The sequence below is a fragment of the Ictidomys tridecemlineatus genome, chromosome 5, assembly GCF_052094955.1.
Source record: "Ictidomys tridecemlineatus isolate mIctTri1 chromosome 5, mIctTri1.hap1, whole genome shotgun sequence".
Taxonomy (NCBI): domain Eukaryota; kingdom Metazoa; phylum Chordata; class Mammalia; order Rodentia; family Sciuridae; genus Ictidomys; species Ictidomys tridecemlineatus.
The window spans coordinates 193,493,820-193,561,877 of record NC_135481.1 but is presented as its reverse complement, the minus strand read 5'-3'; the positions used below and the strand labels follow the sequence as shown (position 1 = coordinate 193,561,877).

Sequence of the window (68,058 nt, the reverse complement as noted above, 5' to 3'; positions counted from 1 at the left end):
GGGGCGGTGGGCGAGCCCAGGGGCCTGCAGACCAAGCCACCCGGCGTCTCCGTGCTGGCAGCAGGACATGCATGTCACAAAGGGGCTGGCCTTTCCAGAGGGGCCGAGCTCAGGCTGTGAGTGGGCCCACGGTGGCAGCGTCCCCGTCCCCGTGTGCTCTGGCCATGGCAGTGACAGGATCTCCTGCCAGGTGGGGGCCTGGGGACAGGAGGAGTCATTGGCTCGGGGTTTCTGGCCTGAGGACCGGGTGGCTGGTGGAGCCGTCTGCAGTGGAGACAGGGATGGGGCCCTGGGGCAGCTGCCCTCAGATCCGAGCACCAGGTCAGAGGTCCGCAGCCACTGGGTGGACACCACCCCACCGCAGCCCCGGCTCTGCTGCCCATCCTGCCCCAGGGCCACTTCAGCAGCTCCGTCCTGCCGGCTGCGCCCACACCAGCCCTTCCTTGTCCAGCACAGCCTCGGTCCTGCCCCTTTGCTCGGCTCCAGAACCATCCATGGCTCCCCACTGCCACCCAACAGAATTCAAACGCCTCTGCGGGCTACCCAGCCCCCAGATCTGCCGGACTGCCCTGCACGGCCTGTCCCCACAGAGCCAGCCATGCGGATGGCCCTGGATCCTCGACACCCTGTCCCCTCTGGTGGCCCCACGAAGCCAGCATGCAGGTACCGATGGGTCCTCGACACACTGTCCCCCACCCCATGGCCCTCCCCTGCTCTGCCGATCCTGCGGCGGGTGCCGAGGCCCACCGTGGGGAGTCCCGAGGCAGTGCCCTCCCGTCTATCCTCCCGGGACGCGTCCCACTGGCCTTGAGTCACACTATTTATATTCCCTCCTCCCGGGGGCAGGACGGTGCCAGCTCTGTCTCTGGGCTCGGCGCCAGGCTCCAAGTAGGACCAGGGTGACGGCTGGAGGTGCCACATTGCCGTGTCCAGGCCACCGAGGCCAGCCCCGGAGACAGTTGTGACTGACCCTGGGGCGCCGCCTCCCTGTGTCCAGGGGCCGTGTGTGGCGACCTGTCCCTCCGTGGAGACCCCAGCAGCCCAGGGACAGGGTCTGGTGCAGTCAGGGCCAAAGGACTCGGTCCTGGGACTTTGGAACCGAAGGTGACGCTGGAGGCTGCCGATCCTGGAGGTCGGACATCGCCTGGAGCAGCCAGGGCCACGGCCACGTGGGGGAGAGGGCGCCTGACGAGGGGCGCGTGGTGGGCAGCGGAGACGGAGCCGAGGTCGGGGACAGCCTGCGCTGGAGACGCGCTGAGTGCCCCGGATCGGGTGGGTCTGAGGGGGCACCATCCCGACTCCTCAGTAATCGAAGCCGCTGATTCTCCTTTTCCTTCTTGGAAAGAGAAGGACCCTGCAAAGCCCGCCCCGCCTCGGGGACACTGACCAGTGCCCACGCCGACCACGCCTCCCACGCCGACCACGCCTCCCACGCCGACCACGCCTCCCACGCAGACCACGCAGACCACGCCTCCCACGCTGACCACGCCTCCCACCCCGGCCACGCCTCCCACCCCGACCACGCCTCCCACCCCGGCCACGCCTCCCACCCCGACCACGCCTCCCATGCCGACCACGCCTCCCACGCAGACCACGCCTCCCACGCTGACCACGCCTCCCACCCCGGCCACGCCTCTCACGGCGACCACGCCTCCCACCCCGCCACCCTCAGCCCTGCCACTGGGAGCCGCTCGGAGGAGCTGGCGCCTCCCTTTCCTGGCCGAGCTGGGCACAGGGGATGAAGGGACCCTGGCCACCTGCGGGGGCTTCTGGGGAGAGTTTCTTGCTCTTTTAAGAGACAGGCCCATGTCACCCGCCTGCTGCGGCTGGCCTCCCTTTTGGAGGCTGTGTAATATTCCACCACACGGCAGGCCACGCCCTCTTGGCTCACCTGCTCACGGTTCCGTGGCACTTGGGTGGTTTCCACGTCTTGCGTCATGAGTAGGCTGCAGGGGGCACGGGGCACGGGCCCCTCTCTGAGATCCTGGTTTCGACTGTTTTAGATAAACTCTAAACCTGGGGCAGGTGAGGCTCAGGGCTCCGGGCCAGGAACTGGTAGCTGTGGACTATGACGGCCACCCTCAGCCCTGGGGAGGGGACAGGGCACGTGGCTGGCCTGGTGTGGCCTGTGCAGAACCTGACACCGGTGAGGCCGGGTGGCACAAAGAACCAAATCAAGAAAAGAAACTTCTGGGGTCTCAAGCTCCTGAGACCCCAGGGCTGGGGGCAGCGCCGGGGTCCTCATCCTGAGCGGAACGTGGCTTCCCTCTCGGGCAGGTGGAGGCCACAGGACTCCCCACAGGGCCTCCAGCTCCGGGCCGCGGGCTGCCGGGGCCCCTGGGCCTCGCCGTCATGGGGATTGAGCAACCCGAGGGCTCCCCTTCCCGCTCGCGCTGACCACGGTCCTCACCACCGCTCACTCACTTCCCTCCCGTTCGCTGACCAGTGTGTTCCACGTCACTTCTCGGGGACATTGTGATCCTTCCTGTGACTCCCCACGATGCAGGGTGGGACCTGAGTCACCCTGAGATGGCATCTCCTTTCAGCTCTGTCCCCAAGCCCCTGCCCAGAGAGAAACATGGTGTGGTCACAGGGACAGCGGCCACCAGGTCCCCCTGACCGTCAGGCAGGTCCCCTGCAGATTCACTGAGGTCCAGAGAGGCCGAGGGGCCACGGCCGTAGCCTGCAGCGGGTGGCGTTCCATTGTGGTCCCTAGATGCTCAGCAGGGCTCCTGGGGAGATGCGCACAGAAAGCCCTGGAACCCCGTGTGACCGGGACCCTGGGGCCAGTCCTCCTCAGAAAATGTGGCCACGGTGGGCAGCGGGTGCCGGGTAGGAGGAAGTCCCTGCCCTCTGGGAAACTCATGGTTTAGTGAATGTGATCAACCAACATCAATCAGTCATCAATCAGTCATCAATCAGTCATCAATCAGTCAATCAATCATCAAGGATCTGAAGCCTTGAAATTGACACTGGCCAGTCCCTAAAGTCGTCAGAGCCACGTGAGACCCTGAGGGGGAAAGACTGCGGCCTTTTTTAACACAATATCCTTACTATTTATCTATTTATTTATTGACGTGGTGCCGAGGATCGAACCCAGGGCCTTGCTCGTGTGGGACAAGTGCTCTGCCGCGGAGCCCCAGCCCAGCCCCGAGACTGCGGCCTTTTTGACTCACATAGAATTTATTCTTCTTTTCCTTTTTCTTTCTTTTTTTTTTGTACCAGGGATTGAGCCTCGGGGTGCTCAGCCGCTTGGCCGCGTCCCCAGCCCTTGTCATATTTTATTTGGAGACAGCGTCTCACTGAGTTGCTGAGGGCCTCGCTAGCTCGCTGAGACTGGCCTGGACCTCGAGATCCTCCTGCCTCAGCCTCCTGAGTGGCTGGGATGACAGGCGTGTCCACGGCGCCCAGTGGACAGACAATTCTTTGAAGAGAGACCTTGACCCATGGGCTCCCTGGCTCAGGGCGAGGACAAAGCCCCTCGGGCCTTGCTGGACAGTGGGACCCTGGGGGACACGCGGGGCTTTAGGTCAAACCACTGGCCCCAAACCCCCAGCCTGGTCCCGGGCAGGCCATGTCTGTCCTCTGGAGGCCCCGGTGTCCCCCTCTGGAGGGCCGGTGGATGCCGCGGACTGAAGGTGTTTGTGGTCCACCTCCGAGTCCCCCCGGGGAGGCTGAGACGAGGAGTCCTGTCCTGGTCACCTTCCCCGGGGTGAAGGCCTCCACGGGAAAGGGGCCTCAGACCAGGGCTTGGGAGGATGGGGACTGTGGCCGAGCCCGGGGTGGCCAGACCTTGGCTACCACGGGGACCAGGGCTCGGGGACCAGGAGCCGTAGGCCTCCAGAGGAGCCGGGATCTCGAAGGGCTGCAGATCTCCCAGGGTTTAAATGTTCCGGAGAATTCAGGAAAGAGGTCACCCCCGCCACCAGGAAGGCACAGTCAGTCCTAGAGGTGGACGATGCGATGCGGAGCGGGTGGGGCCCTCAGGGAGGCCAGCAGGCTTGTCCAAGGTGCAGCCCCTTTACAAAACCGCCTGCAGCTCCCCAGAATGGAGCACAGAGTCACCATGTGACCAAAGGGTCCCTGGGTGCATCCCCAAGAGACCCGAGTCCCAGTGTCCTCACGGCTCCGCCCGCAGATGTCACCGCGGGGCTACTGCACAAGCCAAGCCCTGGGAGCAGCTGGGTGGCTAAACAGAGGTCCCACAACCACACAGTGGAATATTACTCAGACAAAAAAAAGGGATGAAGGACTGTACAGGCCACAACACAGACAGACCAAGACCATTAAGCAGAGTCAACCCGAGAGGCTACAGAGTGTCGGGCTCCCTCTCACCTGCTGTCCAGAGGCCGAATCTGGACAGCAAGACACAGTGGTTGCCAGGGCCACTAATAACCAGTGACAGATGTGGGTAGACTGGAGAAGGCTGTGCCACCCTGGATGTGCTGACACCTACTGAGTCACGGGCCTTGGCGGGGTGAGGTCTACCCGTGTGAATCCTGTCTTAGGGAAGGTCTATCCTGCGGGGGAGGTCTAACCTGGGAGGGGGTCTAACCTGGGAGGGGGTCTAACCTGGGAGGGGGTCCAACCTGGGGGAGAGGTCTATCCTGCGGGGGAGGTCCAACCTGGGAGGAGGTCCAACCTGGGGGGGAGGTCTAAGCTGGGGGGAGGTCTAACCTGGGAGGAGGTCCAACCTGGGAGGGGGTCTAACCTGGGAGGAGGTCTAACCTGGGGGGAGGTCTGACCTGGGGGGAGGTCTCACCTGGGGAGTGCGGCCTCTCTAGCTCCAGGCCTCTGGCCTCGTCCTGCCTCCCTGTTTCTGTCCCAGGTGCAGCAGGGACTCAGACTTTGCAACTCTCAGCTGCAGGAACCTGGTTTGAGGCCCCGGGACTGTCCCCCTTCCCCACAGCCTGAGAAGCTGGGGGAGACCTGTCCTGACACTTCCCTGTTTGGTCCTTTTAAAAATAATCCAAGAGCTGAGGAGGCTCTGCGGTGGCTTCCAGCCACAGAGGAGGAAACCGAGGGGCAGCCGTGTCCACCCAGAAGGTTCCGGAACCCAGCGTCTGCAGGGCGGGGAGCTGCCCTCACTCTTGGCCTTGCGGTTAGGAGAAGGGGACCCTGCGGGGGCTGGAGAGGTGGTGGGACCCTCAGAAGGACCGAGGCCTTGCTCTGTCATCGTGCCCCAGCAACCTGGGAAGCATGGGCCCTGGAAGGTGGTGGCCCCAGGAGAGGCCCAGAGCCCCCGGAGGCTGGCCTCCCTGAGGAGGCCGACCTGAGTCCACAGGGGCCGTGGAGCGCAGGGCAGCCGGCCTGCAGGACCTCAGCTGGCCAAGCCACTGCCCTCCGGCTGCCCACCCTCCACTCGCCAGCCGCCACCTGGGCCCTGTCCATGCAGGCTCCGGGCTGGTGCTACGTCCCAGGAGAGACCCCATGGGCCAAGGAGCGTGTGGCCACCATCCCAGTCACAGGAGGATCCTGAAGGGCAGGCAGGGCCGAGGCTGGCACAGAGGGCCGTCGCTGGGCGCCGTCACGGCAACCCACGCTTCCGCTGAGACTCCAGTGAGCGACTTCTGGGGTAGAGGAGCCGAGTGACAGAGGCCAGCGCAGCCAGGTGCCAGGGCAAGGGAGGGAGGCCACCGAGGGCTGTGGTGAGGCGTTGCTCACGGCTGAGGGAGGGGCAGCCATGCAGGTTCTGGCACAGCAGACCCGCCCGGCCCAGGTCTCACAGGCTCCTGCGGCCCGTGGACGGTGGCCCGTGGACGGTGGCCCGTGGACGGTGGCCCGTGGGGGCCGGGGCTGGAGGCGGAGGCAGAGCATCTGGGGGTCAGCGCAGGGGCCAGGGCAGTGGTGACCGCCCAGCAGGCACCACACTCCTGCTGCGGGGGTCCAGGGCAGGGGAGGCTGGGCGCCAGTGGGGGGACGCGGTGAGGTCCCCCTACACAGAGCAGCCGGGCTGGCCGGGCGGGTGGCTGGTCATCACACGCTGGTCCCCAGGCCTCTGTTGGGGCCAAGGGAACCGTGGAGCCCCTTCCTGGAACAGGGGTGTGCACGTCCCACCCAGGTCCACTGTCCCACGCCTCCGTGTGGGAAGGAGGGACCAAGAGGAGCCTGTGAGTCAGAGGGGCAGGACAGTTAGTGGGCGCGGCGGGCAGCAGCTCCAGTAATGATGGGGAGATAGGAGCCAGGTAATGTCCGGAAGGCAGGAGGATTAGTCAGGGCTCCCTCAGTCGCGAGGGACAAAACCCAACTAAACCAGTTTAAGCAGAAGAATTTATTAGGTCACATAAAAAAAAATTCCAAGGATGACTTGCTTCAGGCACAGCTGGATCCAGGTGCTCTGGTGAGCTCACGATTCCCGTCTCTCTGGAGGACTGAATAAATCAGTGTCCGCGGAGCGGCCCCCAGCACCCTAACACCCCCGGCTTGTCACTCCAGCTGCCATCCCCACGGCTGGGCCTCCGTCCACCACCCTCTTGGCCCAGCAGCCCAGGGGGACGTCAGTGCCCCTTTCCCGTGTGCCTGGAGGAGTCCCAGGGCTGTCGCGGGTGCAGGCTGGACGTGTGGCCTCCTCTGAAGCAGGCCCCATGGCCGTGGCCATCTCCACGACAGCGTCTGAGGCCAGGCCAGCTCCCGCCACGTGGCCTGGAGCACCCAGGAGGGCAGGAGCCCGGAGCGGCCTGGCCAGGTCCAGCCGCCCAGGGGGTCTCCAGGGGCCTCTCCCACCGGCCTCTCCTGGGAGCCTCTTGGGCTGTGGCCACGTCCCCTGCCCGGCAGCCTGAGGGACATTTCCCCAGCATATGGCCACAGCCCGGGAGGCCCCTGGGGCGGCCCAGACTGGGCACGAGACTCCGCCGGCCGCCCACCTAGGGAGTGGCCCACTCTCGCCCGTGGTGTCTCAAGTGTTTTGGGGGCTCCGCATCTGGCGTTTAGTGGCGCCTGGCCTGGTCACCCCAAAGGTGACCGTGAGCGGTGGGCGTGGCCTCCCTTAGATGGCAGAGGGGGCGGGGCCTGGAGACACCTGCCAGGGGGAGGCAGAGCCGCAGGTGACCGAGGCCGCCCACATGGCAGGTGGCAGGTGGGGGCCGTCCTGCAGGGCGGCCCCTGACCTGCCGGGTTTCCTGGTCCACGACGACGTGGAGACAATGGAGACCTGTGTTTCACAGACCCGCGAGAGACGCCATGTGCTGGGCCATGGGCACTGCTGGGGACCCTCCAGGGCTGCCGCAGCACAGAGGGTCACCTGTGAGTGACTGAGAGCCAAGGAGGAAGCAGGAGAGGCACGGGGACAGGGTCGGCTCAGGAGGTCTGGGAGCAGGAGCACTTCCCAGGCAGGGAGGACGCGAGGGCAAAGGGCCTGGGGCAGGAACAGGTGGGGCACACGGGTCCCACCTCCCCTGCTGCTGCTGGGAAACCAGGCACAGAGAGGAGAGGGACAGCCGGGGGCCAGGGGGGGGGGGACGCAGGGCCAGACCCCAGGCTCCCGCCCCTCCTCCAGCCAGCGTCCGAGGGCAGCCTCCCCCTCCTGGGCCGGCCCAGCTGCTGCGGGCGGGTGGACACTGCTGTCCCCTCCTGGGAGCAGGGTCTGAGCGGCCAGCTGCCTGGCTCGAGGCCCCGGCTCCAGAAGGGGCTGGGCTGGGCCCGAGGCTGGCCCTGGAGGCAGGTCCTCCTCCCGCGGGCAGAGAGTGGGCGGCGGTGGGCAGAGGGGCTCCCGGCCCGGCCCCTCCACAGTGGCATCAGGGGAGGACGGTCCCGGGAGCCCGGAGCCGGTGTGGCCTGCATGGTGGCCAGGTCCCGGGACTTGAAGACCAGGCAGCCCTTCCCCGGGAGCCGAGAGCAGGTGGCCCCTCTTGTGCCTAAGTACCCTAATAAAGTGCCGATGTCCACCGGAGGCCGCTGCCACCAAGCTGTCCCCAGGTCCTTCCGATCTCTGACCCTGAGGTGGCCCCAGGTCCTCCCCTTCCTGCTCTGCCCGCTGCCGCAGGACTGGAACCCGGGCCTCCAGTGGGGACGCCCCGTGCCGGGACACGGGTCTCTGGCTTTGTCCCCTCTGACCTCCGCTGAGGAGGCCCTGCCCGCCCCTCGCCATCCCCCACTCGCTCCCAGGACCACGGCGCTGGCTCCTCCTGGGCTCCCCTCCTGCCCTGCCCCAGTGTCCCTCCTCCACACAGGGGCAGCTGACGCCCTCCCCTGGGGAAAAGCCCCCAAAGGCTCCCCCTGTCTTGGGATGTCCCCCGGATCCTAGCACGGTCTCCAAGGCCCCGTCATCTCCACACCTCAGCTGGGCCCCGTGCAGCTCCAGAGCCCACTCGGCCCACTTCCACCCCAGGACCTTTGTGCCTGCTACGTGGCCTCCTCATTCTCTTTCTTTCTCTTCTCGGTCTTGGGGGTGACCCCAGGAATGGCCACCACGGAGCTGACCCCCAGCCCTTTTTCATTTTTACTTTTTATTTTGAGATGGGGTCTCAGTAAGTTGCTGAGGCTGGCCTCCAACTTGCAATCCTCCTGCCACAGCCTCCTGAGGGACTGGATGGCAGGCTCTGCCACTGGCCTGGCCCCTCACCTTAAAATGCTTCGTCTCGTGTCACGAGAACCCACCGTGACCTTTAAATGGAGAAGAGAGAGGAAATCTGTGCGCAGGCTCTGGGTAGAGCCTGGAGAGAGGTCGGGAGGCTGGACAGAAACGGCAGGTCACCTGGTTGGGCTGGAGCAGCAGGTCAGCAGGGTCAGTGCTGGACGGTGGGCAGTGAGCTGGCAGGGCCTCGGGCCGGTGGGGAGGTGGCATGTTTCCCTGAGTGAGATGGAAGCCATGGAAGGTGGTGGGCAGAGGGGGACACCACCTGGTGCTCTGGGATCCCTCGCTGCCTGGGGAGAGGCTCGGGTGAGGCTGGAAGTGGGAAGGTCAGAGGCCCGTCCAGGCAGGAGAGTGTGGGGCCTGGCTTGGGGGTGGCCACACAGGACCCCGGGGGTGGCCCGGAGGCGAGGACACTGGCTGCCTGTGAGAGGTCTCGGGGCCCAAAGCCGGTGGATGTGGCCGGGAGGTGGGGGTGAGAGGGACACGGAGTCCACTCCTTCCAGCCCGGGAAGCCACCAGGCCCCGTCCCCCCCTGCCCAGCTCCCTCGGCGTGGCCCGACTGACCCCAGCACCCTGGTGGCCGCCGGCCAATCCCTGGCCTCTCTGCGCTCGGGAGCTGCAGTGCACCTGATCTTGGGGGGGGTGAGAGGCCAGAGCCCCCAGCCCAGGGAGCCGACCTTCAAGAGCCCGTCCTGCCGGCCCTCTGCCCACCCAGGGACCCAGGGCGCCCAAACCTCCAGCTTCCGTTCCGAGCCCCACCCCTGGGGACGGACCCTCCTCAGCATCCCCGGAGCAGCCTGGGGACCCGCCGCACAGGCCTGGAGCCAGGGCCTGGGCAGAAGTCCCGGCTCTGCCCTTCTGAGCTGTGCAGCGTTGGGCAAGTGACCCAACCTCTCTGATGTTCACAGAAAGAGGCCTGGGCCCTGCACCTGTGGTAGGTGAGTCCCGTCCACCAACTACAGCTGAGGAGTCTGTCGTGTTTTATTATTTATTTATTCATTTATTTTTGTTTCATTTTGTTTACAAATTGCACTCAGCCTCCCCTTGGGGCCTCCTGCCAGGCTGGGGGAAGCTTTGTGGGATGGCGCACCCCACCCCACCCTGCCCTGTGGCTCCCTGGCTCCCTGTGGGAACAGGAATGAGGACGGGGACAATGGCCTGGGGTCACCTGCCCACCCGCAGTGCCTCAGGCCCCGCCCAGGGCTGTGCTGACCCCATGGTCACTCGGGGACACGACGGGGGCTGGCGGCTGCAGGGAGGAACCCCGGGAGCGGCTCCTCCAGCCCTGGCCTCCTGGGGAGCCTCCGTCTTCCGGGCACCCTGGACCCGGCCCCTGGTTCTGGGTGGGGGCTCTGCCCGCTGAAGGAGGTGAGCTCCTCTTGCCCCCAAACCTCCCGGGGACTGGGTTTGCCGTCGCACGTCGAGGGGGTATTAGGTATGGATTTTTATTTGTTTTTGGTGCCAGGGATTGAGCTCAGGGGCCCTCGACCACCGAGCCACACCCCAGCCCTATTTGCATTTTATTTAGAGACAGGGTCTCACTGAGCTGCTTAGCGCCTCACGGAGGCTGAGGCTGAGGCTGGCTTTGAACTAGCGATCCTCCTGCCTCAGCCTCCCGAGCTGCTGGGGTTCCAGGCTGCCCCACGGGGCCCGCCTTACTGAATCCTAAATCCCGAGCAGGTAGAAACGAACCAGCACCACGGGGCACTGCTGGTTAGTGCCGGGATGTTGCAGAGTCATGTTCACGGATCAGCAACTTTGTTTCAAAACAAAAAGCAGGCCGCGCGGACCATGGCCCAGCCCCTCATGCAGGGAACTGTGAGGGCCCCGGCTGTCGCCGCCGTGACCAGGCTGCGTGAGAACCTGCAGCCTCCTCCCTGGGGCACCGCCTGGCACATGCACGAGGCCCGGCACACGCTTGGTTTGTGCCCAGAAGAGTCGTCTTACAAGAGGTCCCTGCGCGCTCTGCAGTGCCATTTTTAATTATTACTTTCAATACGGTTAATGCGATTTTAGTCAGTACGATTTAATAGGGATTTCATCACACGGGCCCCGGGGGCTGGCCGAACCCTCTGTAGCGGGCATTTCCCATCCCCCGCCCCAATCTTTCACTTTTATGAACAACGCTGCTGTGGACGCCTGTCCTGGACAACACCGGCTATCTGCTGGGATAAGTGCCCAGAGGTCCATTTCTAGGTTGCTTTATCACTTCTGGCCACTGAGCACCATGCTGGACCCTGCTGCTCTGCCCCAGGCCCTTGGATGGCCCCTTCAGCCCACAATGAGAAGGTCCATTCCCTACACCCACATTTTTTTTTTTTTTTTTGGTCTTTGCCAATCTGATAGGTAGGAATGATAAGTCACTGCAGCTCTGATTTGCATTTCCTTGATTCCTGGCAGAGCAGAGCTCGTCTTCACATTTGCATTCGCCTCGGTAAATAGTTGATTTTATAATAAGGGGTTTGCCATTTCCTATTGTTTCCCAAAAACTCTTTGTATATGAAGGACATTAACCCTTTCTAAGGATCCCACAAGGGACAAGGATGGAAGCTTCTCTCCTTTCCCTCCTCCCCTCCTCCCCTTCCTTGGGTTCCCTTGTGCTTTCGAAGGATGTGCCTCATGTTCTGGCCAGCAGCTCATGAATTACACTAGGAACTCACTTTAAGGACAAGCCCACTCAACAGCGCCCTTCTTCGTTCCGCCTCCTGATAAGCTCTGAGCCACTCCGTCATTGCCCCCATCCTTCCTCACTGAGGGGCAGGTTGCAGGCTGGGAAGGAGGTTTCATTTTCACTGTGACTCGCTGTCGCGGTGCCAGACAGCTGTTTACATAGGAAATGACTCGATGACACTGTGCAGCCAATGGACGCCTCAGAGCGCGGAGCCAGAAACAGCGGTCCAGGCCGTGCACTGTGCAGAGCAACGCAGCCCCCCACAGCTCCCACCAGACGTAACAACAGGGAAAAGAAAGGAGAGGGTTATGGTCTCCTACTGAAAACGTGTGAAGGAAAGACTGCTCAGAGGGGACGAGGCTTCCGAGGGCCCAGCTGCGCTCTCAGAGTAGACCCGCGGCCCACTGCCTGTCCTTGTGACCTTGGGAAAACCACGGAACTGCCCTGGATCTCCATCTCTTCACTCGTAAAATCAGCCACTGAGAGGGTTAAATGAGATAACGCATAGGAAGCCCTTTTTAGTTAGAATGTCTTCAGCCCAATAAAAAAAGCTCTTGACTAAAGGTAGAGAGAGAGAGAGAGAGAGAGAGAGAGAGAGAGAGAGAGAGGATTTATAATTTAGTCTAACAGGGCTGTTCAGTTTGGAAGCCTGAAGCTGTAACCAAGGACTCACACCCTTCCCATTTTCCTGGCCTGTCATTCTTGGGGAATTAATTATAGATACCTCTCCTCAGGGTTTCCCTATGGCTGCTGCAGCTCCAGGCATCACACGTAGACATGATAACATCAAGCAAAGAAGAGGAGGGATATTTCCTTCCATGCATCTCCTTTTATGAGAGATTCCCCTACGGACTTCCCAATGGTTCAGATCGATCACATGTGGAGTTACAAATCAATCACTGATGGTGGGAAAAATCACTACCATTGGCCTAGACCATAACACTCCCTTTGAGGCTGGGAAGGGGAATGTTCCCTTTCCCTGATCACCTGGGTAGGTGCACACCTGGCAAACCAAACCCACAGGAAGAAGGCTCGTGGGAGGGGGTAACACGGGACCACAGCACAGGTCCTGGAATACACTAGGTGCCGGAGGCACCCGTGTCCAAGTCCCTGCTCCCCATCTCCACGTGGCCGGCCTAAGGACATGCAGGCCAAGGCGCCATGTTTGACCTCAGCGCCTTCTCCTTCTGGGCCTCCCCAGTCCCCCTCTCTGCCCACCTCCTCCCAGTCCCCCTCTCTGCCCACCTCCTCCCAGTCCCCCTCTCTGCCCACCTCCTCCCAGTCCCCCTCTCTGCCCACCTGCTGGCCCTCCAGACGCCCCCTCCCTCCCCCGCCCTGCCCTTCTCCTCCTTCCCTGGTGACCTCCACCGGCCCCTCCAGCCTCTCCCTGCTGCCCTGGCCTGCCCCTGGCTGGGGAAGCTCTTCGGACGGCTCCATCAGGCCCTCGCTGGCCCCGCCCTGTGGTAATCAGGTCAGCGCCTGGCACTCAGCAGGACTCCCTTTTTTCTGCAGAAATGAACGAACTGTTCCCTGCAGCTAGAGCCAGCAGCAACCTAATCACCCTGTCCTGCTGGAGCGCCCAGGGCTCCCCTTTACCCTCAGGGCACAGTCCAAAGGCCTGCCTGGCTTTTCCAGGCCACGGTCACCTGCCCCGGCTCCCTCCACTCAGGCCACCCTGGGCCTCAGACCTCACCTGGTGCCGCGCCCCGCCCACCACACTCTTGCCCCGCCCACCTCACACCTGGGCTGCCCAAAGCACCTGCCCCAACCCCGCGCCCCACCCACTTTCCTGTCCTGCCCACCGCACTCCTGCCACGCCCACTTCCCTGCCCTGCCCGCCACGCCCACCTCTCCTGCCACGCCCACCTCTCCTGCCACGCCCACGGCGCTCCTGCCACGCCCACGGCGCGCCTGCCACGCCCACTACTCTCCGCCCCGCCCGCCGCACCTGCCTCCCGCTCCCCAGAGAGCCAAGGCCTGCTCAGCTCAGGCCAGCGCTGGCCCTGCCCTCAGGCCGCCTCTGCGCTCCCTGTGCTCACGGCTCACTGGTCCCTTGGGCTCACGGGTCCCTCCTCTGTCTCTAAAGCCCGTCCCTCACCCAGGCGTTTGTCCGGGCACAGGACCCGGTCGGACACGAGGGTCACGAGGGCCGCCCTTCTGTCTGCTCTGGCTCCTCCGCGGCTCAGGACCTTGTCTGTTCCGCTGTCACTCACGCAGCGCCCCGCGCCCTGCACACAGTAGGCCTCGCTGGAGGCCAGGTAGCTCCCAGTGACGTCATCGGGGCAAGGGGCGGGGCGGCGTGGGGGGTCGCGAGCTGCCGCCGCCTCCATCACCTCCGGGTGCTCATCCCCACTTCACAGCTGGGGAGACTGAGGCTCGGTGGTGACGCCCCCCACGTCCCCCAGTAGGAGAGGGAGGGTCTCCGATTGGAAGCCAAGGGGGGGCACGTCAGCAGCTACAGATGAGGTGCTGAGGCTGGCCCAGGTGGCCGCTCTGACACGGTAAGTCAGGGCTCTTCAACCACGCGGGCTTGGCCTCCCAGGACACAGGGGCAGTGGCCAGGGGCATCTGCAGGGGTCACAACTGGGGAAGGGGTGCTGCAGTACCTGGGCAGAAGCCAGGGTGCAGCCGGACACCCCACAACGCACAGGACGGTTCCTTGCAGTGGGAGACAGCTGACCCGAATCGCGGTGAGGGACGGCCAGGAGGGCCAGCGGGTTGTACTGTGACCGTTACTGTCCCCCGCATTGTGATTCACACCTCAGAGAAAGGCTGAAACGAGAAAAGGGAAAAGGAAAATCGGTAGAAAACAGTGACCAGAGAAGGCACGTAGCAGCTCAGAAAGCACACAGCCAAGGTCGGCCGGCGGGGTCCACACCAAGGAGGGAAGTGGGACAGTGACAAAGCAATGGCTTCCTGTCACCGGGGAAGGTGACTGGCAGTAGGGAGCAGGACCCTGGCTGGGGATGCATCTGGCAAAGCCCTGGGGGCACCGGGAGCATGTGCCAGCTCTTGCAATGGACACCCCTGCCTGCCCACGGGTCCAGTGTTGCAGGACCCCCCACGGCTGCATGAGCGGGCGTGGTGGCCATCCCTATCATCCCAGCAACTTGGGAGGCTGACGTAGGAGGATTGCAAGTTGGAGGCCAGGCTCAGCTACTTATCGAAGCCCTAAGCAGCTCAGCGAGACCCTGTCTCTAAATAAAATATCAAAAGGGCTCGGGGTGCGGCTCGGTGGGTCAGTGCCCCTGGGTGCAGACCCGGGAACCAGAGCAAACATACCAACCTGAGGGCCTGCAGGAGAGCCGCCCTCGAGGTCGTTCCTAATGGTGAACATTTGGCAGGAAAACAGAACATCCGTGAAGCCAGGGTTGGCACATAGACCTCGGTCCCTCCACCCTGGAAACCTGCAGCGGATCTCAGTGACCAGGCACACCTCTCAGCACGTGGGACCAGGGGGACAGCTGAGCAAGCCGCGGGGGCACTCAGGTCCATTATCCAGATGGCAAAACAAGCCAGGGAGACGCCACCAGGGCTCCGGCTCTTCTGCTCCCTCTTCCTCGCTGAGTGGACCCCGATTTAGAGTGGGTGCAACGTGCCAGGCAACCCCACCCCTCCCAGCCTCCCTGCAGCCGCGTGGCCTGGGCCTGCGAGAGAGAAGTCTCCTGGGCGGGGCTCCGAGGAGGTCACCCAGCCCCTGAGCTGGCCCCTCCTGGCCCTTCCCTGCCCTCCTGCCCTGGCTGAGCACAGGTGCCAGGCAGCCAAGAGCACTTTAGAAGTCACATCCCAGAGAGGGAGACCGACCGGGAAACTGGCCCTTGGGGACATCGCGGAGCAAGTCAGCGGCTGAGGCCTGCTTAGCCCGCGTCTCTGACACCAGGTGACAGTGACCTGCACGCGGCCGCTGGGACCTGTTGTGCTTCCTTGTGGCCAAAAGCCCTCCCAAGACGAGGAGATGCAGGGACTCCCCGGGACTCAGCCCATCTCTAGCTATGTGACCAGTGTCCCTCCTGCAGCTCAGCCTTCCTCTAGGACAACCACACTACAGCTGCAGCCTGGCCCGGCCTCTCCTGGCCCAGTCGGTGTCTGCCGCCCTCCTCTGGGCCACGCGGGGGCAGGTGGAGGGACCCTGGAAGGGAGTCAGCTTCTCAGGGAAGCTGTTTTCCAGATGGCAGGGCTCACGCCCAGTCTGACCCGCGGGAGACACGGTGGACCAGCCAGACCGGCTGCCCGCTCACGACCCCCAGCCCAGACCTGCAGACCCCCGACAGCGGCCAGGAGGCCTCGCCCACCTGTTTGTCCTCCTCTTCCCAGAAGCAGGAGGCCAGCTCCCTTTATCTCAGGCCAAAGTCCCCCTGGGCACAAGGAGGAATGTCACCTGTCATCACGGGAAGGATGAGTCACCTCCTGGTGGCTGGAGGCCACAGCCCGCCTGACCTCTCTCTCCTGGCCAGTGGCTCTCCTGGGGTGGGGGGATGGGATTGTTGCCCTAAGACTGTGACACAGCCATCGTCCCTGGGGTGCTGACCTGAGCAGGCCCCAGCAGACCGAGGGCACAGCCTGGGTGCAGAGCCCCCCCCCCCACAGTGCCCTGGCCTGGTGACCTGCGCGGCCCCTTGCTAGACCTGTCGAGTCTGGATGGGACAGACGTCCGTTAGGCCAGCACTCAGGAGCACGCGGGGTGCGGAAGGCACTCGGGCACCCGGGCCAGCCGAGCCGCGGGGCGCAGGGGCAGGACGCTCAGAACTGTCACGACGATGAGATTAATAAGTGCCAACTGTTGTGTGTTAACTGAGGTTGGGCGACTTGGAGAGAAGGAAGAAGAGGACAAGGAGCACTGATGAAGGGGGCCTGTTGACTTCACGGGTGGTCCAGGAGGCCCCTGGACACGTTCACAGTTGGGAAAGGCCTGAGGAGCTGGGGCAGGGTGCTCATTGGCTACCTCTGGAAGGGAGGGAGGGAGAGGAAAGAGCAGGTGCAAAGGCCCTGAGGCCGTGGAGTGCCCAGTGTGTTCTGGGAGCAGGAGGCTAGCATGCCTGAAGGGAGCCAGCACACAGGCAGGGGACGTGGGAACAGCCGCCACCCCAGACCTGGGGATAACCAGGACCTTGTCTTTCTGGGCTACCTGGAGCCTCAGGAAGATGCTGAGCAGAGGAGGGGTGGGACCTGACTTCCTTCAGGTAGTGAGAGCTGCGGCGGAGCCCGGGCGGGGGCGGCTGTGTGGTCCTGGAAGGGGTGGGGGTGGGGCTGGAGAAGCAGGACTCTGAGGCTTTTGGCCGGGCCTGGAAGGACACAGGCGCCATTTTTGAGGCCGAGGGGACTGTGGGGGAACGAGGGGCTCTGCCTCTTCCCAGGCCCCCACCCAGCACGTTCCTCTGTGGCTGGACATTCACGCCCGAGTTCTAGGCAGACGTGCAGCAGGACGGAGTGTCTGACGTTCTTGGTGGACACGGTCTTCAGAGCCTCTGTTTCTCTATGAGTAAAGGGGGCCCACGTGGCCTCTGTCTGCAAGGTGCTAAGAAGCTGGATTAGGCATGAGAGGCCCCAGGCAGGGCCCATAGCAAGTAAATGTCACCTCCAGTCCTCCCTCCAAGTCCCCCAGTCCCCATCAGGTCATCATCTTTGTCGTGGTCTCTGGTCTTTCAGGTGAGGAAGGGGACATTCAGAGTGGTTAAGTAACTGATCCAAAGTCACACAGCTTGGACGCATCCTGGCCAGGATTCCTGAGCTGAATCTGGAGTCCTGCTGTTGGCCTTCTACCCTGCTGCCTGCTCCCAGCACCTGGCCCTGCAGTCCTGAACTGGCCAGGCCACGGCAGGCGCCGTCAGGTGGGGAGGAGACTATGAAACGGAAATCGCTCCAGGCCCGACCAGACCTGCCCCGCTGGGGCCCAAACCAGGCTCGGCCTGTGGTTGGGTTACATGACGGTGCTGGATACCCGAGTCACACCAGGTCTCCCCTCCACCAGCCACGTGACCTGGAGAGGTGACGCATACCCGTGCCTCGGTTTCCCCACTTGTAAGGGGAGATGATGGGGTTTCGGGAGGACTGATGGCATGGCCAGGCAGAGTGCCTACAACCAGGCCAGGAACTCAGTAGGTGTCTAATAAATGCAGGCTGCTGCTGCTGCTGTCGCTCTAGCCAGCTTTGCACTGTCACACGTGCCCAGGGCCAGGGGCTGCCCCCTCCTCGTGCCTCGGGTCCTCATCTCCCCTCATGGTGGCTGCCAGGGCCTCTGTGGTCTCCTTCCCGCCACTTCCCTGAGCCTGCGTCCCTGCAGCCCCAGCGGGCAGCTTTGACCCACGTTCCCAGCAGCCAGAGGCCCAGAGGGACACCCAGGGGCTGATGGCCCCCACGGGCTGTTCTCAGGGTGACCCCACTGGGCAGCAGCAAGGAGCACCCGATGGCCTCTGCACAAGTAGTGCGACTGGCGGGGGTTGTGCTGGGACGCAGGAGCTGGCGGGGGGCAGGAAAGTGACCTGCGGCCATGATGGGACCTGGCGGTGGGGGCTGGTTGCTGGGGCCGAGGGGCCTTGGGCTCCGCGTGCTCTCGTCCCGTTCTGTGATCCTGGGCATCTGTGGAAGCTCATCAGACGGAATCCGCCCGTCGGTGACTTTCTGTCACTTATTATGAAAAGACAGAAGTGCTCGTTGCTCTTGTCAACACGGGTTCTGTGCCACCAAGAGCCCCACGCAGCCCCGCTGGGGACCCAGAGCCAACTCAAGGCCCTTCCCCCCTCGGGTCCCACCCAAGGCCTCGGCACATGAAGGAGGACACTGGCAGCTGCAGAAGCGCCCTGCGCCCGGGTGAAGCTGGCGCTGCCCCCCCTGCCCCTGCCCAAGCGGCGGTTTCCTGGTCTGTCGCAGGGGCTCCGGAAGCTCCGCCAGCACCGGTCCTGGATGACAGCGGCGGAGGCTGGGTGGGGAGGCTCACAGAACAGGACGAACCAGCACCGAGCAGCAGGGGCGGGGGCGGGGCCAGCCTGCCCAGGCGGACCTCCCTGCACCTGCGCTTCCCCTGCCCCAAGCCACCGGGGGCTGCTCTGGGGACCCAGGGGCAGGGCCAACCTGGGGCTGTGCTCCACGGACACTGGGCGTGGGCCTTGCTATCCTCAGGGATGGAAGGGGACGCTCTGGCCCTCCTCTGGAGAGCCCGGTCCCTCATGAGTGGCCTGTGAGGGAAGGGCAGGCAGATGTGGCCGCGGGGACCCGGGGAGCGCAGCCACAGGCTGGTCCGGGCCCTGGGGTCGGCTCCCCGGCGGCGGATCGCTTCCTTCCTCTCCACTGGGTGCCAGGCAGGCCCAGAAACGCCTGATGTCAGCAGGCCACCCGCCCACGGAGGGGAGGAAGTGGGCGGGTGCCCGGACAGACGCGCCGGCAGACGTGCCCCGAGGCGGCACAGTCAGGACTGACGTGGGCATCACGCAGCCGCTGCCGGGCGCTGGCCGGTGCGGTTGGCCCACACGGGGCTCTTGGTGCGGAGAGGTCAGGGGTGCGGCGGGGTCAGGCCGGGCACCGTGGCCGGCCTGCGGGGGGGGGGCTGCTCCTGCGGGGGTGTCAGTGCGCCTGGGTGACCGGCATGGAGAGGGCCAGGGTTTGCGTGGCTGCAGTGGGCGTGCGAGTGTGATCGTGGGTGTGCACGGCTCCTGTGCACTGGGCGTGGAAGGCCGGGGTGGATGGCCGCAGCGCTCACGTGCCAAGCCCTCGATGCTGTGCCGCCAGTGCGCAGGACCACAGGCGCCTGGGCGGCCCAGGCTAGGTCTTGGAGCGGGACGGCGGGGAGGGACGTGCGTGGCGGTGCGTGGCGGTGCGTGCTCGTGCGTGCTCCCACTGTGGCTCTGGTCCCCCAGCCTGAGCATGCTCGCGACAGGTGCAGCCGGGGGTCTCCTGGTTCAGACTCCCAGTGGAAGTGGCCAGGAGCTCTCCAGAAAGGCCAGGCGCGGGGGCTGCCATCCGAACTGGGCCCCAAGCAAGGGGAACAGGGCCAGCTGCGAACACGGGGCCAGCCCCAGCTGCCCACCAGCCCTGTTGCCCCATTTCTGAACCCACAAGCCGCATCGAGGGCTTGACCGTGGGACACTCCAAGGCAGCCCCCAGCCAGACCAGCAAGGGGTCAGCTTTCGGTGCGTCCTGCCAGTAGGAAGCATCCATTCACCCCCTCAGCAGTGTCTGCCCATCCCTCCACGCTGTGCCTGGCACTAGGGCTGCAGCCAAGGACGAGATGGACAGAACACCCTTTGCAGCTGGCACTGATGTCCTGGCGGGAACCAGTCTAAAATGAGCCGCATGGCAGGGGTTAATTGGTGATAAATGCTGTTGATAAAGATGAAGGGAAGGTGGCTGGAGAAGGGGGGGGGTGGGGGTTCTGTTTCCAGAGGGCGGGCGCCAAGACCTTAATGGGACCCTGAGGTTTGAGGGAAGACTTGAAGGAGGTGAGGGGAGCCATGGAGAGATCTAGAGGAAGAGCGTTCAGGCCGTAGCTTGTCAAAGAAGAGAAAAGGGGAGACTTACTACTCTAGGGTTTTTCTTTAACTGATGATAAAAGCAAACAGTGCTCGTGGAACACCAAGCAGTAGAGAAATAAACACAGGAGAAATTGAAAATTCCCAGTAACTGGAGGGCAGGAGGGGACGGTCACAGGAGGGATGTTTGTGGCCCCGTTCACTTGGTGATCAGAGCCTCTTCCGTTGACAAGGTGGCATCGAAACAGAGCAGCTGGGCCACTCCCGGCACAGCAGTGCCCGCCCCCTTGGTGGCTCCGGGCCCAGCCCTGACAAGAGCTGGCCTGCAGAGGTGTCCACTCTGCCCCTGGTTCCCCGGGGCCAGGGGTGATGGGGGAGAGGGGCGCGAACCCCCAGGAGAGCTGGACTTTCTCCCAAGTCCCGGAGCCGACCCCCGTGCCCCAGGGTGACAGCGTCGCCTCCTCCTCCCGGCTTTTATGAGCTGCGAGGGAGGCTTGTCCGAGTTGCACAATCCCCTAATTGCTGCTTCCTCTCGGTCATGAATTCTGGGACGGCCGCACGTTATTAACCTCGCCGAGGCCTTATCGCCTGGAGCGCGGCCAGCGCCGGCCTGGCCTACTTTCCCACCGGATTCCAAAACCGCCTCCCTGCGCTCTCGGACTTTTCCTAAGGAGAGGCCGTGCCCAAATCTGCTAAAAATAAAATGTGGAGCAGGGGAGGGGGGCCGCGGGGCGGGTGCCCGGCTGCACCCCGGGCTGTGGCCAAGCCCCTGCCGCCCAGAAGCTTCCCCGGGAGGCCTGTCCTTGGGCAGCGGTCCCCATCAGGACAGGCCGAGCAGGGGCCAGTCCCGCCTCTGCCCCCAGTGGTCCTTGGTCCTTCATCCTTCCTTCTTCGCCCCACGGACATCTCCCGTCCCCGAGGGCTGGCTTCACGCTGGGAAACCTCTGAGAAGGAGGCAGGCGGTCCTTGTCCTCGAAGAGCCTGGCATCCAGTGGGCAGAGATGGGCACACGAAGAAACCAAGGCCCTGAGGTGGGGAGGAGCTGAGAGAGCCAGAGGAGGGTGTGGGCTGGGCGGGCTGGGAAGGCAGGTCCCCGAGGGCCTCAGCAGCCACTGCAAGGGCTGGAGGGACAGGGGTGGACTGTGAAGGTAGAGCTGGTGGCCCTGTGTGAACGACGGTATCTGCAGGGAGATGGAGGGCTCAGCACCAGGTCCTGGGCTGGACGGATGTGGTCCCTTCATTGACGTGGGGGACAGTGGTGCTTCCTGTCTCTTCTTTTCACCTGGGAACAGGGAGCTCCCCAGATGTGGTTGGCAGCACCCGTAGCCTGGGGCCTGGCCCAGCCGGGCTTGGTGTGTTAGCTGGGGCCACCCAGCCAGACCCAGCGCCCAGACCCCACGCTCCCAGGGGCACGCAGCAGCAGAGCGGGGCCTGGCACAGGAGGCTCCAGAATGCAGCCTCCCAGCGGAGGCTGGGCCTTCCGTTCCGAATCGTGCTTACTCGTCGGGTTGTTTATCTGACTTGGCTGGAGCTGGGGGCCGGCTGTCCACGTGTCCTTTTAATCATCGCACAAATGCACATGTCGACAGATCAGAATCGGAAACGCCAATAAGCAGAAAAGAAGGAGAAGAAGAAACGGGAGGGGGGGCGGAAGGCCCCGTCTAAGTCCACATGGGCGGCCACAGGCGGTGTTGCAGGGCCTCGGCCAGCTGGCCCTGGCCGAGGGCAGGGCTGGAAGCACCCCGTGTCCAAGAAGAGGGACTTTTTAGCTGTTAAGATTAAATAGCGCCTCGATCCTGGGTTCCCTGGGTGCGTGGAGAGGGGCCAGGGAGCAAGGTAACTGGAAGATGGGCAGGCGCGCTGGCCGGGTGGCGAGGGCGTGGCCGGGCGGTGAGGGCGTGGCCGGGTGGCGTGGGCGTGGCCAGGGAGCTGTCTGGGGCAGCGAGCACCTTCCCAGCGCTGGCGAGCCCAGGCCTCCCTGGCACCGGGCTGAGGGCTTGCGGGGAGAGGTCCAGGCCATTGTCCTGCCCAGTGATGCTTGGGGGGCCAAGTCTCCCTTTGGGACACGGAGACTTTTAAAGGGCCAGGGCCTGGGTCTTGGCGGCGGCCAGGGCCTGCGGGGGAGGCGACCCGCACCCGCGCTGCCCTTTCATCTCATTTTACAGGTGGACATCGGGTGCGGGCGGAGTCATAAAGAGCTTTCCCGGCTTTGAAATGAGATTCTTGAGAGCTTTGATCTGGTCCCCTCCATTCTGCTGTGGGGAGACGGCCAGGGGCGGCAGAGCTGGGTTCAAGTGCAGCTGGACTCCGGCCTCGGGTCACAGATGGTCAGCTCTGGCCTCTGTCCCCCCGACTGTCTCTCAACCTCAGCCACCTCGTTTCCACTCCTCCAGCCACGAGAATGTGCCTGATGGTTGGCCCGGGGCCTCCGATTCTCTTGGACCTGGACTGGCTGCAGGCTGGGCAGCACTGCTGACCGCTTCCTCTCCAGCGTGGACTGCTGGGCTGGGCTGGCCTGGCGGGCACTCTGCTGGGTCCCACCAGCCCCTCGTCCCTCTCCTGGGACCTGCCAGCCATCCTGGGCTCATGTAGAGGACGCGGTGGCAGAGTCCTGGAGCCAAGGGGAAGCCCCTGGCCTATTGGCCAGCAGACGAGGAGGACACCGGGTTTAACCCCACCATGATCCTTGCTGCCCCCCAAGGCTGAGCTGGCCTCCTGGGGTGAGGGACTCGGCCCGGAGCTTTCGTTGATTCACACAGCCAGACGCTGGTGCTCACTCGGAGGCCGAGGAGCGTCCAGTACCAGAGACACACTGCGGCCCTGGGAGCTTGGGTTCAATGGCAACAACAAAACAGTAAAATCGAACACATCAAGTAGCAGCAAAGAGCCAAGGAGAAACATACCCGGGAAGGGGACGGTGACTGGGAAGGGCCCCGTGTGAAGTGGGGCTCACTTGGCCTGAGCAGAAGGCATAGCAATGAAGTGAGAGCAGCACATACCAAGGTCCTGAGGCAGAAAGGCACTTGGAAGGGCCACAGGAAGAGCCTGGGTCCCACCCTGCATGGGAGCCGTGGGGGTTTTGAGTGACACAGGGACATGTCCTGACAGATCCCTCTGCCTTCGTGCCTGTGGATACCGGTGCACGGGGGCTGGGGTGGAACCAGGAAACTGGGTTTGCAGGCTTCGTGACACTGAGATCACAGAGACATTCAGGAGTCTGTGTGACGTTCTCAGAAAAAGCACAGGAAAACCAAACAGGATTTTCAGGTTAACCAGAATCGGCCAGAAGACGGAAGGTGCCTGGTGCCCCCTTCTCCGCAGTATCTGAGGCTGCGATGCCGTGTCACCTGAGGTCCCCCTCATGCCGGCTGCCTGCTGCCTGGGGCGCACTGCAGAGGGTGGGAGCCTCAGCACCTTGGCAAGGAGCAAGGTGTGGGCCGAGCCTGCCCAGGTGTCAGCAAGGACACAGAAGACCTTGAACCTGACGCTCTTAGCTTTGCCAAAACAGAGCTGTCCCCACACGCCACCCCCAGCGCCGAACCCAACTCATCTCACTGCTTGATCCCCGGAGGATGGCAGGGCATGTTTTTGTCTGTGGTTTGGGTTCCCAAAACCTGTGACCTCAGATAAGTGTGACTGACGTTCTCCAAAACAAATAGCCACGCAGAGCGGAGCAGAGAGGGGACAACGGAAAGAAGGGGCTGGCTCACCGCCTCAAGGCCTCTCTTGGGGAGGGGCCTGGGCCTGGTGTCTCCCTGCACCCCCAGGGGCCCCCACCTCCTCCCAGGGCCCCCCCCAGGGCCCCCCCAGGGGCTCACAGCTCTGTCCTTGACACTTGCTTCTCGGAGACTTAAATTCTGCAAAATGGACACCTTCATCTCCACCCACTGGGGCTGATTTAAAAAAAAAAAAAGAACAAAGTGGTAATTAAAATACGCCCCTAACAGCTCGCTGGACCGCTGTGTCCCAGGGTCATTCTCTTGGTGAATCTTCACACCAGCCTGGGAGTCATTGTCACCCAGGGTGGCTGTGAAGACCGCCTTTGGTTTGCAGCTGGGACCGCGGAGGCTCTGAGTAGGGACAGAGGCGGTTTACAAAGTGCTACAAGTCACCTCTGGTTTTTAGGAAATGTAAACATGCAAAATAGAGATTAAATATCCCAGCGCCTCGGGAGGCTGAGGCAGGAGGACTGTGAGTTCAAAGCCAGCCTCAGCCTCAGTGAGGTGCCAAGCAACTGAGCCTCTGTCTCCAAGTAAAACACAAACTAGGCCTGGGGTGTGGCTCAGTGGCACCCCCCTCAAAAAAAATAAACACTCAGGTCTCAGATATCACTAGGTGAAAAGTTTGGCAGGACTCATGACCCAAGGTCACTGTGGTTTTCTGGTGTGTTGGGGTCACAGCAGGGGTCCCTGGCCCCGTCCTTCTCATTGTCCAGTCTCAGCCACGCGTCCCTGCCTGTGGCCACCCAGCCCACCTGGCCTGCCACCCTCACCACCTCCTCATCTCTCCTGCCCTGGTGTCTTTCAAGGACATGGCCCTGTTCCTGTGGTGCCCGCTCGGGCTGAAGCCCCCCCAAAGCAGGAACGCGGCAGGGTCCATAGCTCCGGGTCCGAGCGTCAGTGGGTCTCAATGGACTTTACCTAACGCACTAACTATTGTCTTTCTTTCTTTGGGGGTGCTGGGGATGGAACCCGGGGCGCTTTACCACGGAGCCACATCCCCAGCCCTTTCTTTTCTTTCTAATTTAGAGACAGGGTCTCACTGAGTTGCTCAGGGCCTTGATAAATCCCCGAGGCTGGCTTTGAACTTGCGATCCTCCTGCCTCAGCCTCCTGAGCCGCTGGGATCACAGATGAGCACCATCTGCTTTGCTTCTTAGAAAGCGAGGCCTTGGGTGATCAGGACTGTGATGGCTAGTCAAAGCCCGGCCGGGCCTGGCTTGCTGGGGCGTGGGCAGGAAGTGGGCACCCAGGTTCCCAGCCTGGCCCGGGGGACAGCAGTGTGTTCAGACTCCCCGGAGCCGGAGCCGTGGGGAAGGGGCTCTGCAGCCCACAGCTTGGAATGCTGCCTCCTTTTTAAAAGAAGAGAGACTTGGGAAGAAAACAACCCCCCCCAAAAAAAGTTTTTTTAAAAATGAAATTGAAATAAAACCAAAAGAATGAGATGAAAACAAACTGAGAATCAATGGACAGAAAGATTTCAAACAGTGGCCCCAGGAAAGGACGAGGACGCGGGGGAGGCCCAGGCGGTGGCCCCCTCGCTGGGGAAGCGGGACTTGGAGCCCGGGAGCGAGGGATCCGCAGAAATAAAAGCAGGTGCTTCCGCCACGTGTGCAGAGAGCTGGAGGGACACTGGGTCCCTGGTGGCCGGGGCCTCCTTTCTAGAGGCCGCAGTGGGATGGGGCTGGGGCTGGGAGCCACTCCGGGCTCTCTGGTCTGCCGCGGTCCCCACTGCGCCCTCCCACCTGCCCCTGCGGCCCTCGAGCGGGTGTCCTGCTGGGGTACCGTGGGCACCAAGGCTTGACCCTCTGGACTTTTTGGCAGCGGCCCCTTGGTGACCTGGCAGCTGGACTCCTGCTGTTGTCTGCTGTGGATGAGAACACCCCGCCCTTAGAGCGGGCCTGGGCGGGGCTCGGGAGGAGGGGCGGGGCTCGGGAGGAGGGGGCGGGGCTCGGGAGGAGGGGCGGGGATTGGGAGGAGGGGGCGGGGCTCGGGAGGGGGCGGGGCTCATGAAGGGGGCGGGGATTGGGAGGAGGGGCGGGGCTCGTGAGGAGGGGCGGGGATTGGGAGGAGGGGAGGGCGGGAAACAGCCTGGGTCCCTGCTGCCCGCTGCCCGCTGGGCTCAGACTCCGCCCTCCGCCCTCCAGGCCCAGCTCTTGGAATCCAGACCCCGAAGCCCTCCCTGCGCCTGGCCCGGGCTGGGCAGCCAGTCCTTCCCCAGGGGGACGGGACGGAGAGCCCTTCCCCAGCCTGCATCCCCGCCAGGCCCCCCGATGGCCAGGTTGGCAGAAAGAGGGGCTCACCTGGGAGCCTGGTCCCCTGACCCCAGGAGGGAGTCCCCAAACTGGGCAATTCTGAGAAAGTGGCACCCTCAGGGACGGCCCCTTTTCTGCCCTAATGACAATCAGGCAGAAGGAGGGCCAGGCCTTGGTGGAGTCCGGAGACCCGCGGCAGGTGCCGGTGCCGGGAGGAGGTGGCCGCTGTGTGGCTGAAGCACCCGCCTCCGGCCACGTGGCATGGGCAGGTGAGGTCGCCCATTCAGCCAGCCTCGCAGCCTCGGTTCCTGCCCCAGCACCTGCCCCAGGGGAAGGCTGGGGTGGAATGAGGCCGGGCCTATCGGGAGCCTGGCACACAGTAGGTGCTCACAGCTGGACGCTGTGCTTGCACACGGCTTGGTGGTTTCAGGCAGTCTCAGAGCAGAAACAGGAAAGTCCAGGCCTCAAGTCCAGGAAGATGAAAGACGGGCGGCCTCTTCAGAGGCCCACCAGTGGCACCCTGAGATCAAGATCCAGGGTGAGCTGGGACACCATCCACCTAAAGGGATGCTTCTCCCCCATGTCCCCCCAGGAGGCCCTTGCTGGTCACTCTGCTATTCCAGGGCTGCTCAACAGCTGAGGGCCACTCCTGAGGGGCAGACAGGGCTCTCTGGGTCAGAGGCTCCCTCCCAGCTCCGCCCCTGCCTGGCTGTGGGTCAGGCTCAGCTCCCCTCCTGTCAAACCCCATGATGACATCACGCACAGGCATTCAGTCGGTGCTCAATGGACGAGCGAAGGGGTCTTCCGGCCTAGCTCCAGGCCCTCCTCACATCCACATCCACTGCAGGCACATCCTGGGTCCCCAGGGCCAGCACAGGGTGTGAAGCAGCAAGTGTTTAATGAACATTCTGTGGGGTCAGCCTCTCCTGGGAGAAAAGGAGGCACAGAGAGGCCAGGTCACTAGGCCAAGGCCACACAGCCTCTCTGCTCACTTGGAGTCAGAGCTGGAACTGGGGCCTCAGCCCAGCCCAGCCCTGTCCCTTCGTACAGGAAGCCTGCTGTCCCCTCTTCTTGGCCGCACACCGCCCAGGCTTCTCCAGCCTGGCAGGGCAGGCCCAGGGACCCCCTCCCGGTCACTCTTCCATGTACCTCCTCTCCCCCTGCTGGGGTGACAAACAAAACCCGCAGCCCTCAGGCCTCATCTGGCTTCAGACACGTTCCATGCACCTGCGTTCTGAGCTTCTCGTGATTCTGAATCCTTTACCAACATTTAAAAAGTAGAGATGCCACATACAACCCAGAGAGTGCAGCTCCTTCTGGACCCTTGTGGCCCGAGCGCCCAGGCCGGCTTCTCCTCTGGCAGCCGGCCACTCCGTCCTGGGCCCTCTGGCCTCCACCTGGCCTCCTCCAGCCCTCGGCCTGCACTGGGGCCTCCTCGGGTAAAGCGCCTCATGAGCAGGCTGCCCTCCTGGTCCATCTGCAGCCGGGCACTGCCAGGAAAGCCAGGAGGTCCGGGCTGGAGCTGGGCCGTGGGTCTGTGGTAGGCAGAGCAGTGGGCCTCAAAGATGCCTCGTCCTGGTCCCGGGGGCCTGTGGGCACATCGCCGCACTGTCAGGACGACAGGTGTGATGACGTCAAGGACCCTGGGCGGAGAGGCGTGGTCACCTGGTGGGCCTCGCAGGGAGCCAGCCCAGAGCACCCGGCCTCTCACATCTGGAAAAGGGAGGCGCTCCCCGGGCCCAGAGGGACCCCACCTGCCCCCCACACCTGGGCGTTAGCCTGCGGAGAGCCACGGGGTCTGACGCTCGTCATCCTCGGGGCTCAGGGCTGGTCGCCATGGAGACCAAGCCGGAGCAGGCGCCCAGGGTCTGCGGGAACGCCTCATCCTGTCCTCTCCCTGTCCACACCCCCTGTATCACTACCTCCCTCTCCCTTCTGCCTCAACTAAGGACAGTGACAGCCATCTCACACGTGCACCGTGGAGTCACTCGGTGCTCACCGCGACCCTCTCGGTCCCCAATACCTTTCAGACAGGGAAACCGAGGCCCAGAGGAGGAAGTCACCCATGTCCCTGGAAGAACCGTAGCTAAGCTCCAAGTCGGATGGAGCGACTGAGCCCAGCGGCCGCGCACTGACCTCTGGGCTGTGCGGTCACCACGGCTAATCAGACGGGGAGCCTCCCCGAGGCCCAGATCTGGCCCGAGACTCCTCACACAGCCTCCTCTGGGGCCGCTCCCGTCCCAGGTGTGATCCTCGACCTCCGGGCCCCCCCGGGCGTGGGTTCCAGAAACCCTCCCGGGCATGCTCAGCCCCGGGCACGCTCAGCCCCGGGCACCAGGTTCCAGAGGAACAGAGATCCCTCCGCTGTCCCCAGATCTCAGACACGGGAAAGCGCAGCGTCACAGCAGGGGGGGCGGTCAGAGGAGGCTCCCGAGGAGGGTCCCCCGTCGAGGCCCAGGAAGAGTGGACGTCAGCCTGGCCCAGGGCAGGCGGGGGGCTCCCTGTGGGGGGTGGCAGCCCGGGAAGCTGTGGGCAGAGGGAGTCCGTGGGCTCAGGAACTGGACGTGCCACGTGGCCAGGAAGGAGGAGGACCAGGCCAAGAGATCGTCCACCTGCGGCGGCAGCGGGCACCGACGCTGCCTGTGGGGGCCTCGGCGTCCTGAGGACCCACCGGTGCACACGACGGTGCCAGGCGTCAGAGGGGACAGGGGAAGGGTCTTGTTGCCACTGGGGTCACCCAGCCACCCGCCCCTCCCCTTCTGGGAGCTCCTCCTGCGGGTCATCTCGCGGGTGTGGGCCAGAAGGCCCAGGGGTCCCCAGGTGCCAGGCAGCCCCTGCCTCGAGGACTGTGTGCCACCAGGCGGCAGCTCCGCCCACCAGGACCTGGAACTGCAGACAAGCGCCGTCCAGCCTCCCGGCTGCAGGCCAGCTGCCCAGCGGCCTGTCCTCCCCTCGACCACTGAGCTGCCCACCAACACAAGCTGTGACCACAGGAGGTGCGCCTGGAGTCCCTATCAATGAGAAGGCCGAGGTCTGTGAGCACAAACATCAGGGACACCGCCCCCAGGCTCCCAGCGCCCTGCTGGGACGTACAGGGTGGGGAGTGGGGGGAGCAGGTAATGAGCCATCTGCACGTCTGCGCTCTGTCCCTGGTAGACGTCAACTCAACCACAACCACCACCTTAGGAAATATCTGTCCGTTTCCCAGTGAGAGAAACAAGGCTCAGAAAGGGGAGAGATTTTCCCAGAGTCACACAGCCGGGAACCGTCCAAGCCGGGACTGGAACCCACACTCTTCACCTCCCTGGAGATCTGCTCAGGTGTGGGCCCCAGTCCATCCACCGTCTGGCCTCGCCAGCATCGAGTCTGGGAAGCTCCCGTGTCTGTGGCGGGGGGTGCTGGTGCCTGGGAGCCTGGTCCATTCCCAGGAGGCCTCAGGCAGCTGAGCTCTGGCCTCTCCAGCAACCTCGGACAGGGGAGGCCAAGTGCACGGTCATCCTGGCCAGGGCCGATGGGAACAGGACGTCCCGCTCCTCCTCCTGGCCGGGCCACTGAGCTATTTTGGGGCATATTTATTGATGGGACCTGGGTGCCCGGCTGGACTCCTGACTCCAGGGAGGCCCCGGGCTTCTGGGGAGCAAGCCCCGTCCGTCTCCTGCCTACACCCCGGGCCCAGGGTGCAGCCTGGGCTGCCTGGCCCCAGAAGGCAGGGTCCCCACGGGCGTGGAAGGGTGCTGGGCTTCACACAGAGCACGAGTCCCCGATTCTAGAGCGAGGTCGGTTCACAGCTTCAAAGACACGATCAGGGCCAAGGTCAGGCCTGGCTCCAGCCGTGGCCCCGGGCGCACCCGCCAGGCCAGTCAAGCCCGGGCGCGGGCTCCCTCTGTCAACGCCCCTCACTCCGAGGAGGAAGCTTAAACGGGCCTCGGCTCTAGTCGGGCTCCCGGCTGGTGACCAACGACCAATCACGACTTTACGATAATGACTGACGGTGACATTGAGTGGGAGGGCCACCTGTGCCGGGCGGGCCTCGTCACATCCCACAACCATCCCAGGAGGCAGGAGAGCCACCGTCCACCCGTCCCACCATCATCCCTGCCCGCCAGTGGGAAAGCGAGGTCCAGAAAGCCGGGGACGGCCCAGGTCACAGCCGGTTGTGGCAGAAGGGTCCGCCCTTGAGCTGAGGCCCCAGGGGGGACAGGAGCAGGAGCCACGGCCCCACGTCCCCTCCCAAGAGCACTGGCCCTGCCCCCACTCAGGTCCACAGCAGACCCTGTGCACCTCTGCCACCAGGTCCCAGGAGGGGCCTCCGGACAGCCCTAGGGATAGGAATCCAGGGAGCACAGGGGTCGCGCCTCCCGGGCACAAAAGACCCCAGAATCTGGGCCAGGTCTCAGGGGCTGCGGGCTGGGCCTGGGGCGGAGCTGGGCAGGGTCCTCGCTGAGAGCTGAAAGGACTGCACCTGCTCACGGCCGGAGCCCTGAGGGTGCAGGGAGCCTCCTTCAGCCCAGAGCAGCCTCTGAGATGGGCCTCGACCTTCCAGCCTCCCTAACTGCCTCCGGGGAGACACCAGGCTGGCTGTGCGGGGCAGGGTTTGTCCCAGCACCCGCAAAGGAAAAAGAGACCCCTCCAAGGACCGCGCAGGCCTCTGCCCTGCGTCCCTGCCCACCTCACCCCCACAGCCCGTGCCCTGACCTGGGGCTGTGCCCCCCAGAGACCTGGCTGCTGCGGGGACTGCCCAGCGCCCAGGCTGCCCCGGGCCCCCCAGGCCCTCCCTGCACCCAGAGCCCCTCCTGCCACGTCCCTCCAGGACCCGCCTGCCCTCTTCCCACCCGCAGGGGCTCCGCTCCACACCTGTGCCACCTGGCTCCTTTCCACCCCACCCTGAGCGCCACTGGGTGACAAGTGACAGCTGCCCTCTGCACCGCGGGTTCTCACCGTGGATTCCAGCCCCCTCGGGTGGACACGTCTGGGGGAAGATCGGCCCTGTGCCGGCTCCTGCAGCCGTGTTGTCCTGCCCAGCCACTGACCGCCGTGGCCAGCCCTGGCCCTGCCTTAGGCGCCACTCCCCAGGGACCGTGTGCAGGACAGCGGGACAGTGGGCATCCGTGTGGACACCGCCCACTGTCCATGCGGCACCTGGCATCCCTGGACCCTGGCACCCAACCCCCTGTGGACGCCAAGGGCCCACTGTACACCCAAGTACACCAAGGTCCCTGTCACCACCTTCACAGCCACCAGCACAGTGCAGATGCCACGGTCCTCACCTGCCTGGGCCCATGACAACTGGCTCTTCCTGCCTGTGTCCTGGCCTCCCGCTCTGCACCGCTGCGGCCACACGCTGGAGGAGACGCCTTAGGAGACAAACTGAGCCGCGCCCTGGTGACTGCGAGGCTCGGGAGGCTGAGGCAGGAGGATCTTGAGTTCAAAGCCTCAGCAACTCAGTGAGAGCCTGTCTCTACGCAAAACACAAATAGGGCTGGTGGCCCAGTGGTCCGTTGTCCCTGAGTTCAACCCCTGGTGCCAAAACAAACAACAAGCAAAACCTCTGCACAGGGCCTGGGATTGTGGCTCAGCGGTAGAGCGCTCGCCTAGCACGACCCGGGTTCCATCCTCAGCACCACATAAAAATAAAGGCTTTGTGCTGTGTCCATCTACACCTAAATAAATAAATAAATAATGTTAAAAAAACAAAAAACCCAAGTCTGTTGAGAGCCACCGCCCGTCGGAATGGCCCCTGGCATTTTGCCAGAAGTAATGGTTGAGCCATTAGGATGATGCTGGATTGACTCAATTGTATATAGACCCCTGCTGTCCGCCTAGGGCGCCCGCTACTTGGAGTTCTCCCGGAAACTTCCTGGGGAGTTCGTGTTGGTTGGGAAAGTTCCAGTGGAGGGAGTTCCGGCGGGTGGTGTGCCGGAGAGGAGCTGCGTGGGTGGTGTTGGGGAGAGTTCCCGGGAGTGTGCGTGGAGTGCTGTTGGAGTTCAGGCAATAAAGTTTCCTGTTTGAACATACAAGTGCTTTGTGGCTGCTCGGTGTTTTGTGCCCAGCCAGACTGCGGCACAAGTCATCTCACAACCCCACCTCTCTTCAAATAAAAATCCTCCTCCTCACCATGTGCCGGAAGATCTTGGGTAATCTGACCCTGGCCCACCCCCTCTACACTTCTCCTTCCCATTCCCTCTGCTTGAACCTCCTCCTGCCAGGTGCCTGGCCCCTGTCCTCGCTCCATTCACATCGTGTCCTCAGAGAGCCTTCCAGGACCTGCCCATCCCGAGCACTGGGCGCCCTGGCCATCTTCTCTCTCCTGGGCTTTGACCCCGTGGCGGTGGCTGTCTGGCATGTGGCACACGCAGCAGTTTGTTTTGAGCTGGCTCTTGACGGGTCCCGGAGTCTTGTGTCACTCATCCCTGATGTGGACACCCACCAGGGCTGGCTTCCAGGGCCTGTGTGGCTTCCTGTGTGTGTGCGCGGGGCCGGGAAGCCCTGTGGGCTGTGCAGGGGGCGTGGTCCAGTGTGACAGGGTGTGAGCCTGTCAATCACCACAGCAGCCCAGACACCAGCCAGTCAGAAAGTGGGCGTGGCCAGCGGCTGCCGCCTTGGCAACACTCTGATTTATTTATTCAAGTTCCAATGACTTCACCTTCAGGAGGCCGCGGGACACTGGTCTGCGACTTTGAGAACCGGGGAGCCAGACGTGGCGGTCACCGGCCCAGGGGCCAGGGAGGGGACCTCGCTCACCTGTCCCTGGCACAGCGGAAGGGGCCGCGCTGGGTGCCCGTGACGGCAGGAGCAGCCGGTCCCAGGCCACGGTCCCAGGCCACCCCGGCTCTGGGGTTGCGGCCGGCCACCCCCAGGGGCTCTGGGGCTGTTTCCGACCTTTTCTAAAGTCCGTTACCAGCGACGGCAACAGCAGCCACCTGCCGTCCCCTGCCACCTGCCCAAGTCGGCGCCTTTGAATCTTTTCCCACAAAATCCCAGCAGCCGGGCCCCAGCTTCTCGGGCTTCAGGCTGAGGCAGGGCCGCGCCCCGGAGGTGCCCCGTCCCTGTCCCCGAGCCTCCCCCTGCAGCCTCCCCGGGGCCCGCCTCGCCAGTCTCCAGACCCTCCGCCCCGGGGACGGGCGGTGGTGAGGGCCGCCTTGGCCCCACTCGGGCTGGTGACTCTCGCAGCAGGCTGGGGGCCCTTGGGGACAGGCCCCGGGGGCGGTCGGCCCCTCTGCTGTGCAGGGCCTGGAGCTTGGCCGGTGTTTACCGTCCAGTGGATCCGAACCGTGGGCCTCGCAGGGCAGCGGCCCGGGACCGTGGTGGAGGGTGGCCCAGGCCAAGGCCAGGGTTAAAAATACCCGGCGGCAGCCGCAGAGCGGGGCCTGGGCCGCGGGAGGTCAGCGGAGTCTGTCAACAGAGTCAGGTGACCCACGTGCCTCACACAGAGGGTCAAGCTCAGGGCAGGGACCCGTGGCCGCTGTCAAGTCTGCAGCTGGGGCTCCTGGTGTCGAGGACGTGGCTGTGGCACGCTGTGGGCTCCCTGTGGCCCAGGCCACCGGGGCCACCTGAAAAACAGCCCTCGGTGTCCATCCCGGGCGGCCAGCTGGGGGCTGGGCGGGAGGGAGCCGGCAGGGGCCCAGCGCCCACTGGGTGCGGCAGGGGCACAAGTCACCAGCCCCATGTGGCCCCCGGGGACGTCACCTCGGGTGGGGAAACCGAGACTGGGGAGTGACGTCACGGGCTTGGTGTCCTGGTACCTGGTGACGATGCTGCTGTTCGACTCCTGAGAAGCCACAAGAAGGGGACTTGGGCTCCCTCTGCTGGGTCTCGGGACCCTGGACGTGTTGTGGCCTCAGCTCCTGGCCTCGACCCCGATGGGACTCTCCCCTCGCCCGGCCGTCCCCAGGCTGTCCCCACGGGCAGCTCCGTCCTGGCAGAGGCTCAGGCGGGAACGTCCAGCTCCCCCTCCCTCTCACTGAGGTCCATCCCGACTGCCCCTGGCAGGACTCAGTCCTCTCAGACACCTGGCGGGCAGGAGCCTCCTTCCAGCCTCCAGCCCCACCCTCGCTGGCCAGTCCACCACGCGGGCTTCAGCGCCTCGGGAGATGGACACTGCCCCTCGTGTTTACCCATCTCCACATGGAGGGGGTGACCGTGGTGACCGAAACGCTGGCCCCTGCCCCATGGAGCCGCCACCGCAGAACGGCAGAGGGTGGAGGGGACGCGGGGCAGGTTGTGTCTCCTGCCACATGTGCCCAGGCGAAAGGTGGATCAGGGGAGGGCCAGGGTGTGGGAGAGGGCACCGTCGCCTCCTGAGCACTCTTGGGTACAGACTCAGATTCCTGGAGGAAGGGCAGGGAAATCAGCAAGTGCAAAGGCCCTGAGGCTGGACTGTGTCTGGCTCGTGGGCAGATGACAGGTGTGACTGGAGCAGTGTGAGTGAGGGGCAAGGGAGGAGCAGATGGCACAGAGCCTGGCACAGCGTGGGAAGGACCAGGACCCTGAGGTAGGTGAGAGCCATAGAGGGTTCTGGGCAGAGGAGGGCACGAGCTGACTGTTCTGAGAGAACCCCTATGGCCGCTCCTGACCGCCCAGCTCTCGAGGCCAGGCTGGGCTTGAGGGGCCGAGGTGGGCCTGGGTCCCACGTGGCAGGGACTGTCCCTCTGTGAGCACCTGCCGTGCCCAGGTCTGCGCCCACGCCCCCTCCGGTCTGCAGGCCAGCGGAAGGTGCCTCAGACAGGACACCGACGTCACCCTGCCGTGTCACCCTGCCGTGCATGTGAGCGCCCTGAGCTGGGCCCAGACCCCGCTGAGCTGGGCGCCCACCTCCTGTCCCTGTGGGGAGGGTGGCCGGCGGCCTCGGGCTCTGCCGCTCAGGGTCTGTGGGGAGCAGCCACACTGGTGGGCCGACCCTGGGCTGGGGCCGGCCCCGGTGACGTGGAGTGCTGGGGACCACGCGGGGCACGTGTCTCCTGCTCACTCAAGGGCACAGCTGGGCGTGGAGGGAGGTGGGGCCGCAGGAGGGGCCGTCTGGGAGGACAGGGGACGCAGCTCAGGGGCAGTGGCCTGGCCTCCGGGGCCTCAGCTCCACCTCTGACGCGGAGGCCGTCACAGGGAGGAGGGTGGGCGCCCAGGGCTCACTCCGTCTCCCGTGGGCTCCTCAGGAGGAGCACGAGGAGCTCAGGGGTCCATTCCTGGTCCCCAAAAGACCAGAGGCCGAGGACCCTGTGCCCAGCAGGATTCGCACTCAGCCCTCAGCCGCAGGCCACGACCTGCAACCGGAGCGCCAGGCGTGGGAGTGGCCGCACAGCACCGCGCTGGCCCCACCCCCAGCTGCTCCGCTGGACCACCCTGTGGACACGGGCGGCTTCCCAGCTGGACCCGCGGAGACCTCCCGGAGGACCCCGGTTCCACTCCCTCCTTTGGTCCCAGGCGCCCAGGGGCCACCTTCCCTCCCCGCCTCCCTCTGGGAGGGTCCTGCATGGCCTCCGCGGCCTCGGGCCACGGGCCAGGGGACCAGCTGGGCAGAGTCTGGCCAGGTTATCGGGTTTCGTGGTCAGCCACCTTCGCCCCGACCAGTGCTCTCTCCAAAACAGAACGTCCAGTCACCGCCTGTCCCGTGCTCAGAGTCCCCGTGCCCTGACCTCGCTTCCTGCCCACCCGCCCGGGGCTTTCCCGGGTCCTTGCCTGTCGCTGACTCTCATGAAGAGGAGCAGCGCCAAAGGGGGCAGAGCATGAGAAAGGGGAGGCCAAGGCCACGAGAGGGCGGGGGACGGTCAGATCCTGGAGAAGACAAGAGGGAGGCGCAGAGAGAACAGTGACAGAGCCGCAAAGGGAGAGAGACGGAGGTGGGAGAGACGGAGACTGGGAGAGACAGAGGCTGGGAGAGAGACAGAGGCTGGGAGAGACGGAGGCTGGGAGAGACGGAGGCTGGGAGAGAGACAGAGGCTGGGAGAGACGGAGGCTGGGAGAGATATGGAGATAGGAGAGCCCCAGGCCCCCGCTCTGCCCCTCCCCTGCTGCTCCACCCACCCGACGCGCCTGCCCCGGGAGCTCCTGCTCCCCTCCTCCCCCAGGAAGCCCCCGGCCTCCCCTCCACGCCCAGGTGGCACCTGCGTCTGTGCCCTGGCTCCCGTGTGGGCTGTCTCCTCCACGGGATGTGGGTCCCCTGAGAGCAGGGACTGGCCCCGTCCTGTCCCCCACACCCAGCACAGGTGGACACACAGTAGGTGACAACACACACTGGTCGCCTGGCCCCTGGCCCCTCCCTGGAGGCCTGCCCTGTCTTGCCAGCGAGGTGGGCTGGGCTTCTGCGGGGCACAGAGCAGGTGCCCAGCGGGTGGCTGGCGAGTGAGCAGGGGAGCCCCGTGGCCCTGGGTTCTAATCCCAGGGCCCGCTGCCCCGCGTGGCCCTGCAGTCAAGCCCCAGGTCCTGCCAGGCCCTGAGGGACGCCCTCTGCAGCCTCGACCCCCCCTGCCTCCAGGAGGCCAGCATGGGGTGCCGTTGGCCACCCCCACAGTCCAGTCTTCAGGGCCGCGTCCTCCTGTGGCAGCGTGACCAACCGATGGCGAGTTTGCACAAACAGCCCCAATGTCACTGGCAGACCTTGGTCACTGGGGGACAGTCTCCAAGGCTCCGCCGGCAGCTGCCCCGTCCCTGCCTGAGTCAGGGTCCTGGCTGCCGCCCCTCCCCCTGGGGCGGGTGTCGGGCCCCAGAGTGGCCTCTTCTGCAAGAAGGAGCCGCAGGCCCTGCTGGTCCTCGGGCTCTGGCAGGCCCGCTCTGGTCCCCGGGCCCCTTCCCAGGCCGGCTCTGTGTCACCCTGGCTGTGGCTGGCCACCTCGGCTGGAATCCCCCCCACACACACATTGGCTTCGCTTGGGGTCAGAGGTCAGGGTCCTTCTCCTGTGCATCACCCGGGAGGACCCGGCTCCAGGGGCCTGTGAGCTGCACTCAGTGACTTCGTGCTGCTGCGCGTGCGTGCGCGGGTCAGTGCGTGTGCACCTGTGTGCCGCGCGCAGATTAGTGCATGTGCATTAGTGCAAGTGCGTTAGTGCAAGTGCGCGTGGTCAGCAGGTTCCCGCTCACTCCCGCCCTGTGGCGTCCCCCGTGACCGCCAGCGCCTCCTCGGGACCCCAGCTCACGGTCCCCTCCTCCCCTTGTCCCTGGGTCCCTCAGTGCACAGTCACCCTCCCACCCACGGACACCCCCAGCTTCCTCGGCGCCCAGCCACGTGCTGGCCTCAGGAACCAGAAGCAGGTGGGCCGTGTCCCTGACCCGGTGGGAGAGGCAGCAGGACGGCGGTGGGCGGAGCCACTTGTCCTCGGCTCCACGCGATTCCTGGGGCCTCCATTCCTGGGGCCTCCGCGGTCCAGGCGACGTCAGACTCGGGAGCAAAGGAAAGGAGACAGGGTCCTGTGCCCTGTCCCTAGCAAGGGGGACGGGAGTCCGCGTGACCAAGCCCTCTGCCCGTTGGCTGGTGTGACCCACAGGCCTGGGGCCTGGGGACAGCGCGATATGGAATAGGGGCCTTGGTCACCTGGAGCACATGCTGCCACCAAGACAGGGTACAGGTGGGGCTTCCGGCATGTTCCATGGTGCTGGGCACACAGGGCGCCTGGGTCGCTGGGCTGGGAGCCTTCGCAGGCCCGGCGGAGGTCCCCAGGGCCCGCCTGTACCCAGCTGTTTGTTCAGTATTTAGTGTGACAGGGGGCCGTGGGGACAGGCAGCGTCTCCACGGCTCTGTGGCTGGGGCGCAGCCCAGGGCTCGAAGCCCGAGTTAGGCACACGGTGGGTGAGGCTGGGTGCGGGCGGAGGCCGGGCACCCGGAGTCGCCAGAGCTGCGGGCTCAGCAGCTGGCAATCCAATGCCAGGACGGTGACCCTGGGCCCTGCGACAGGGGCCGGTGCCACCCTATTCCAGTACAAATCGGAGGCACGAGGAGGTCAGGGCGCTGAGCCCAGGTCACAGAGCCCGGAGGCGGAAGGGCCGAGGTCTGTTTGGCTCCAGAACCAGGCTGGCCCACCGGGCCTCGCGCTCCCCAGGGACGAGGCCGAGGCCCAGGAAGGGCCCTGGAGGCGGCGGAGGAGCAGGAGCCGCGGCCCCGGAAAGGCGCATGCGCGCTGCAGGGTCCCGAGCGGGGCTGCCCCGGGCACCCGAGGGTCAGCGGCTTCCCTGGCCCCACCCGCATCGCGACAAGCCACGGGCCTCCAGGTGCTGCTGAAGGTGCCCCGGGAGGCGAAGTGGCACCTCAGGGCCTCCCCCCAGGGCTCAGCTCAGTGCAGCTTGCCGTGAACCAGTCCTGTCCCCTCCTCCCTGGGAGGGGACGCCGGGGGCATCCCAGGGCCCAGGAGACAGAGGGAGAGGTCTGTGGCTTGCAAAGCTTGAGCCCGGGGACCGTCCCAAGTTCCACTTTTCCACGTCGCTTCCCGTGAGCTCGGGGACGTCTCTTCATCTGCAGTCACGTGGTCTGTGGCTGAGGTCACCTGGCTGCGCGGTGCCAGGGGCGCCCCTCTGAGGACACCAACTGTCGCCCACGTGGGTCGCGGGATCCGCCCAAAGGAAATGGGTTTCCCCATCACTACAGAATCCTCTTGGGTATTGGCCTCTTCTGTCCACACCCCTGTGTTTCCCCGATTCTTGGACCTCTCCCTCTTCCTTAATAATAGAAACCCCAAGCTTTGGCAGGGCCTCCCCCGACCCATCCATGCCAAAAAAAGGGGGGGGGGGACTTTCCTTCCCAGCCTCTCTTGCAGCTAGGTGTGCCCACTGACTAAGTTCTGGCCAGTGAATGTAAATAACTTCCAAATGGTGTCCCTAGAGAGGAGGTGCCTCCTTTTCTTCCCATCCTCCCCATTGGCTGGAATGCAGATGTGATGGCCACAACCCAGGTGGCCATCTTGGGCCAATGTGGGGCAACCCCGAACAGGAACTGGGAATCCTGATGAATCTTTGAAGCCACTTCCACAATTTGTTGGGGTAAAAGAGAAACAGTCTTCTCTTTCATTTGGGATTTGTCATTCCGTCCTTCCTGACTCAAAGACAAAACTCATCCTAACCTTGCACCAGGAGTGGGTGAAGGAATCTGGTATTTGCGCTCCTGTCCCCACTGGCTGGGCATCTGGGGGTCCCCACTTCTCAAGCCTCTCTCTGACTCTGCTGTGAACCTCTGTGTCACCATCTGTGATTGTTCCCTAGTACAGAATCCCAGAAGGCAGCTCTGGGTTCAAACCTCTCGCGCCCGTCACCCCCTGCCCCAGCGGCTCGGCTGGCACAGGTGTCCCTCCCTGGCGGGGAGGCCCGTTCTGGAGCCGGGACAAAGGTCCAACATTCGAACTCATGTCGTCCAGGACCCAGAACGAGTCAGAGGCCGCCTGCTGGAGAGTTCCCACATCAAGACCACGGCGAGAAGCTGTCCTTCACGTGGCTGCTGTCAGACCGGGGCTCGGGCTCCAGGGACAGAACCCGCCACTCTGTCCAGCTGACACGGGGCCTGGTCGTGGTCTCTGGGTGGCTGGTGGACCCCGAGCGAGGCCTGGGGGCTGGGACTGCAGACTCCCCAGGCAGAGCGGGGCCTGGGCCTGGGGCAGCCGCCTGGGGAGTCCCCCTGGAGGGGCTCCTTCTGCCCTGGGGACCGCCCGCCACCCGCTCTGGGGCCTCCAGCAGGACGCGCACCACGGCCTCCGGGAGGCTGCCAGGCGAGTCTCTGGCCTCTTCCCTGGGGGCAGCGCTGGGCGGCAGGAAGTCCCCGTCGGGGTGAGGACCAGGGCGGGCGGCGGGCAGTGGGGTGGAGGCAGAGGCCCGGCGGGGCCCGCAGGAGCGCCAACGGGCTCTGACCCGGCCACCTCCTGTCCCGCTCCACAGCAAGGAAACAAGAAGAAATCCAGGTGACAAGGGTGTCACTCCTGCCTGGGTCCCCTGAAGGCCAGGACCCAGGTCTGCCCACCAGGTCCAGTCTCACCGCACCACAGAGACCAAGGTCCAGGCAAAGGTCATTACAAGGACGGACCTGCAGCCCTAGCCACTCTCGCCTGGACAGGCCCTGGCATGCAGTAGGTGCTCAATAGATAAACCCTGGAGGAATGAATAATGACGTGGGCCTCGTTAATCCCGTGTCGGGCTGGGGCTGTGGTAGGAAGAACAGACCAGGTCCCTCCCTCAGATGGACGGACACTCAGGAGAAAGTCCAGGAGTCTGAGCCCAGGGCGACGCCACACCCCACGAGGTAGCACAGCCCCGGGGGGTGGGGAGCATTTTATGAAGACGCGGAAACCGGGTGACTCAGAGATGCTGATTTGGACAAATGGTTGAGCTGTTGTCTCTGGGACGGTGACATCTGAGCAGGGACCTAACGTCAGTAGCAGACGGAGCCCAGCAAATCTCCCCGGGAAGCATATTCTAGGCAAGGGAGCAGCCAGTGCAAAGGCCCGGGGGTAGGACTGACCTTGGTGCGCCAGGTGGCCAGCGAGGGCGGCGGGAACCTACGGAGCCCTTCACTGGTGGAAGGAGGGGTGCGGAGGGGCGAGTTCTTCTCTCTTAAGTGTCTCTGGAAAAACAGGACGTGAGGGACAGGGGATCCTGACCTGTCCCAGAACACAACGGGCCATGTATCCAGTGAGGGTCAGGCTGAAAGTGGGCGTCCAGAGGGCCAGGCTCGGGGTCCCGTGGCTCTGCCCACAGACCTGCGCCCGGGAAAGTGCTGCGCGCCCCGGGCAGGGGCCATGCTGGCCCCCCTGGGCAGACCTGGTGGCGGCACCGCAGGCTCCCTGTGTGCAGCCCAGGGGCCGGAGCTGCCGCAGGAGGGAGGCGCTCGCCAGGGGCCTTCTGGAGGCTCCTGGGGATCCCGGCCTCGCCCTCCTGGGGGGAGGCCGCAGCAGGGCTCCGTGTGGAGGTGACGGCCGCTCCTCGGGGACCCCGCCTGCCCTTGGCCGCCTCCCGTGGGCCCGCAGACTGGCTGGGCTCTGCCCCTCCACCGTCCCCCTCGACAGGGAGGACCCCGCGGCCCCTGGTCCCACAGCTGGGCTCCGGGGTCTGTGTGACCCTGAAGCCTGTCCCCTAGGGAGCCACCCTGCCTTGGAGTCGAGGGGAACAAACCAACCGAACAGGAAATGTCACATTTTTGACCCACTTGTGTGACCTGGGATGGGGCCTGAGCGGGCACCTGGAGGCTTTTTGCTGGCTGCAGGTGGGGCCTTCTGCCCAGTGTCCCTGGGGCACCCCTGCCCACCAGGGCCAGCCACGTGCCCATCACGGTGACACCCAGCAGCCCCCAACTCTGCCCACCCCCGTGTGAGGACGCTGGGCTGGGCTGCTGTGTGGACCGCTGTCCCTGCAGACCTGAGAAGAAAGGGCCTCCACGGCCTCGTTTTTTCAGGGATAGGAGGAGGCTCAGAGAGGCTGAGTGACTTGTCCAAGGTCACACAGCAGGACTCCATGCTGCCATGTCAGCCTCTGGAACCCGGTGGGGCCTGGGACCTGTGGGGCCAAGGGAGGGAAGGGAGAAGGTGCGCGGCCCCCGGCCTGGGCTCACCAGCCCCTCTCAGGCCAGCCGAGGCCTGGCCAGGAGGACAGAAGCCCGCGCTGTGCTTGAGGCTGGGCGGGCGGCCACGGCTGTGGGCTGTGGGGACGGGAGGCTGAGCACGCCCTCCGCCTGCCTGGCAGCAGCCGGTGGCCGCCCGCCAGGCCCTGCCTGACGTCAGGGTCTGACCAGGGACATAATGTGCTGGCGCTGGGACAGGGCTGGCTGCAGAGGCAGAGGTGGGGCCGTGAGAGGGAGCTGGCGGAGGAGGGGAGAGAGGCCGAGGGGGACAGGGAGCAGGACGGGGTGGACAGGAAATGGGGAAACAGATGGAGGGAGAGGGAAGTGGAGGGGGAGCGGAGGAGCAGGAGGAGCAGGGAGAGGTGCCGAGGAGCGGGGACAGGAGGCGGAGGCGGGGACTCAGGGGACATGGCCAGGGTCCGCTGTGCCCTCTGACCCATTGGCCACCCTGGGAGCAGTGGGGGTCCTGCCGGAGGGTCTCCCTCACCTGGGGGGGCACAGAGCCCAGCTTCGTGGGGGTCCATCCATATGAAGTGCTTGGCAGAGCCCTGCACGTAGTAAATGCTCAATAAATTGGAGGTGAGAATTAAGAGGGGCTGGGGGGAGGACAGGAAGCCCAGAGGGGGGCAGAGGTGAGAGCGGCCCCCTCCCAGCAGCGGGAGACTCACCCCCACCCCCGTGTGACTCAAGCACACAGACCTTGGCCTGCCCTGGCCTCTCCTGGGGCCCAGCCCCCTGTATATGGGCTCAAGAGGGCCACGATCCCAGGGCCATCACGTCAGCAAAGCCAAGCAAGGCCAGGCCTGGTCACTTCTGGCCTTCCACCCCATAATTCCTCACGCAGCTTAATTATGACATGGTCCAGCAGGGCTGAGCGATCAGGCCAGCCACTGTCCTGCGTGGGGGCAGCTGGGCTCCTGTGCCCTCCATGGACGCAGGGTGCACCCCAAGACCCCCGCCATGCTGACAAAGGCAAAGCCCCTCTCTCCTGCTCCCACCTCCCCCAGAAGTCTTGGTCATCCTGAGCCGCGCCTTGAAATCCCCCTGTGCTGGGCACTTGCTATGGCCTTGAAATCCCCCTGTGCTGGGCACTTGCTATGGCCTTGAAGTCCCCCTGTGCTGGGCACTTGCTATGTCCTAAGCGCTGCGCAGATTCGCCCAGGAGCCTGGTTATTCCACGTCACAGGTGAAGAAGGTGAGGCCCTGGGCCACTCAGTGGGACAGTGGGTGCCGTCTCCTGTGCAGGCCAGGCTGTGCCAGGTGATAGGTTCCCAATTAGCTCCTTCAACACCAGGGTCATCCTGAAGCCACGGTCCTCAACGGGAGCAACTGGCCTCCAGGAGCCCACTCGCTCTGTCTGGGACATTCAGAGATGTCACTCTGTCACCTGGTGGGAAGAGGCCCGGGATGCTGTCCACACCCTGCGGTACATGGACGCCCCACGGTGATCTGTCCCCAAGTGCCAACGTGCGGGGCCAAGGACCCCGGGGGAGGGACGTCCGCTCTGACTTCCTCGTTCCCAGGGGTGGGAGGCGGGGTGCAGAGGGGTGCGGCTGCCTGGGAGGCCGCCTCCACGCGCTGTCCTCCACCAGGCCCGCTGCCTCCTGACGACATGGCCACTGCCTCGCCCCGGGCCCGCGGGTCCCTGCTGGCCGGGTGCCCCCCGTCCCCATGCGGAGCCCTGTGCGCCCCTGAAGACGCAGCCCTGTCGGGCTGGGGAGAGGCCGGGCCAGGGTCACGTGGGAACCGGGGGTGCTGCGTGAACAGGTCGCATGCGCAACGGCACCAGGGCCATCTGGAGCCGGCCACGTGAGCGCCCCAGAGCACGTGTCTTCTGAGCAATACCATGCGCCCGGGTCCCCAGTGCCCAAGCCACAGCGGCGAGTCCGCCCAGGGGCCGTGGGCCGTGGACAAGATGGTTTCAGAGGGACCGAGGCGACTGTGCGGAGGGGCGGGCCCTCCTAGAGGGGGGACCCAGGACCTGGAGCGGGAAGGCAGCAGGGTGGCCGCCCCGGGCAGGGGGCGATGGTGCTGCGCGTCTGGCGGCTCCTCGGCTTCCCAGTTGTCGGCAGAGGAAGGACCCGGGAAGGACCCCGGGAAGGACCCCCGGGAAGGACCCTGGGAAGGACCCGGTCCTGGCGGTTCCTAGCCCCGGGCGGTGGCCTGGTCGCGGGGTGCCCCTCCTCCTGTGCTGAGTGAGCAGCGCAAGGGAGCTGCTGTCCACAGGAAGATGGCCAGAGAAGGCCTGAAGGAGGTGGCGTGCTTGGTCACATAGTCCCCAACTGTCGGCCCAGGGTTTGAACCCAGAACTCACTCCAAAGTGCACACCAAGTAGATCACCTTCTCCTAACAGCGGACACGCCTGCATTCCAGAACCTTCTGCTCTGTGGGACGTGCTCTGTCCTTGGAGAGGGTCAGACATTCTAAACAGCACGGAAGGAAGCTGGACGGAAGCTGCAGGACGGCTGCCCAGGGAAACTAGTGGGAAACGGAGGTTCAGACAGGTTAGGGTCTTCCCCAGGCTGCACAGCGCCCCGCAGCAGAGATGGGATTCAGCCCTGGCTGGATCCTTTCCCAGAACCAAGACCCTGGGCCTGAGAGGCAGAGCCTGCGGAGGTGGCAGGGCCCAGGGTCGGTGGAGCCTGAGCAAACCCAGCTGCACCTCACGCTGCGCGCATCTGAGAGGCAGCTCAGGGTTGGCATCCGGGCCCCCAGAGTCCAAGGCCAGCCCCGCGCTCCTGTGCCGGGCGCACTCAGGCAAGAGGCGGGCCTCCCCTCTCTGACCCAGGGCTCCTCTGAAAGGGCCAAGTAGAATTCTGCAGAGTTTAAAAAGCTCTGAGTATTATAAAATAAGAATGTGCAGTGTGTCCGCTCGCTGGCCTAGCAGAGTGCACAGATCGGGCGTATAAATGTAGTCACAATAAAATATGATGAACAATTTGAAAAATTCAACAATAAACAAAAGAGTTTATTTTTCTCTTGAGTGAATGAAGCCCAGGTGTAGACAGCGTAGGGAGTTTGGCAAGTGCACAAAGCCCTTTGTGTCTCAGCTCCTTCTTGTACACTACTCTGCCTTTCCTAGGGGCTGACCCTCCTTCTCATGATCCAAGATGGAGGCCATTGCACCAGCCTTCACATCTGCCTTGCACATGGCAGGATAGTAAAGAAAGACGAGGAGTGAAGGGCAGCTAAATCTCCAGGAAGGATTTCAGAAATCGCCACCAATTTCCCACTTCAACGCGATGGCCAGAACTCAGGCATGTGGCTGCACCTACCTGCGAGGGAAGCTGGGGAAAGCTGTACTTATTCAGCACAGTCACAGACTCAGCTGAAAGTCACTCAAAGATTTGAAAGTAAACAAGATAATTTCAGATCGCGCTGGTGACACATTGTGGAGGAACAAAATGGGGTCACCTGCTGGAGGATGGGGTGGGGAAAGCATCTCAGGGAGACATAAATGACAAGAAGGCCTCATGGGACAAGCATTCGGGCACCCGGAACAGAGATGGTGCTGCCCTGAGGCAGGAACACGCCCAGTGGCTGAGAAACCCGAAAGGAGGCCACAGAGGCTGGAGCCAGGAGAGACAGGGACACTGGAAGGAAATGAGGTCAGGCAGGGCTGGGTCCCCGGGGCTCTGCAGGGGACGGGAGCTGGGGTCCACTCCATGAACGGTGAGGGGTGGCTGAGAGGGGGAGGCGCCAGGAGGTTCGCCTGGAGCCTGCGAGGACTCCGCTCCTTCCTCCCTTGGTGGCTCCCTCAAGGTGGGCAGGGCCCACTGCGCGGTGCCAGGAGCTGGGCTGAGGGGCGGCCCCAGGAAGAGGGGAGCCAGCGCCGACCCAGGGAGGGGAGGGGGCGCCAGGGGCAGGACCGCGGAGCTTCCTGCTGTGGGTGGACCATCAGGACGCTGGCCCTGTGAAGGCTGGGAAGAGGGCGACCAGGTGGCCGGGACAGCTCGGGGCAGGCCCGCGGGCGGGCGGCCGAGGACAGCGCAGGGACGGCCGCCCAGAGTCTCCCAGGCCCCGCGGAGGCGCAGGAGGGCGGGGCGGCCACCAGGAGGAAGGGCCACCAGGAGGGAGGGCCACCAGGAGGGAGGGCCACCAGGAGGGAGGGCCGCGGGATGATTTACTCAGAGCTTGACCCCAAATCCCTGGGAGGGGCCGCGGCGGGTCCTTGACAGGCAGGGACCCAGCTCCCCCAGAGGGTGTTTACAGCGGGGACAAGGACTTCTGCCTTCCTGCGGTGGCCTGTGCTGCCGGGCTGTGCCTGCCCCAGACCCCGTGACTCAGCCCGCTGGCCCCGCCCCGCCCCGCTGGCCCCGCCCCGCCCCGCTGGCCCCGCCCGCCGGCCCCGCCCGCCGGCCCCGCCCCTACCGGATGGCCCCGCCCCTACCTCTGGCCCCGCCTCGCCCCGCCGGCCCCGCCCCACCCGCTGGCCCCGCCCCTACCTCTGGCCCCGCCCCTGCCGGATGGCCCCGCCCCACCAGGTCTCAGAGCTGCAGGATCCTGGCCGGGAGCGCCCAGGTCCCCGTGAGTCCCGCGCATTTCACGAGGCGGGAACAATGGGCGCGAAAGTCAGGGCGGGAAGCAAGGCCGGGAGGCCCTCCTTCCCGGAGGCTCCCCCCGTCCCAGCTCTCCTGAATCCTGGCCCTAAACCTGACACCATTTAATTGAAGAAGGAAAAAAAGGAGGAGGGAGGAGGGACCCGCTGTCCCTGGGCTTCTGCTCCATGCCCCTGAAAGCTCTGGGAAACAGAGAGGCTGTGCCACCCAGCGTCACACAGCAGTTACCTGGCAGAGGTGAACTGAGCCCGGCCCGGCTGTACCCGTCCCCATGGGGGATCTGTCCCCGAGGTCCCTCCAGCCTCCTCCGCTTCGGGCGGACACAGCCTCCTCTTCCGCAGCAGAGGTCCCCCGCCGCCCGTGGACCCCACCCCCCCGCGACCCTGAGGCCCACGGTGCCTGAGTGACCTGGGGACAGCTGAGGGTGGGAGGAGCCAAGGGCTTTCCAGTGGCCCGCTCCCCCCCTCCCTGCTGCCTGGCTGGTCCTGAGCCGCAGGTGCCACTCGTCACCCACACGCTGCAGCTCTGCTGGGGACAGAGCCCCGGGGCGTCTCGCTGTCCAGAGGGAACCCGCGGCTGGTCCGGGGTCAGGGTTCCTGCCTCCGGGGGCCTGGGCCACTCCTGGTCTCGCTCCCCTGAACCTGACCCTCGCGCAGCCTCCTGCCTGGGGCCGGAGAGTGTGGGCTTAGCAGGGGTCAGGGAGGACGTCCAGTGCCGCTGGAATCCCACCGGCGGCCAGCGGTTCCCCGTGGGCCGTGGGGGCCCTGCGCTGCTTCGGGGACACTCTCTACTGAAACATTGTCGCTGGGATCCTGGTGACCTGGGCGTCCCGAGCTCTGCCTGGCGCCCTGGCTAGGGACCCCGGAGCGGGCCTCCTGGGCTTGCCCTTGAAGCCAAGTTCCTCCCGGCTGGGGGGGTCATGGACAGTCACCTGAGTCCCCGGGGCTCAGAGGTCCACAGTGAGGACCACCGCTGAGGCTGGCCGGGCCGAGCAGGCGGGAAGCTTAGGGGCGCAGGCCGGGCCTCCCTAGCGCCCCCTCTTCCTGGGGGAAGACCGAGCTCCACGTGACGCCTCCGGAGGTGCACAGGTTGGCGACTGATCCACGCGTGTGCGCATGTGGGAGCGCTCCGGGGCCTGGTTTATTAACATCGTTAGGAACCGTCCAAATGCACCTGCGCAGCTGGGACTCCCGGTTTGTGGGCTGTCCGTCTAGAGCCCCAGGAAGGACAGTGCCCAGCTGTGGCCTGCTGGCCCGGATTATGCTATGAATCAATGTTTGTTGATAGACCAAGTGACTGTCAGCAGGCACTGGAAATCCCCAGCGCACACCGCCCTCCCCCAGCGCCCCGTCTGGCGGCTGCAGTTGTACTCGCCCTCCCCGGGCCTCCAGGCCACTCACCTTCACAGGTTCTTAAACTCCTGGAGCCCAGCCTGTGCCCCCCACGCGGAGCTGTTCTCTTTATCTTTATTTTTCCATTTGTTCCTTTTTTAAAATTTTTGTTTATTATTAGTTGTTCAAAGCATCACAAAGCTCTTGACACTCCATTTGTTCTTTTCAGTTTTTAAAAATCTATTCATGTGTTGTCTACCAGAAATATATACAGCTATCGTTTGTCAATTAAAGGAAAACTCAGGTTGGAGATGGTGGCACCCACCTGTCATCCCAGCCACTCTGGAGGCTGAGGCAGGAGGACTGCAAGTTTGAGGCCAGCCTCAGCAATTTAGTGAGACCCTGTCTCAAATTGAAGTTCAGCAGCCGAACCTCGGGTGGGGCCCGGGTGCCGGGCCAGGATGGGCCCCTGGGGATGCTGGTCCCCTGGCCCTGCGCTGGGTGATGGAGGAAGGGGGAAGGCCGTGGGCCAGAGCACCCGGGCTCTTCTCCCTGCTGCACGGAAAGAGCTGCCTGGGCCGGGGGCCGGAACCCACCACAAACCCCAAGACTCAACTCGGGCTCCGGCTCGCGGGCCGCTGGGACTGACCCTCTCTGGGCTCCTCGGGGGAGTTTTGGGGCACCACCTCGGGCAGGAGAAGGGTCAGGGTGTTGGGGCCACACGGAGGCGACATGCTTAATGCTGTGGACCCAGCAGTGGCCACTAACGCTCTCGATCCACACCAGCTTCCCCAACTGGTCACACTGTTGCTGTTTTGTTGTCTGCCACTTGCTGGCTGGGTGACCCTGGGCAAGTTGGGAAACCACTTGGAGCCTCAGTCTCTTCTTCTTTAACACCGAGTGCTGATAGCACAGCCGTGCTAGATGTGAGTCAACACGTGGTGCAGAGCAGAAGTAGCCCCACTTCTGTTGGGGGGTCCCTGAGAGCCATTATCTGTCCCAGACAATGCTTCCAGCACCTTCTATGGATTCATTCACTTAATCCTTACAAATATTATGGTCATTTCCCAGGTAAGGACCTCAGGAGCACCGGGGGCAGCCATGCTCTGCCCAGCCCCAAGAGGGCGCCAATCACACAGACCATGACAACCGCTGCCCTGAAGCTGTGACACACAGAGAGGTTAAGTAATGCACCCAAGGACACACAGCGTGGCAGAACTGGGAGTGGACCCCGGCAGCTGGTTTCCAAGCTGGACTCCCCTCTGGGTCAACCCCAGCCCCCCTCCCGGTGGCCCTCGAGATGGAGGATTTCTGGGATGTCGAGACGGGGTTGGCTGGAGCAGATCTGCGTTCCTCTTTATCCTCAGGCCTCCGGCTCTTCTAACTGAGTCAGAGCGAGGCCCGAGCGTCTGGCCTGCTGTGCACACTGCGGTCTCACGCAGGGACACCAGGCCTCGGAGGCTGACGCTCAGAAGGCCAGGAGGGGACACAGCCGGGGGACACAGCCGGGGACACTGGGGAGGGAGTCTGGAAAACATCAATGAAGTCGGCTTTTTTTCTCTTTTTTTTGGTGCTGAAGGTCGCGAGTTCTACTTAAAAGAAAAAAATCAGCTCTGTCTCTCTTGCTGTCACATTTCATGGGCCACCAAGGCTGCTGCCGCCCAGGGCGCCTCCCCAGCCCTGGCGAGTCCCCGACGGCCCGGCCCAGGGCAGCTGCCGGTGACTCAGGCGGGAAGAGGATTCTCTGGAAGTTCCCGGTGAGAAAGGGAATCTGAGCTCTGTGCGCAGGGCCCGGGAGGAGCCCGGGTGACGCTGGCTTGTGTCAGCGCACCCCTGGGGGCAGCGGGCACCTCGGTGTGCCCTCTCCTGCCCGGGCCTGCGGAGGGCGGGGCCTCCACACCCTGCACCGAGGCTGGCAGATGGAGGCTGGTGGATCGAGGCTGGCGGATGGAGGCCGTGCATCTGGGAGGAGGCCGCCCTGGGCTCGGGATAAACAGGGCAGGACCTGAGGAGCCAACACCCGGCTCCAGGACTGTCCCTGAGCTCCCTGCTCCAGGTGGTCACCCCAGCCCGGCCACAGGAGGCTCAGGGCAGAGAAGCAGCACAGGGAGGGGCTGGTTCAGTGGCTGCTGTCCCCTGAGCCTGGCCACATCGTCCCCATCTTCTGGTTCTCCGTTGGGAGCAGCCCTCCCCCTCCCCCGCTGTCACTCCCTGTGGTTCCAAGGGAAGGGCCCTCTCCCCAGCCTGGCTGGTGAGTCCCCAGGCCGGGCCCGTGGGCATCTTCCAGGACCCTGGGCCTCAGGGACAACTTCTGGGCTGGCCCGTGACCCAAGTCAGGCCGATCCGAGTTAGCCCCAGACCTCTGAGGACTAGGTAGAAAGCCAGCCTTTGTCCTGTTGGCTGATCCCACAGGATGGAAGCCCAGGATTCAGGGAACTGTCTTGCCACCATGTGGGTGACGTTTGGAGACACAGAGGAAAGCTGAGCTCAGAGCTGGAGAAAGTGCGAATCCTAAATAGCAGGTGCACCTGGATCCAGCCACTCCTGAAGCTAAACGCATCTCAAGACTTCGCTTCCTTAAACCAATGTTTAAATAGGTCACCACCTTCCCCTCAGGCCCACTGGTGGGATTTGCCTCTGACGCTTTCAACCACAGACTCTGACTGCACGGGGGACGGCAGCGCTACCCCCTGTCGGCAGGTGACTGCTGGGACAAAGCAGCTCTCCAGGCAAGGTCCAGGCACAAGGTTCCATCCCACAAAGTTCCCACAGCCACGGCCGCTCGCTGGGCCATCTGCGCACCGAGCCTGGGCCCGGCCGGGTCACCCTCACGGCAGCAGCCAGTCCCGCTGCCGACTGGACAGAGCGAGACGGGGCCCAGGAAGGCCCCGCGGCAGTGAGACAGCCGCCTCCTCTGCGGGGGCTTCACGGTGGCCCCAGTGTGTGCTGCCACAGGTGGCGGCGGGTGGTGGGTCCCACACTCTCTCCTCCTCCAGGGCTGCCTCCCCACAGGGCCTCCGTGTCCAGGCCGCACTGTCCTGGAGGACTCTGCCCCAGGACCAGGCAGGAGGCCGGGCAGGCGAGGTGCTGGAGCCTGTGCTGGGTCCCCCTCGATTCCCGGTAAGTACCTTGAGCCCCAATGCCCAGGCTGGGCGCGCCCCCACCGGGGGACTGGCCGGACCCTGGACCCCACTGCCCGCCCTGCTCACTCTTTATTGTGAGACAGAGTCTGCTCAGTTGCCGAGGCTGACCTCCAACTTTTGATCCTCGTGCCTTAGCCTCCACCATGCCTCACCATGGAAGACTGGCTTCTGAGCGGGCTGTGGAAGGAGTAGCCACTGTGTTGGTGGCAAAGTCCACACAGATTGGGGACAGCCAGGCTCAAAGTTCTTGGAGGCCCCAGGCACCAGGACACACATGGTGCCCACATGTCCGTGAGTAGCCAGGAGGGGCACGAGGGCAGCTGAGAGCCAACGGCCAGGGGCCTGAGGACTTGAGGCGGTCAGCGGGGGTGTCCTGGAGGAAGGAACACTGGCCCATTTTTCTAGAACCTTCCTCCATCCAGAACAGCCCGGACACCTGCGGGGTCCCTCTTACTGACGCCGTCTGCCCAGAGACCCTCCGTCCTCGCCCGGCCACGCCCTGCCCTGTGCTGGGCCTCCCGCCGAGGCCGCTGCTTCCCTCCGTGGCTCTGGTCCTGCCTGGCCCTCGGGGACGGGGACGGCTGTGGCCTGTCTGGGGCGTCCCTGCCCGAGCACGGTCCTCACCAGGGCAGGGGTTTCCAGTCCCTGCCCCGCTCTGCCCATGGCACCCGAGAGTGGCTGGCGGCAGCAGGCGCCCAGTTAACATGGCCCAGAGAAGGTCCCCAGGGAACGAGGCGGGGGACCTGCTCCGCTAGGGGTGCGCAGGGTGACCCTCCCGGGGCCGGCCACTCACAGGGGACGAGGTTGTAAACAGCACAGGCCAAGCTCTGAGGAGGGGGGTGAAGTGGCCACACCTTCAGGATGGGACAGTGGAGGACACAGGCAGGACCTGGGCGAAGGTGAGCGGGGAGCACTGCAAGGGGGGGAGGGGGAGGAGGGGGGAGGGGGAGGGGAGGGGGAGGAGGGGAGAGGGGGAGGGGGAGGAGGGGAGAGGGGGAGGAGGGGAGAGGGAGAGGGGGAGGGAAGATGGGGGAGGAGTGATGGAGGGGGGAGGGGGAGGGGGAGGACCCTCACCCCCAGCCTCCTGGAGCCGGAGCTGGAGGTCCTGGGACACCTTGGGGACCTCCTGGGGTGGCTGGGGTGTGGCGGTCCCCTCTTCCTCCTCCGTCCTTCCCCGGGGGCTGAGTACCTTTGCTGCCTCCCAGGACCACAGGAGGCCAGAGCGAGGCCAGGGCTCCCTGCTCCTGGGCGGCGGGCGGCCCTGGCTGGCCTGGGCAGGGCCCGGGTTCCAGCTCCCGAGCTGAGGGTGCCCAGCCACCCGGGTCCCTGCACACGGAGGGGCCGGGGTCGGCGGCAGAGGAAGCCCCCGGGTGGCCAGAGTCACGAGCTGCTGACTCACCCGCAGGCCCGGGGTCCAGCCCCACCTCTGTCCACTTCCTCCCTTGGGCTGCTGCGGCCCAGGACAGCTGCTTCCTGAGTCCAGCGCTTCCACAGAGGCAGCGGCGGCCTGGCCCTGGATCTCCCCCATCTCCCATGTCGGCAGGCCCCAGCCACCGTCTCCGCGCTTTCTGACCGGGACAGCGTCCCCACGGCCTTTACAAAGAGGAGGTGACCAAGCGCAGTCCGGGGCTCCTGGGAAGGGGTGAGTCAGGGCCGGGGAGCCGGAGGCCCCCAGCCAGGAGTCGGCCCATCACACCTCTCCCCCAGCCCCCCGCTTGCAGCAAACTTGTTCACCGAAGCACTGACTCATGTGCAGCTTGTGGTCAGCTCTGACACTCAGCTCATTCTCTGCTCATCTTGTGCCCAGCGGGTGGCCTTTAATTAGGTGCTGTCAACTTCCTGTCTGTCCATGTTGTCTTTCCCCCTATTTTTCGCAGAGTATATGAAATCTAAAGATATGACAATGATGAGGATGGAAGGTAGAATTTGCTATAGTCTAAGTGTTTTAAGTGAATTATTATTTTAAAAAAAATCACCAAGTAACCCTCCTATTTCCTTTCTGTGGACAGGGAAAGTCAGGGTTGGAAAGTCGGATCACTTGCCAGGGCAACAGCGCTGGGGCTGTGTCTGGTGAAGCTGGAATACGACCAGCAATGTGGCTCCAAAGCATAAGGCCAGTGGGGTCCAGCAGGACAGCCCAGGGCCTCCACCCCAGCACCCCACCACACACCTGGAGATTGGAGACCTCGGGCTGCATTTGGCACTGCAGGCTGTTGAAAGGGACCCAGGCTCCTGGCAGGTCCCCCTCCACCACCTACAGTGAGTTAGCAACTCATCCCCGGGCTGGGCCTCACGTCACAGAAGGCTGCCACGGCTCACTCATCACCTCTTCACACAATCACGTCCAAAGAAGAAAGAGAAGAAAAGGGAGCAAAGACATTTCTCCTTGTTTGCTTTTTTCTTGTCAGAAAGGAAAGTCTTTCCAAGAAGCCCTGGCCGATGGCCAGGCTGTCCCCTGATTCTGACACCCCAGCTCCTTAACCTGACTGGCCTGGGCACCAACATTGGTTGGCAGGATCTCCGTAAGCGGCACGTGGATGTAGTTGTGTGTTTTTAGTGTTACAACCAGAGATATGGAAAATATGCTCCATGTGTGAAACAGGAATCGTAGTGCACTCTGCTGTCGCATGTAAATAAAAAATAATAAAGAAGGGAAAAAATAATTTTAGAGTTTAAGAATTTAAATGCATTTGAAAAAATAAAGCTAAATCACCAATCAGCACCGCGTGCTCACGACTTTTGCATCATCTGCAAATAGGATTCAGATAAAGTCTAAGCCCGGCTTCCCCGCGAGGGGCCTTGCCCGACCCACCTCTGTGGGTGGTTTCGCGGTGTCCTTGACCTGCCCCCTCCTGGGAGCCGCGAGTCCTATTTCTGTAAAAACCAGTCGGCAGTCGCAAACCCAGGGGCTTGGGATTCCTTGTCCTGGTCAGGAATTTTCAGGTTGCCCTAAAGCGTCAGGTCTCTACTTCATCAACCAGGCCCCAGCCCTGGACAGCCAGGCCCCAGGCCCTGCTGAAGGTCAGTCAGCAGCGAGGGCAGCGGTGCCCCCGGGCGGGGCGCATGTGCCTGGCATGGGCCAGCCCCGGGCTCCGTCCCGGCCTCACGACTCTGGGCTTGGTGGGCCCCACGGTCCATTGTAGCGACTCAGCCTGTCACTGTCACCAAGAGCCGCCGGGGACAGCCCAGAAACCAGGAGTGTGTCTCCAGAGGGACACTGTGGCCACTGCGACTCCATCTCCATAAGGTCGCCAGGAGCCATGATTCCTTCTTCCTTTGATTTTTTAGCCACTGACACCCGGGAACGCCTCGCGCGGCCTGGGGTCCGCTGTCTGCCAACTGTCTGGCACCAACTGCGGCAGCGGTGCCCGGGGAGCGCAGGGGTCCAGGACACGGGGAACCGTGGGGCGGGGTCTGGAGTTGTGCAGGGCACAGCCTGAGCAACTGCGCCGTGGGCAGCACAGCACCAGGACGCACACGGGAGGACTCAGCCGTGGGCCGTGGGCGTGGAGGCGGGGGCTGCTGAGGCCCGGGAGGCCGGCAGCTCACGGGGCCTTCGCCGCTGCTCCCTGTCCTCACGCTGTCCCAAGATTTACTCTCCATCTTGGCTCCGGCCTGGAGGGCACCGCCCAGCACCATGGGGACTCGAGGGGGACTCACCTGAAAGACACCCCCTCAGGGACCCGCCGCAGAGGCCCTCCCAGGCCCGTCCCCGGGGGCGGCCCCTCTCCAGCTCCTCTGACACCCGCTGGCGGCCCCCGCCCAGGCGAGAGGTCAGAAGCGGCTGTCCGCCCAGGGAGCAGCAGATGGGATTCTTCTATCAGCGACGGTTTCAAAATCAAGACGCTCCACGTGGACACGGAGGTCTCTGGCCCCCCCAAGCCCTGGTGCTCTGCCGCTGGGGCCTGTCCCCACGGCGAAGCTGGAGGCTGGAGCCAAGCGGCTGTTGGTCCTTTCAGGCGACACAAGGGCTACCAGGGTGCCGCAGTCCCTGTGCTCCCTGTCGCCCCCCCTCACTCCTTCCCTGGGTCCCCGTCTCCTCAAGCAAAAGTGAAGTGGCGTGTGAGGTGTGGTCAAGGAATGCACCAGGAGGGACAAGGACCTGGTGTCGCTATGACACAATACCTGAGGCTAGGTGACTTGTCAAGTAAAGAGGTTTATTTGCTTTGAAGTTCTGGGGACTCAAGGGCATGGCCCTGGCAGCCGCCTGGCCTAGTGAGGGACTGGAAGCGGGTGGCCTCACCATGGCAGAGGAAGTCCCCTGGTGAGACAGGAAGCGAGAGACCGGAGGGGCCCAGCTGGCTCTTTATTGTGACCCATTCTCGTGGGAACTGATTTATTCCCAGAGACCCCACCCACTGGGCCACACCAGGGCGGAGCCCAGGGCCTGAGCACCTTCCAGCAGGCTTCCCAGCCACACCCCCGGAACCACAGCAGACCTGGAGGGGGAGGGCGGGGCCTCAGGAGAGCAGCCCCAGAGAGAGGAGCCCCAGCCGGGCAGCGAGGAAGGGGACAGCTGGGGAGGAGGGCGTGTAGCAGAGCGGTGGCCGGCTCCCATCTTGCAGGGCCTCGTGGGGTGAGTGGGAGCCATGGAGGGTTGTAGGCAGAGGGGTGACACGGTCACAGAGTCAGACCTGGGTTCGCACAGACTCCTGCTGTGTGACCTGGGGGCACAGCGTGGCAACAGGACCATCAGGGGCCTACTGCAGTGGCCAGGTGCAGGCTGGTGGTGGCTGGGCCGGGGCAGCCCCAGGACCCGAGAGACAGGAATCCAGGAAACAGAAGGGCTGGGCTGGGCCTCCCCTCCCAGCAGGTGACCGAGGCCCGGCCACTGGAGAGGCGCACACAGAAGCTCCAGTCTGTCCAGCCCAGGCCACGAGGCTGCTGGCCCCAGGCACCCAGACACCAGCGCTGCTATCCGGCCCCGCTCCCTCTGCATCAGGGACACCCTTGTCCTGAGCTGACGTCACAGCCACCACTGTGACACACGCCTGTGACTGGGGGCTGTTCTTTGTGGAAAGTGAGAGGCGACGTAGGGAGAGATGGCACCCCCCCCACACACCCGGGGACAGCCCCGGAAGCCTGGAGCGGGGCAGCCCGCAGCCCGTGCCCGTCAACACGGGGACCCAGGCCGGCCCTGCGCACGCTGGGCAAGCGCCCGGTCACTGAGCGGCGACCCCTCACTTTTTAACTCTGAGACAGGTTCAGCTGCCAAGTCGCCAGGGCCGGCCTCGAGCTGGTCATCCTCCTGCCTCGGCCTCCTGAGTAGCTGCACCGCAGGCTGCGCCCCCGCCCAGCTTCGGGGTCCCTCCGATGAGGTACAGAGACCCCCCTTGTCCCCTCAGGTGGGATTGCCTCTGGCCCTGGCTTTTCTGGGGACAGCGGTGAGCTGCTCCAGGTGAGCTGCTCCGTTCTGCACAGGCCTCGGGAAAGGCCACCAAGAGCCGGGAGGCCTCCAGATGGAGCCTCCTGCTGGGCCGCTCCGTCCTCCCACAGTTCAGGACCAGTGAGGACTCAGGTCCCGTGATCAACCCTACGGGGATCGCCTGGGAACGGCATGAAGGGCTTCTGGAAAGTTCTGTGCCATCTGAGCGCAGGTTAGAGAGCGCGTCCACTCGGTGGCAACTCTGAGCTCTTTATGCAGAAGGTGCCTTTCTCTTTTTTTTTTTAAAAAAAAACCTTGCTTCCCTAATCCCATTTGTTTTTAGAGAGAGAGAGAGAGAGGGAGAGAGAGAATTTTAATATTTATTTTTTAGTTCTCGGCGGACACAACATCTTTGTTGGTATGTGGTGCTGAGGATCGAACCCGGGCCGCACGCAGGCCAGGCGAGCGTGCCACTGCTTGAGCCACGTCCCCAGCCTGCCTTTCTAAAATCCAGCTCAGGTTCTCGGAGCTCAGGCCGCGCTGGACGGGAAGGCCCTTCTGCGGCGGCCCGAGGACGCCAGCGCACTGGATGTGGAGCTGGATCCTGGCCCTGAATCCTGGCTTGGCCAGTGTCATGTGTGTGACCTTGAGCAAGTGACTTACCCTCTCTGAGCCTCAGTTTCCCCCTTACTGAGCCCATAAGACCACGGATCAGGCCCTGCCCACGGCTCCATATGGCTTTCCTGTCCCTCTGGCTCTCTCAGCTCTGGCTGCCATGGCCACCATTCTGTCCTTCCCACAGTAAAGCTGATGTAACCCCAGGGCCTTTGCACTGGTGAGTCTCACAGTCTGGAACTACCCTTGCCTTGATTTTCTGTGGCTGGTTCCTTTTTCTCATTCCCGTTAGTTCCAATGCACCTCCTCAGAGAGTCCCTGGCTGACCGCTGGGCCCAGCAGCCGTCCTCCATCCCAGCCCAGATGGCCCCTGCCACCCGGTGCCTCTCACTCCAAGTTGTCGCACTTGCTTTCTGGGCTGCTGTCTGCTTGACGTTGGCTCATTGCTCCCTCCACAGGCACCAGGTCAGCAAGGGCCTCACCTGCCGGGCTCCTGCGGCCACCCCATCCCGAAAAACCTCAGGTTTGTGGATTGATGGGTCAATCCGTCTACACAGCGATCGATTCTGCTTCAGGGTCTGTGAGACACCAGGGAACTTTGAAAGGCCTGTGTGGACAGGGCCCACAGCACCAAGACGCTAGAGGGCCTGAGGGACCCCGCACGGCCCCAACAATTCCCCCCACCTCCCCCCACCTCCCACCTCCACCTCCCACTCCCCACCTCCCCCCACCTCCCACCTCCCCCCACCTCCCCCCACCTCCCACCTCCCCCCACCTCCCCCCACCTGCCACCTCCCCCCACCTGCCCTCCCACTCCCCACCTCCCACCTCCCACCTCCCACTCCCCCCACCCCACCTCCCACCTCCACCTCCCACCTCCACCTCCCACCTCTGCACCGAGCCTCTCTTTGATTTATTGGCCTGTGGCCTGGAATAGAGTCGCCCGTGTCCCAAGATCAGACTAAAATTGTTGAAAGTGGTTCAAAAGGTCCAGAGAGATGTGACGAGGACTCCGCCTCCCCACGCTGCTCCCAGCTGGTATTTCTCAGTAGAGGAGTCCAGGAGCTTCCTGGCACACGCAGCCTCCGGGGGTCCCTGCCCCCTTCCTGCCGCCCGAGGCCCCCCCCAGGGCACACGCAGGCTCCTGGGGTCCCTGTCCCCTTCCTGCCGCCCGAGGCCCAGGCACACGCAGCCCCCCTCCGGCTCTCCTCCCTCCCTGCCAGGCTGGCCTGGAGCCGCCGTCCCCTGTGCTAAGAGGTCCCTTCTCTAAGGACCCGGGATTCTCTGTGACCTACCAGCCCTTCTGCCGAGCGGCGGTGAGGGTGCCCATCTGCGCCCTGCGCCAGGCTCTGCGCCCCCCACGTTGGCTTTTCCTCGTCGCCCTGCGTCTTGGCTGAGCTCCGAGTGTGAGAGCTGATACGCTCTGGCCTGGGGAGGGGCAGGGGACAGGGCAGGCAGGGGCGGAGCACCGGGCCTCCCACCTCTGCCACCCAGCAGGGGACACGAGCGGCCAGTGAAGGAGGAGGTGGCCCTGTGTGGGTGTGGGGGTCCCAGGCAGCTGGAGGAGGAGGAGGGGGAAGGGGAGGCGGCTCTTGACCCCAGGACGGCACGTGGGCCGGGCCCAGGCTGGCACTTGGGGCCTCTCCAAACCAAACAGGACCCGCGGGCAGGCCCGAGCACGGTGCTGGCCTGGGGGAGCCCCACAGCCCACAGAGGGGCGGGCCTGCGGGGACAGGGGGCAGGGCAGCCGCGTCTCCACGGCCCTGGGGACGACACCGGCCCGTCTTGGCCACGCCACCTCCCTGAAGGCCTTTCCCCAGGGCCACGGCGGGGGACGGTGGGTCTAGGTTGGAGGGGGCAGAAAGGGGGACAGCAGGGCGGTCCCACTCAGCGGGACGGGCAGGCTGTGGGGCCAGGGCCGGGGCTGCCAGGGCTCGGGGACGGCCTTCCCAGCGGTGCCACCTGCCACCTGTGTGGCTCCCAGGGGGGGTCAGAGGGCCATGTCCCTGTGCCCCTCCAACCAGGGCCACGCTCCTGCCCACTCCCACCTCGGGGCCTCGATCGCTGCCGCTGAGCCTCGAGCCTCGCCCCCCACCTCCCCTCGTCCTCCGTCTCCCTCGGGACCCGGTGTCCCCAGATGGGTCTGGGGATCCTCAGGGCTGTCACCTGCTCCCGGACACGACCCGTCCCACTGGTCACCCAGGCCGAGCCGGCCTCCGGGCTGACTCCTCCTTCCTCCTCTGAGCCGCACGACCTCAGGCCTCGGTCTCCTCGTTTGGGAAGTGGACACAGCGGCGGCCACTGTGGCGATGGGCTGGGAGGGAGGAGGACACCTCTCCAGGGCTCCACACGCGTCCGCCAGCGCTGGCCACAGTAGGTGCTCACCTAGGATTCCCACTGAGCAGACGCAGCCCTTCCGGTGTGTCCCAGAGGGCGGCGGGGCCGAGGGCTGACCTGGGGAAGAGCCCTGAGAACCGAGTCCCAAGACCGAGCCGCCTGAGTCAGAACTAGGCGGCCCCCACCCGCTGCCGGCCGGGACACAGGAGGACAGAGCATTTCCTGGGGTCACGTTAGAGATGGCAGCACACAAAAATGGCTTTTCCTCTTGTTTGGTGTGTTTTTTCTGCTTCCCTCTAACAAGCAGGATTTCAATTTAATGGAGAAACAGAAGAGCAGACCCCGGGCCAGGGGCCCCGCCTCCGGTTCTGCACGTTTCCCACAGACTGGGGCCCGGCGGGCGGGGCGGGTGGGCCGGGGCCACGCAGCTGGCGGAGGCGAAGCCCGAGCGGTGGATGGTGGAACATGAATGAGAGGAGGAGCAGAGTGCAGGCGTCATGAGCAGGTGGCTGAGTACACAGAAAGAACTCATCAAGGGCTGGGCTGGGGCTCCGTGGCAGAGCGCTTGCCTCGCACACATGAGGCCCTGGGTTCCATCCTCAGCACCACATGAAAGTAAATAAATAAAGATATCGTGTCCATCTGCAACTAAGAAAAAAGTTCACACACACCAAAAAGGAACAACCAACGACGTGAAGATCACAGGGCCAAGGTGCCCGTTCCTGGACGCTGGATGTGTCCTTCGGCGTGGGCACCTCCAGACAGGTTTGACTCCAGACAGGTTTTATTTGGGTTTAAATTTTTTGAAATAAGTTGTTACCATTTAAAAATTGGGAATTTCACATTTAAAAATCTATTAAAAAAAATCTGTGGGCACTGGCCGGGGCTCAGTGGTGGAGGCTCGGCTCGCACGGCGAGGCCCTGGGTTCATCCTCAGCACCTCGTAGAATTAAGTCAAGCGAAGGCCTCGTGTCCTGACCAGACCTCGCTCCACGGCAGGGAAATGGAAAGGCGCACAGAGACGGCGGGAGGGGACTTCTTCATGAGGGGACACCACTGTGGCTCTGGGCGTGAGCAGCCCCTCCTGGGGACAGGAGGGTGTGGTGCTCACAGGCACAGACCCAGGGTCTGCCCAGGCCCCGCTGTGGCACCCTGTGGCCCTGTGCCCTGTGCAAGGCGCTGGCTCCCCCGGGCTTGGCCCTCCTCATCTGTGGGGAGGAGGTGCCCGTCCCCCTGGGGGGTGCCAGTCTGCTCCCATGGGATGCTGTCCATATGAGCTGCCATCGTCTTGGGCAGGGCTGGCCTCTGTCATCCACTTGCCATCTGTGGTGGCCGAGGGCAGCCATCCCCAATGGAGGGCAATTGTGCCCCCACCCAGGGGCATGTGGCAATGTCTGGAGACGTCTTGGGTCGTCGCCATTTTACTGGGGAGAGGCCAGCAACACCTAATGGGTAGAGGCCAAAAACTGTGGGAGCCACACCGAGTGAGCACGCCCTCCAGTCCTGATGTGCCAGGGATCGGAAAGATGTCTGGAGCCGGGTGCGGCAGTGCCATGGCTCGGGACGCAGTCTTTGCCCCACTCGGTGGCAAGGCCAGCCTTCTGAGCAGGCATTCCCCTGGTCGAGCTCCACTCACCTGCTCTTTTGTAATCCTACCCCTTTGCCCTGTTTGGGATAGAATGTTCCCCGGAAACTCCCTTTGTGTGTCCCCTTGTCTTGCTCTGCCCTGGGGTGTGGCCTTCCTAGCTGTCGCTCAACCTGCCCACAGCAGACATCATGAAGCCAGACTCAACCCCCCAAACCTGACCCTTGCCTCATTTGAATGGCTTCTCCCCAATAAAAGGGCACGTGCCCTCTCTCTCTCTCTTTCAGCCTCTCCAGGGAGGCAAGACACGGCTTCTCTGGCCCTGAGCCAGCCCAGCCCCTGGATCTCAGGCCCAGGATAACCCATCCCAGGGTGCCTGGACCCAGCTGGTTCCCAGCCCAAACACCAGGCAGGAATGTGTCCCTGGCGCCCCCCAGTGGCCTGGACCCGGAACTGATACGCCCACCTGGAGTGGAGGAGGGGCCCTCCCAGGGCTTTTCTTCCCGCCAATTGGCAGAGCATGGGGCAGCCGCAGAAGCCGAGAAGACCAATTGACATGAACTTGATCTCAGCTCTTCCACCAACTCTCTGGGAGACCTTGGACAAATGCCATGACTCCTCTGCCTGATCCTTCAACTGCAAAGTGGGACATGTTCCCGACTGCACAGCGCTGCTGGGAGTTCAGATTAAGTGAGGGTTAGACGGCGCACCTGGGCCGCGTCCGGGTCCTCCCTCCAAGACTTGCTGTTGCTGACTTCACGTCAAACCCAGAGCTGTTTGCGTCCCATGGACTTCCAACGTGCCCCAAATGATTTTTAAATCACGACAAAATACACAATTTTGTTGCAAAGCCACCATTACAGATGTGGAAAGAGAGCCACGTAAAATAACCGAAGGCCTCGCAAATACTGTGCGTAAGGGATATCACTTTTGTTTGATGTGTTTAAAAGTGTGCACGTTAACGATACTTAAGAGAGACAAAGACCTCACTTTCTCAGTATGTAAAGAGCTCCTGCAGATCAATATAAAGCGTTAGAAAAGGAATGGTGATTGGCCACCAGAAAAATGACACAAATGGCCTTTGAGTATGTTTTAAATTCCAAACCCTAACATAAAAAGGAAGCCCCCACCCCACCCCCCAGACTGGAACAGAAGCCTTCTCTATTGGCAAGGCCAAGACCACAAGTCTGACAATGGGTGGCCGTGGTTAGAAGGAGGAGGAACCAGCACTCACATCGGCTGGGTCGACCTTAGCACTTAGACGCTCATTGTCAAAGTTTAAAAATGCACCTGGGCAGTTCCATGGCTAGGAATTTGTCCGCAGAAATAACAGACCCAGGACCCATTCTGGGCGAAGGCCGCTGACCACTGCGTTGCTCCCTACAGCAAGGCTGAAACTACCTCGGGGACGTCACCGGGAGCTGGGTGGGACGCGGCTACACCCAGACGGTGGACTTCGAGAGGAGCGCTCTCGAGGCTGATCTGGAAAGACCCCCCAAGTTCGTGGTCAGGTGGGTAAAGGAGTGAGTGGAACCCGCCCAGGGCAGGGGCGGAGCTGGGCCGCTGGTTCTCTGCCTTCCCGATCTCCGTGGGGATCCCCAAGAAGTGGTGACCCCCGTGGCCGCTGGGCGGGGACAGGAAGAGGCAAGGATGGGAGGGAAAACACCCACCATAAATCTCCAGGAGCCTTTTGAACTGTTCAAAGTGTGAGCTCAGCTTCTCATTAAGTGTGTGGGAGGTTTCCAACGCGGTGATCGATGGAGGGAAGGAACCCCCCCGGGAGGGACCTTCTTCCAGGGTGGGGTGGCGCTTCTCTCTGGGTGACTTATTTTCTCCTTTTTACTTAAACCGATTTTCTAATTTAAAAAAAATTCTCAAATTTAGGCCAAAAAAAATCTTTTTTATAATTTTATTTAAAAGCAAGACCTGGGCGTGTCCTTGGCAGTCAGAGAAAAACTAACTCCGTTAATCAATTAAAAAAAAAAAAACACACACACTTCCTAAATGGTCAGATTGCTGTCATGGCCAAGAACACTCTTTGGCGTGTGGTCAGGTGGTTGGAAATCTGCTCTGTGGACACTGCGACGCGGTACTCTGTCCACCACGCACCTGCTGGGCAGGATCCCAGCGTCTGCCGCCCTCTGCGGGGGAATCCTGACCCGCCACTTATTACCGGGGCACACTAAGCCACCCCACTCCCTCCGCCTCGCTTTCCTCGTCTGCAACACGAGGAGGCCATACAGCTGACAGCAGGAGCTGGTCCCAGCGCCTGTCCAGCGCTTAGCTCCAGGTGTCCGCAGAGGGGGGCTGCGTCCCGGCAGGGAACCGGCAGGAATTCCGCACCGAGGGGGACCCCGAGGAGGAAGGCCAGGATGGGCCCTTCGCCTCTCCCGGGATCAGTGCGCAGAGTCCCACACACCGCCCGGCTCAGCGCCGCGGTCCTCCGACAGTTTGGAGAGAGTGACACCCAGTGGTCACGTCTGGAGCTGAGTCCCCGGGCCCTCCAGCCCTGGCCTTGAGCAAACGTGAATCCTGGGTTTTCTGGGCTGTCAGCCGGAGGCGACGCTGCTCACCGGGCAGAGCCCAGGGGAGGGGGAAGCCCCGAAACCCGCGGAAATCCGCTCGCGGGCCGCTGCGCCGCACGACTGCACGGGCCTCGCTGGTGCCATGGCGCAAAGCAGCGCCCCTCAGCGCGTGGCTGCCCTCAGACACCCGGTTGCCTTCCCCCACCTCCCCCAGCCTGATGCTCAAGCAAAGTCTCCCCAAGAGCCCAGAGCGCGCGTGGGGCACCGCGGGCCAAGGCCACTCCTGCACCCTCCCGAGGACATCTAGGCCACAGTCTCCATGGACTCCAGCGAATCTTGCGCCTTCCTCACACTTACCCGAGCCCCTTCTTAATTACTAGAGCAAGCTGCAGCTCGGAGTCCCCAGAAGGCAAGACGCGGCTGGACTTACTGAATTACATGTTCTCGCAATATTTACGTTTTGTGGTCAGGTGCTGATGGCCTTCCCTCCCAGGAGACGTGGTGGATTGCGTTACTGTCAAAGTCTTCCTTTTATTGGCTCTTCCCCCACGACCCTCCCCGCTGGAGTCAGGCCTGGCTGTGACCGCCCTTGGCTAAGCTCCCTAGCCTCCGGAGCCATCCCGGGGTCTCCATTTGATCTCTTCTCTCTGCTGGGACAGCGGCCTACCCAGGGGCGCCCGCACCTTCCCCGCACCTTGAACAGAGACCTGAGCCAAGGAGGCCCCCGACCAGAGCTGCAGCCAGCCCCCACCAACGAGTCCTTGCGTGAGCAACCTCTGGGGAATCCGAGTTGTTACCGCAGCGACGCCTAGCCCCTGCGGACTGACCCAGAAGACACAAAGTTTCCCTTTAAAAAATGAATGTACTTAAGTCAAATAAACGTTTACTAAACGAAAAAAAAATGAAGTAAATAATGTTCAGGAAGTAGGGGGTATATGCAATAATGGTAGTTATGGGATGGTGAGATTTGAGAAAACTGATAGTTTTAAATGTGAAAATCATTTCTCCAAGTTGAGCGCAGACTATCTCACCCCCAGCCGACATTTCAAACTTTCCAGTCTGCCTCTCCCATGAGCCATGTGTGTGTGTGTGTGTGTGTGTGTGTGTGGCGGTGAGGATTTTTTGTTATTTGCTCCATTTAGATGCACCTGACAGTGGAGTGTATCTGACACACACACATGCAGTATGGCTTCCCATTCTGTGGTGGGACAGGAGGGTTCACTGGTCTTGTATTCGTGTGTGAACACAGGAAAGTGATGTCCGATTCATTCGACTGGCTTCAGAAAAAGCTTTTAAAGTGCTGATCTGATTGGCTTCCTCCCCTGCTCTGGCCTCTTTGATGGCTCCCTGTGCCCTCACGGTAAAGCCCACACCCTTCACCATGGCCTGCTAAACCCACCGTAACCCGGCCACCAATGCCGCCATGATGTTACACCCTCCTGAAGGAGGGCAGGAGCCTGGAGCCAAAAGAAACCTTCCCTCTCCACATGCAGCTTCTTACATAATCAGCAAAATATTAATTAATTTATCTTTAACACTGATGGCAGTACCCTAGAGGAAAAAATATTTTTAAATAAGCCTTGTTGGTTCTACTCTATCACTGTTGATTAGTTGGAGGACCCACATGTGTCTACTGCATTATGGAGCCAAAAGGCATACCACAAACCCCAAGACCAGCCAAGTGGGCCTCCTGAAATTGGCAGTCATGGTCAGCTGAAATTCTGAAACCATATGGCATAGTGCTGTTATTGGGGATGAGTAATCTATTTTGTTCCAGAATCTAAATTCTAAGCTCTTTAAAAATTCATATCCAAGTGGTACCGTCTGAGAGTTGCAATATTAGTGTTCCCCTTAAAGTAATAGGAACACTCTAGAAGAAGAAAGACTACATTTCCCAAACTCCCTTGCAGTGAGCAGTTGGTCATGTGACCGATGTGTGGCCAATGGGATGTGAGCGGAACTCGGGAAGGCAACCACTTTGGTTCGCCTTTTGGGTCTCGGGAGGGGGAGCAACACGTGGGTGATGAGGAGATGACAAGCTGGAGAGCCAAGCCCCTGACAGCCTCCAGTGCAGAGCCACCTCCCCAGCTCAGGAATTTGTGTGAGATAACTTTATATCATATTTCAGTGTCTAACTTTATGTGTCTGGACGCCACCAACGAATCATTTTCTAAATGACATATCTCTAAAGAAGTTGGTCTAGTTTGGAAAATTCCATGCCTATACCCATGAATAAATTCTCTTCTTTTTTTCAAACATAAAGAAATATACAGTTTTGATTCATTTATATCAGTTTATTTCTTGTTCAAAAAATTCTTGAGACCATCTTAAGGAAGATGCCCGCCCAGGGCGCAGGCACAGATGCCTTGCCTGTGCCAACAAGATCGCTCCTGGGCACCCTTACGTCCCCCAGGTCCCCGATTGCCAAAGCTGGTGGCTCAGTGGCAGCAGATGGGCAGGTTTTAAAAAAGAGATTCTTGGACATCGGCCAGTTCATTTGAAGAAGCTGGATCCTGAGACGTGGTCATTTTAAAGTTGGCAACATTGCCCACGGTGCCAGCTGTGTGACCTTGGGAGAGCTACTTACCTCCTCAGTGCTACCAAGACGGGGCAGTAAGAGAGGCGGGTGCCGTGTGAGGTACCGGCACCCTGGCTGGCAGAGCACACCTGCTGGTGGGGTGTCCACGGGTGCCAGCTCCCCGAGCTGCCCACCGAGGGTTGCAGGTGTGCGCTCCGTCACCAGCAGCACGAGGACTGACCCTGTGGGCGCTGACTCTCACCCGCGGGCCGCAGGCGCCCTGCTCATGGCGCTCATCCTGTTCCACAAGATTTATTGAGCCACTAGGACTTCCGTCAGGAAAAACAGACGAGCGTGACATGGGTGACTTCTCCCAGGGAAGCTTTACTGCCTAAAGATGCACATTAAGTGCCCTCTGGGACAGGTGGACTGGAGGTGGACACACAGAGAGCCAGCGGTCATGGGCGATTCCATAGGGGCCAGGCCCGCGGGCAGCTTCCATCTTTTGCACATGACAATGGGGACAGAGGAGCCTCCTGAGTCCAACCTGGTCTCAGCAAGGTCTGGGAGGGCCAAAGGGCAGGTGGACATGGACAGAGCATCATCTCTGGGGCGTCTACTGCATTCAAGGGACTCTTCCAGGAGCTGGGGACTCCGAGGGGGCACACCTACAAGGTCCCCAGCCTGAGGTCCCTTCCGTGGGGAAGGCGACCGGGAGCCTCTGCGGGTCGGTGCCCTTTGTACTTAAGCAAGATGCGCTCAAGGGCTGGCTGCGGGTCCTTCCACTTTGTCCCCTCCCGGGATCCCGGCTCCACCCACGGGCCCACAGCGCAGGTGCCAGGCGCCGGGTTCCTGCAGATCCGACAGGTGAGGCCCGAGCTCTCTGCTCACTTAATTCGCATTTTTCTTATTTCAGAGGAAGTTGGACGCCCGTCCTCGCCTCCAGCTGTTGGTCTTTCCTTTCCTCTGAGCTGTGTGTCCCTATCTCTTGCCCATTTTTCTGCTGAGTTGCTGATCCAGGATGTTATTAAATGAAGGAACGAAGGGGCAGAACCGAGAGAGCGTTAGAAGCATTCTTTTTTTTTTTTTTTTTTGGTAAATTAAAAGTGAAACATTATTCTGTCGTGTCCATATAAATATTCCTCCATATGCACAAAAGGGTTCCAGAAGCAACCACGGGAAATGGTGAATAGAGTGACCAGGTACCTTTTTCTTCCTTTCTGTCTTCTTGTTTTTTGGTCTGTGAGCTTTTAAGAAAAGGGTCATTAGGGCCGGGCTGGGGCTCAGTGGCAGAGTGTTGCCGGGCACCACTGGGTTTGATTCTCAGGACCTCATAAAAAATAAAGATATTGTGTCCATCTACAGATAAAAACTTAAAAAAAAAACGAGTAATTATTTTAATGCCCTGAGTTCGGAGGTAGTTGGTTATATCTGAGTTTTTTTTTTTAATCTTTCTGAGTAGCTTCACTTTTCTAACCATCTACAAGTGTTACTTGTTTTGTTTTTAAATATATCAGAAAGAAATGGACTGAGAATGTGGCTTAGTGGTGGCCTCGTGGAGCACTAGCTCAAGGCCCTGGGTTTGATCCCCAGACCATGAAGTAAGGCGGGTAAAAAAGACCAAAGAGAGTTATTTGACCATTTTGTTGGTCCTTATATTTCTTGTATTTTATTATTTATTTACTTTATTTTTTACTTCTCTGGTACTAGGGATTTAAACCAAGGGCACTTTACCATTAAGCTACACCCCCAGCCCTTTTCATTTCTTATTTTGAGACAGGGTCTCTCTCACTAGTTGCTTAGGGCCTCCCTAAATTGTTGAGGTTAGCCTCGAACTTGCGATCCTCCTGCCCCAGCCTCCTGAGCTGCTGGGATTACCAAGTATCTGAGAGTTCTTCTATTTAAAAATTTCTAATAGTTGTTATTTTAATTTAAAAATGTTTAGAAGCATATTGTATCTGCGAAAGCACCCCATTGGGGACTGGGGTCAGCTCGTGACTTACACATTATAAATGCTCAAGGGATATTTGTTGGGTTGGAAGTGGAAACCTTCCTTTCCCGTGCAGCAGGAGAGAGGAGAAGCCACATCCTTCAGTTGGACGGACTCAGGTCCCTGTCGGACAGCCCACTGTGCCCACAGAGCTGGGAAGGTGAGCACGGTGGTCACTCGGTCACTCTCGTCAGCAGGGGAGCAACTGAGCCCTCCAAGTGCAGGGCTTTGGCAGTGGGCACAGAATGCAGAAGCCCGCGGTGGGCAGCGAGCCTGCTTCTCGGGATGTGCCCTTCAGGTTGACACCTGCCTGTGCCAAGGGACATGTAGATGGTTATTCACTGTCACAGTGTTTCCAAGAGCCACAAAAGAAAAGGATCGGTGTCAGTGGTGGGCGTCCACGGCTGGGCTCCTGGGCCCTGGAGCAGGACGCGGTCCCGAGGCGGGTGACTGGGACCCGCGGCGCAGGACGCAGGGCGCAGGCGCCGAGGGCAGGTCAGCGCGGGAAGCCGCGGGGACAGAGCCGGGCTCCGCGGGTGGCGGGAGGAAGCGCACCTGCAGAAGGCCCCGAGGAGCCGAGGGGCGCCCGGGAGGGACGACAGCGGTGGCAGGGGCTGGGGTCCCGCAGGCGCCCCGTCGGAGGGTTCAGAAGAACCCGGCTCCGGTCCACTGCGGAGACTCCTGCGGCCATTTGGAGGGACTTGGAGGAGGGCAGAGGAGGCTGGCGCTCTCCCGGGAGGGACAGCGGGAGGAGGAGCGGGAGGGGACGCCACCTGCAGCCGCCCTCGGTGGACGCGCTCGGGAGGGGGCGGTAGAGCCAAGGGCAGCGCGCGTGACCTCGGCGCTGCGATGTCCCGAGCTGGGAAGGTTGGGAACTGGGACCCGGCGGCCC

The 68,058-nt window shown here is 63.0% G+C and overlaps 1 protein-coding gene and 1 long non-coding RNA gene across 29 annotated transcripts; one reads left to right on the top strand and one right to left on the bottom strand.

Annotated features, from left to right (window-relative positions):
• Nucleotides 1-13,048: 13,048 nt before the first annotated feature.
• Nucleotides 13,049-40,301, bottom strand: LOC144378179 (uncharacterized). Its single transcript, XR_013439840.1, has 6 exons — nt 35,776-40,301; nt 30,946-35,446; nt 26,442-26,604; nt 25,727-26,198; nt 14,530-25,290; nt 13,049-14,015 (listed from the first exon to the last, which is right to left on the bottom strand). It is a non-coding gene; the product is annotated as an uncharacterized LOC144378179 (long non-coding RNA).
• LOC120886689 (uncharacterized) lies at nt 35,420-52,953 on the top strand. Of its 28 annotated transcripts, XR_013439839.1 has the most exons (12): nt 35,432-35,511; nt 38,121-39,357; nt 39,524-42,393; nt 42,493-43,702; nt 44,281-44,806; nt 48,160-48,845; nt 49,501-49,610; nt 49,705-49,817; nt 50,085-50,208; nt 50,367-51,130; nt 51,637-51,873; nt 52,241-52,953. XR_013439839.1 is itself a non-coding variant. In XM_078051933.1 (8 exons), the coding sequence occupies exons 2-6, from the start codon at nt 44,802-44,804 to the stop codon at nt 50,421-50,423; spliced, it is 477 nt and encodes a 158-aa protein (XP_077908059.1). In that variant the 5' UTR covers nt 43,571-43,702; nt 44,281-44,801; the 3' UTR covers nt 50,424-51,130; nt 51,637-51,873; nt 52,241-52,953. The 28 variants fall into 28 exon arrangements, 1 of the variants encoding a protein (XP_077908059.1); XR_013439838.1 differs by having other exon boundaries at nt 35,431-35,511; nt 49,501-50,208; nt 50,367-50,522; nt 51,027-51,130; nt 51,650-51,873; XR_013439837.1 differs by having other exon boundaries at nt 35,431-35,511; nt 49,501-50,208; nt 50,367-50,522; nt 51,027-51,130.
• The last annotated feature ends 15,105 nt before the right edge of the window (nt 52,954-68,058 follow it).

Excerpts from the sequence above, each read along its gene's own strand:
- LOC120886689 (XM_078051933.1), top strand. Across the intron at positions 49,818-50,084 it reads GGGACAAAGCAGCTCTCCAG|GGCTGCCTCCCCACAGGGCC; the intron begins GCAAGGTCCAGG and ends CTCCTCCTCCAG. Across the intron at positions 50,209-50,366 it reads TGGGTCCCCCTCGATTCCCG|CCTCCACCATGCCTCACCAT; the intron begins GTAAGTACCTTG and ends CTCGTGCCTTAG.